The 72,089-nt window shown below is 38.6% G+C and overlaps 1 protein-coding gene, 1 long non-coding RNA gene and 1 other non-coding gene across 4 annotated transcripts; 2 read left to right on the forward strand and 1 right to left on the reverse strand.

Annotated features, from left to right (window-relative positions):
* Window positions 1-6,935: 6,935 nt before the first annotated feature.
* On the reverse strand, window positions 6,936-17,252 carry NABP1 (nucleic acid binding protein 1). The gene is made up of 7 exons (XM_050750472.1): window positions 17,139-17,252; window positions 16,680-16,947; window positions 16,258-16,396; window positions 13,385-13,456; window positions 11,616-11,691; window positions 11,137-11,203; window positions 6,936-9,840 (listed from the first exon to the last, which is right to left on the reverse strand). Exons 2-7 carry the CDS (start codon window positions 16,768-16,770, stop codon window positions 9,671-9,673), a joined length of 615 nt encoding a protein of 204 aa, XP_050606429.1. The 5' UTR covers window positions 16,771-16,947; window positions 17,139-17,252; the 3' UTR covers window positions 6,936-9,670.
* A 242-nt stretch (window positions 17,253-17,494) lies between these two features.
* LOC126932023 (uncharacterized) lies at window positions 17,495-58,663 on the forward strand. Of its 2 annotated transcripts, XR_007718085.1 has the most exons (5): window positions 17,495-17,760; window positions 18,377-18,470; window positions 31,693-31,895; window positions 32,125-32,278; window positions 57,163-58,663. It is a non-coding gene; the product is annotated as an uncharacterized LOC126932023 (long non-coding RNA). The 2 variants fall into 2 exon arrangements; XR_007718084.1 differs by lacking the exon at window positions 18,377-18,470.
* On the forward strand, window positions 39,353-39,459 carry LOC126933340 (U6 spliceosomal RNA). Its single transcript, XR_007718563.1, has one exon. It is a non-coding gene; the product is annotated as a U6 spliceosomal RNA (small nuclear RNA).
* Window positions 58,664-72,089: the final 13,426 nt, after the last annotated feature.

A 72,089-nucleotide genomic window follows, 5' to 3' on the forward strand; every position in this document is an offset into this window, starting at 1 on the left:
AGCCTGGTATCTCTCTTGCTCCCTCTCATCAAGTAATATGCTGGCTCCTCTTCTCTTCCACCATGACCAAAAGCTTCCCGGGCCTCATCAAAAGCTGAGCAGATGCTAACAACCATGATTGTACAGTAATATGCTGGCTCCTCTTCTCTTCCACCATGACCAAAAGCTTCCTGGGCCTCATCAGAAGCTGAGCAGATGCTAACAGCCATGCTTGTACAGCTTGAAGAACCATGAAAAAAAATACCTCTTTTCTTTATAAATTTTCAGCCTCAGATATTTCTTTGTAGCAATACAAAAGGACTAATACAGCAGGATTGCTAGGTCACAAGGCAAATTCAAATGTAAAATTGCCAAATTCCCCTCTATAGAGATTATATAGTTTTGCATTTCCTCCATGAGTGAATGTTCCTATTCCAATAGTGTTACCAAGAGAATATGTTTTTTTGTTTTGTGTTTTGTTTTTTTGAGACGGAGTTTCACTCTAGTCACCCAGGCTGGAGTGCAGTGGTGCAATCTCAGCTCACTGCAACCTCCACCTCCCAGGTTCAAGCAATTCTCCTGCCTCAGCCTCCTGAGAAGCTAGGATCACAGGTGTGCACCACCACGCCCAGCAAATTTTTGTATTTTTAGTAGAGACAGGGTTTCACCATGTTGGCCAGGCTGGTCTCGAACTCCTGACCTCAGGTGATCCACCCGCCTTGGCCTCCCAAAGTGCTAGGATTACAGGCATGAGCCACCCCACCCAGCGAAGAGTGTGTGTTTTCAGACTTTCATATTCTTTCCAATCTAAAAGTTACGAATGGTATCTCAGTGGTATTTTAATTTACATCTTTCATTATGAGTGAAGTTGCTTCTTTTTATATACTTAAGGGCCATTTGAACTTTTTTTCAGTGAACTGTCCATATTTTTTGCCCATTTTTCCATAGTGTATTTTGTCTCCTCTATTTATACAAGTTCTTTTTATGTTAGGAATATTAGCCCTTTGTGATATTACACATATTTTTCCCAGTTGTCATTTTATTTTTTAACATGTAATTGTAGTCAAATTGATCAATCTTTCATTTAATGCCTCTGAACTTTGAGCCATTTTTAGAAAATTTTCTCCATTCTTAATAGAACTCACCCATGGTTTTTTACTGTTTGTGTGGGGGTTAGGGAGAGTATCCAGTTTTCCCAATATCCAAGACTCCATATTTTCCCTGTTGATCTGATACTACTTCTGTCGATTTAAATTTGACTAATTGGGTCTGTCATATGTTGACATTTAAAGTATGACTAATCTCAGGTAAAAATGTAAATTAGTAAAATTCCATATTTTGTTTTCCATTTCGCCTCTGCATACACTTCCTTTCAAAACTAACTCCAATTCTATCTCCTCTATGAAGCACCATCCAGGGTCAGCAGCAGCCACAACGTTTCACTACTGTTCAGTCATAACAGTATAGGCTTTGGTGTGTTGAACTCAGTCACCGTGATCTCATGCAAACTACTCAATCCTTCTCATGGGGATAACAAAACCTCCCTCTCAGGGTCATTCGTAGGTAACTCACTAGCATAGTACTTGGCATATAGTGTTCAACAAAGTATAGCAGCCCATTAAAGAAGTGGAAGGAGAGGATCGTTAAACAATTGATGAGAAGGAAAAGCAAAGACCTGATATGCATGTGACTCAGAAATGTGGAGTTCAATGCAGACACCTCTGTTGGCAGTGATAATGTGTCATGTGTTTGTGTACATACGTGCACGTGCACATGGACTGGGAAAGAACTATATATTTTTAGTCTGTTTCACTCAGGAATGCTTCCCTGTAGACTCAGGTTGGGGGATTGTAGCAGGGGGCGGGGTGTCTTTGCTTGACAAGTAACTTACACTGTCTGGCTATGCCGATTCTGAATGCCAACCTAGGAGTATAAAATCCTGAGAGGGCACGTCAGCCCAGCTCATACCTTAAGAAAATCAGAGCTTGAGAATCAATATCTGCTGAAGAACTGAGCACCCAAACTGCAAACACTGAAGTTCCAGGATACCCCCTTCTATGCTTGGCACTCTATCTCTGAGGACTTCATATCGCACCCTGCCACAGGCTCCTTCTTTTGTTTAGAGCTGTTCAGGGCAGAGGAGTGGTGTGCTAACTCCTTTCAGCCAGTCCTTGGATGGCAAGTCCTCCTTCATTTCAGTAGTTTCTGCCCAAATGTCAAGGATGACAGGTGTAAATCTTGATGGAAAAAAAAGAGCTGGAGCTAAGTTGAAACAGGGAAAGAATAAAATACCAAAATCTTGGAACTATATTTGAGATGCATGATGGGGTTAGGTTTGGCTGTACTCTGGCATGGTTGAGAGTTATAAGACTTGGAGAAATCTAGAGATGACTTTGGCACATATGAAATTTTCCTTTCAAATAAGAATGTTTTCTAAAGTATCGAAAGAGTGATGGCTGCTCGTGCCATGGAAAAAGAGATTGACTGGGGAAGGCACATTGGAGAGGCTTCTAGAATGACAGCAATGTTCTGTATCTTGATAGAGGTTGTGATATAAGCCTAGTTAGGTATTTGTTAAAACTCACTAATGCACAACTTAGATTTCCATATTTCTTTGTAAATTTTACCAAAAAAAAAAAAACACCCTGAAAAATACTGAATTCTAATGAATAGGCATGTTGCAATGTTTAGGGAAAATTGTACGGTGTCTGTAATTGACTAAAAATGTATTAAAAATGCATTAATGGCTGGCCGGGCATGGTGACTCATGCCTGTAATCCTAGCACTTTGGGAGGCCGAGGCCGGAGAATCACTTGAGCCCAGGAGTTCAAGGCCAGCCTGGGGCAACATGATGAAACCCCTTCTTTACCAAAAATACAAAAATTGACCAGGCATGGTGGCTCCTCCCTGTAGTCCCAGCTACTCAGGAGCCTGAGGTGGGAGAATCGTCTCAACCTGGGAGGCAGAGGTTGCAGTGAGCCGAGATTGCACCATTGCAATCCAGTCTGGGTGAGAGAGAAACTCTGTCTCAAAACACATAATTAAAAATGTATTAATAGGATGCACAGATATCTGATAGTGGCAAAATCTAGGTGGTGAGTATATAGATATGTACGCTAAAATTCTTTCAGCATAGCTATACGTTTAAAATTTTTAATAAAATGTTGGGAAGTCATCCAATGCTATAGTTATCAGAAGCCAATAAATCACTATGCACCTCTGGGTGCACAGCAATCCCGAGGACTGTCACCAGGAACAGAGAATTCCTTCCAATGTGTCCTCTGCCTGGCCCTAAGCAAGCCACTGACCTCCTTTCTGACACAAACCTGGACCCACAAGTTCTCTGTACTTTTATCATCTTGTCCCTGCTGGGCAGAGGTGAATGGAAAAACACCAGTGTACTCAGCTAGTGGGCAGGTCTTTGCAATGAAGACCCAACTCTACATGCTGTGATGGTAAATCGTCAGCATAAGTGCTTTTCTGTGCCCAGACAAGACAGGAAAAACTGGTTTGTTTTAAAAAGAACATATTGTAATAATTCATATAAATTGCTTAATATTTCAGATTTTAAATTACAGATTGTTTTCTAATAATGGCATGGAGAAATGAACAGTATTTTATCTTATTTCCAATGCTGATGGAGAAACGGCTTAACATTTGTTGAGCCTTAGATATGGAGCAGAGGTTTTGCATGCATTAGCTCACACAGTCCTCCTAACACTTCAAGTACATAGCTCCAATATCATTTTATAACGAGGTTCGTGGTCCTGGAGCCAGTAAATAGATCCAGGACTCAAACCAAGATCTCCTCAGCCCAAAACCATGTTCTTTTTCATGGAAGCACATTCTGGCATTTAAAATAGTTTATGTTCTGCAAAGCTCACATAACTACAACAGCAGCAGTCATTTGACCAGGATTTTACCAAATACCATTGGGTAAAGGAATGAAATTTCTAAGGGAAGTGTCATGTTCCACTTCAATTGTTTTTACCAAACCACCGCTCACCAAAAGGCATTTTTAACAGTTTACACTTCTCACCAACAATATAGACAGATGTAATGAGAATACAAAACTTGGCAACCTTTCCCATATTTTCTATAGCTTTAGGGGCAGTTCAGGGTTTAATCTACTTAACTGAAATTTAATGTCAGTGTTGATTGTTCATAAACAAAACAAATGGCCCAGGTGCCCCTTAATGATTTTCCATATCATGCTTACACCACCGTCACGCAAAAATTGCTATTCAATGGAACAGAACCATTTCCCCCACGTGTTAAACTAAGCCAGATTTCTTAACAGACAGAAACTATGCATTAATGACCCAGTAGATGGCACTAGCTGTGCTGACTACCTTTTTATTCAAGTAGTCCAGCAACTTAGGTCAGAAGTTTGTTTCCTACCAGGGCTATAAACATTTGATACTGAAGATTAGAAAAACATGGCAATCAAATCATGATTTCCATGTTACTTGCAGAAAATATTCATTGTAGTTGCCTCTCTGTACAGAACAGGAGATCTTTACGTGGAAGATGAAGGGTGGTTTCTGTATTTTCAAAAGTATTTATCAAGTCTCCAACTCAACTACTTTTCAATTTGGCCAGCCTTCTTTCATATAGTAAAGTAGGGAATTGAGGGACAGGAGGAAGGCAGAGGATACCGATAACATGAATTTGCTGAGATGAGCAACAATAAACTCTAAATTTTCAAAACCTTAGGGCAAAAAAAGCATTTTACTTTTATCTAGATAGGCTCAAGTCATGTAACCTCCCTATTAATATCTGATCCTCACATTGATATATAATTTAGATAATTTTATTTGAACCTTATTCAAAATTTGCAATGCCCACAATCAGAGGCCATACTAAACCTCTTATTCTGCTCAGGGCTATATGCTTTACCCAACAATTCTGCCCTCTGGAGGCATATTCTTTTAAGTACAATTTTTTGTTTTATAATCCAAAACCTAAGCATATATTAGCCTCACAAAGGTAAAAGAAACTGAGAAAATATATATATGTGTGTATATATATAATTTCAATACAAAGGGAGATCTCAAGGGCAGGAAGCAGGCAACCGCAGGGTTTCAAGTGCAGATCTCCCAAATGTACTGATGTTATTCTAGTAATGCAGACCTGTACTTTTTAACAACCTGTACTTTTAACAAGTTCCTGGGAAGCCTCATGTAGATAGTTTCTAAATCATTAAGAATTTTACTCAATATCTATTTAATATACAAACCAAGAAACTAGACTACCCTATGCTGAGAAACATAAATTTTGATGGAGTAGAAGACATAAAACTTACTTGAATTTCTGATTGGAAGTAACGTTTTTAAAAATATCAATAGCCCTTCAACAGAGGTTGAGACATATTGTGGGGGGGTAATCAGTAGTTGTGTCAATAAACTCTCAAGAGACCTGTGCTCTTTCATAGGTCAACAGTGATCATCCAAGCCCACATGTTCTCAAATCCTGGGGAGCCACAATAAAATTGTGGGTCGTCGACCAAGACCCTCCAAAAGACTTAAAAGAAACGTCTACTAGTCAAACTTCTTAAAATGTTCGTTGTCTTCACATCATGCTGGTTATCTCACAGTAGTAAAAAGCCCTTAGTAACATCTTTGGGTCTAATGTTAACATGGAAAAACGTTTGTCATAAACCAGACTTGATTTCCTCTTTTCCTATCTGTGATCTATACTTTGAGAAACATCAATAGATCATTTTAGTTCAGAAAGGTGGAGTAATTTGGTTACAGTATTTGAATTCCAAACTCAGGCAGTCCCCAGTAAAGCAAACTGTGAGATATTTGGATATAATTTAAATATACCTGAAAAGTAAAATGTTTTTCTAGCTTTTCCCTCAGGGCGTAACACCACACCATTCATAACAGTGCTATTTTCCAAAGGTCGCAATTAGATTTCCTCAGAAGCATACCTGAACTGTTAATCATTACAACTCCTTTGTGAAATATGGGACTGGTTAATTACCCAGTGTAATCACTGGCTGAAACCTCAGCACACTGGTTATCACCCCAGTGGAGGCAGGTTTTCACCTCTACCCCTACCTGTACCCCTCTCTTAATGCCCATACTAGAGAACTGTGATCTTCTTTCTCCACTAGAAATGTTCAGACTTTCATCAGGTAAGGGATAAAACAGACAAGAGACAGATCTTTAAAAAAAAAAAAAAAAAAAAGTAGTAATAGGGCAAGTAAACTCAGGTTAGAGGAATTTGGGGGCATTCCATGTTGTTACTATTTCATATCATGTTCAGTTTGCTGTTTCTAGAACCCTTTGAAATTCATTAGAAGAACTTAGAAGAACTTAAGAGTCATTCTCAGCCTAAAATGGCTTGGAGCAAACAGCCAGTATGTTAATGATACCAGAAAATGTCATTTCAGTAACTAAACTGAAATGTTAAGCGCTATATGTCCGCAGACTGATGTAAAACTTGTACCTTCTGAGAAAACTTTTTAAGGCCATTTACCTACTTTCCTATGCTTTAGAATTCTCCTATCATAAATTGTAACTTCAATCTTTTACTAACCTCACATCTATTTGTTTTTAGCATCATTCCCTTGGCATTACTCAACCCAGCAAATTAAACATTCATTTAAAATGTTAAATGATAAAAATACAAATGACAAACACTACTATACATATTCAGGTTATCCTCAAGTTAAACTGTCATCAAAGTTAAAATTACAAAGGCTATAGGGACAAAGTATAAAGCATTGGTACACTAGGAAAAACTGAGTGTTTAAATGCCTATGGGAAAGCACACTATAGCCTTCCCCACTAAATATCATTATCTGGCTTTATGGATTTTATCTTTCAGTTTCTGTATTAGAGCAACTTCTCCTAGAACCTGCCCAAACAAGAAGGGGCAAGCTGATCTGATGAGACTTTGATCCACTCCAGAACCGTTTTGTAGAAACGATATGGGGGACCCAATTCTGGTGAGGGATATTTTTATACTGAGTGGTTTTTGTTTTCAGTAGGTGTTGTTTAAACTTATTTCAAAGTTGATAGCTGAGAGCACCAGGAAGGAGGAAGGTAGAAAACTTTCTTCCTCTTAACTTCTTGATGAGTGTGTTCCAGTAGGCTGGTAAGGCAAATATTCATTATGGATTGTAACTCACTTTGCTTTGCTTTTGGAGGCTTCCCTTAAGAAAAAAGAAATCTGTTAATAAATGATAAAAACACAGAACAAGGTTACATTATTGAAGCAAGTGTCAATCACAGAAGTAAAAGCTTAGGTCTTTCTCCATTTAATCTCAACTTGTTAAACAGGGGTTCACAACCGCTAGATCAGTATCAACTCTGGCCTGCTAGGAACAGGAACACCCAGCAGGAGCTGAGTGGCAGGCGAGGGAGCCTAACGGGGCTCTGCCTCCTGTCAGATTAGTGGTGGCATTAGATTCTCATAGGAGCACAAACCCTATTGTGAACTGCGTGTGCAATGGATTCAGGTTGCACGCTCCTTATGCGAATCTAACTAATGACTGATAACCCGAAGTGAAACAGTTTCATCCCAAAACCATCCCCCCCCATCCCATGGAAAAACTGTCTTCCAGGAAACTGGTCTCTGGTGCCAAAAAGGTTAGGGACCACTGTATTACAGGGTAACAATACTTTCATACTGAATTCTGCATTTTTTTCCTACTGTTGGGGTATAAGACGACATTATTATGTGTCACAAGTCATTATAATTACTTACATGGAAATCTTAAACAAATCTAGAAAGGATACTGATACTTACTTGTTTTCATAGTTGTGGAACCTAAGGCTTAGAGACATTTCAAGTGTTAATAAAACTCACCCAACATCACAGGTGACGAGACAATGAAGCCAGGATTGGAAGCCCAGCATTCCATACCTGACAGTATTAAATTTTCTAAAACTCCAAAATCTTTTCTTTTAAAATCACCTTTAATGCCACATCCTCCTACAAATAATTTAAAGTGTTGCTCCTATCTTACTTATATAAAACAATCATGTACTAATTTGTTTTTTAAAAATTCTAAACATCCACAATTTTAAGAAACATATTCTCTATCCCAATCCTTAGACAACTTCTTCTGAGGTATTCTGTAATGTGAAAATCTTATGAAAACATTAATCACAAACAAAGCCAAATTATAATCATGAATATGCATATGAATAAAGGAACAAAATTTCTATAATTTTTGTAACCTCAGTTACAAAAGTACTATAGAAGACAAATAAACTTGTGGAGATTATTCGGGATTTTGTCTAACCCTTAACACTTTCCACACAGTGCCTAACACATACTGTGTACTGAAATATTTGTTAAACACACTGAAGTAGGATAAACTGGCACAACCTTTTGTATTCAAATGCTATGGAGTTTTCAGAAAACAAAATCTACTTATTTTGTGATTTGAAGTGGAAAAAAAACAAAGCAACAAATGCAGAGCTAAGTAGCCATAAGGTTGATACCATCACTACAACAGTAGTAGTTAAGATGTACTGGCTCTCCACTGTAAGTCATTGAAAGAGCAAAAATTAGGTACATTTGTTAACATTAACACACGCTTTATTCAAGAGATAATATTCAAAGAGTTAAACCTAAGAGTTTATCCACCCTACAGTAAAAAGGGGAAGTGGGTACCACTTACGACATGTACATAAATTCCACCTTTACATTTCTGAATAAAGCTGTAATTGCTTCTTTGATAGAGCCATTTCTTAAAACTTTTGCTAATAAGGCTACATGAACTGTGTTCAGAAACTTTGACAACATGCACACTCACCCCTCTCAAAGTTAGTACCCAGGATTTTCACTCCAGGCTGAGTACCTGTTAAGTAACGAGGACTTAAGACTGCATGTTACTATATAATTCAATTTGACTCACCTCCAGTATGTTTATAATTTTTTTTAAATAATCAGATCAATGTTTATTATAACGTTATAACTCTCTCAAATTATACTTCAGTATTTAACATGGTAGTTGCAAAAAATAAATATTCAAGGCCCCACTTTTAAATTTTCCTCCAATGTAATCCACAAAGTTGATAATACATGTTAGGAGCACTACTCTAAAATAAATGTAGCTTTCTTTTAAAATTACTTGTTGAAATATAGATTACATTCTATTCCAAATTCTGATAAGGAATCTGTTTTTCTGGTAATACAACAAAAATTTGAGATGAGTCAGTCCTTGGAAAATCTCAATGGTAGTCACTCAACAAAGTCAATCATTCTGAGAGCCACAAACACTCAAAAATTACTGCTAGCATTGACAAGTTCTTGTGTTTTTTGATAGTTATTGCTTTAGTTGGCAATATCTGAATACAAGACAAAAGAACATCTCCCATTAAGCCTTATGTTAAATATTACAAAACTTATACAGAAGATAGACTCATAGAGGCTATAAAGCTGATGTAACTCACCCATGAAATGGGTGCAGGTTTTTTAGAGGCTATCCAATAATCTTTTTGCTCTAAAAATAAATGCCCCTACTTTTCAGTGTTCCCATTCTTCAACAGGAGACTTGAGCAGCTTAACAGTTTTGCTATAAAAACAAACCATTCTTCTTAATAAACCAAGAATATAAAAGGAAACCCAATAAAGGACATACTTTTCACAGTTAACAATAAATAAAAGTGCAGTAAGTGTTCAAGTAGGGCATGTAGTATAAAAACTACACGTGAGTATTTAGCATAGGTCATCTTTTAAAGGCTCTCCGAGGGTCCCTGCCATTACTGATTGTGGTCATCACTGTTTGATTACTAGCGGTTCCTTGGAGTTGTGGATTTATAGGTCCCCGGCCATTGCTTCTGCCAGCATGTGAAAACTGGTGTCCCCTTGATTCAGGGCCAGTGTAAACACCATTTCCTAAAAAAGAATACAAAAACTCATCACTATTTTCAGAGGTAGTCTATAGAAGCAGAACTATCTTAAGTGCCAACACGTTATTAATGCTTAAAAATATTAGGTAAAGCACACACTTTCATTTTCATACTGAAAAAAAAACACTCAAGGTGGGCTCTAAGTTTTTCCAAACGTATTGCTATAAATATGTTAACTTGATGCTGTATTAATAGAGAGAAAAAAGCCAACTTGGGCATCAAAATTAGAATTTATTAATAGAGTAAAAAACATGCATTGCCTACACTATAAAAGTAAAAGAAAGGGCAAAATAGTGAATATTGGAATTTGGCTCAAATATGATTAATATCTCAAAACAGACAATGTTATTCTAACTTTTTAAAGGCAAAGATGGAGTTTCCCACAATATGATCAGCTATGCCAAGACATGTAGCCTTCAAGTTAAAACATGAGCTGGACAGGCTCAGTGGCTCACACCTGTAATCCCAGCACTTTGGGAGGCTGAGGCAGGTGGATCATTTGAGGTCGGGAGTTCAAGCCTAGCCTGGCCCATATGGTGAAATCCCATCTTTATTAAAAATACAAAAATTAGCTGGGTGGTAGTGGCGCACGTCTGCAATCCCAGCTACTTGGGAGGCTGAGGCAGGAGAATCATTTCAGTCTGGGAGGTGGAGGTTGCGGTGAGCCAAGATCACACCACTACACTGCAGTCTGGACAACAGAGTGAGACCCTGCCTCAAAAACAAAACAAAACCAAAACTTAAGCCATCCTAATGAACTCCAATCACAAAAGACTGACCTTTCCTCATATATTTAAGACTTCAGAAGACCTTTAACAGGGCTATAAGGATCATAAACATGATGTCTGGGGGTCACGTTAAATGACATTTGAGGGTCATTAGCCTTTAAACGGCTCAGCTCATCTTTTAAAGCAGCAGCTCCTTGCACATGAAAAATTAAGGTAAACTATGACTCTAAAGATAAAATGCTTTCAGTGCACCAAAATAACCAGTAATTCTGTGTCTACTATAAGTAATCACTAGATTACAGAAATTTTATAGGAATCAATTTTTTAAAAAGCATGGTATCTCTTCACAGATATCACCAAAACCTAGAATTCTCAATAAATTGGCTTAAGTTTATCGACTTTCTAGAGAATCAGCTGATTGGGGATTCCCTGTTTACTGGCAGTTCATCTTTATCACTAATTTATGCCTAAAGACATTGCTTTTCATCTAAATCTTTATAACTCTCTTAATTCTTACACCTGATCACAAATGAAACACACAAACAAAATCTTACCCACTGGTCCAAATGTACCTGTACCCATATTATTATTCGTGGAATTATTCTTCTGTTCACTCTGTGCCTAAAAAAAAGTTTTTAATTTAACCAAATGAGAATAAAAACACAATTATATTATTACAACATTACTATATCCTTTCTTTTTCAAAGTTTCGGGTATTTTTCTTTTTAATTAAAATTTTAAAAGATTTTGCCTAGGTCATTCAAGGTTAAAATGTTAAGAAATGTTTCCCAAACCTTTCAGAGCTCTGTTATATCCTATTTCCTGATAATTAGTCACCATACCACGAAGTGCAAAATGGCACATATATCTAGTAGATGACACCTCAGATATACATCCTCACAAAACATAACAATAAAAATTACGTATTCTTTTAAAAATTCTCATTATACTGAGTATCAACAGGGCTAACCTAGTCATAGAATTGTAACACAGTCAAAATTAGCCTAATCATAAAAGTATACTACACAATTACCCCTTTGTTCTGCTGTCCTCGATAATCTGGGTTGGGTTCACTGAAATTTGGCACTTCTGAATAAACCATACAAAATCTGAAAGAAAATAAAGAACAAATTAAATGACTTCTGAAATAAAGTCATCAACCCTTCTTTATATAACATCTCTAACTTTTAGGAATGAGCTTATGTGTCAAATTAATAGCAACAAACTATCTCTTCATTTACAACAAAAACTTCCCAAATGATTATGTCCCATAAAACATCAAATATTTGACTGTCTACAAGATATATAACATTCTATTTTGTATTTAAATTCTTCTTTAGTGCTGGAAAAAATAAATCACATCAAAAATCAAGGACACAAAAACAACTCTGTCCTGTTTCTCCACAAAAGCTGATCAAAGGAAAAATAACATGAGAGTGAACCATGTTTAGGGTTCCAGGGTGGTTTCTCCAGCAGTGGTAATGGATTTGCACCGATCCATTCACCCACTCCCATTCAGTCCCTCTTTTGATCGATCACTGTGGATCTGCAAAGATAATCATTTAGGATTAAGAATGGTTTCTGGCAATAAATAAAAACAGGCTACATAGCCACCAGTTTACCTAAGTGCTTCCTGTAAGTTGACCATATAATGTGTACTAACATTACACAGAAGCATTTTATTAGCTCCTCACCATACCGAAGACAAATCAGAACCAGTTTTGGTAAATCCTAGACCGACCCTGACAAAGAGCAGTCATTAAGAAATGAGTGACCTCTAATGGTTTTTCACATAACTGACCCCCATTATTATCAACACCTCTGTCAGGACAGAATCCTGAACCTTTCAGTAATAGACACTAAGACCTTTCATAACATATAACTCTATGAATACTACCCTAAGTGAATTCTAACTTTCCTTCTAACAAAGGCAAAGTGTTAAACATTTCTGATCTTTAAAAGCTAGCATGATCATTTCTTTTCCTTCATTATTAACCACAGGTTCTCCAAATAAGTATCTTATTCCCTCAGTGGAGAACAGTTTTCCTTTTTTTATTTGGTGCCATTTGTGGCTTCTCTCTTTAAATATCTTCCAATTTGACAGGCATTAAGTAGATGGCTGAGCATTAACCAAACAGAATGGACTGATGATTTGGCTCACTGCCTATACCATACTTTATGAATACAACCCAATGTCTAGGCTAACATGGAGGCTGAATTACCTTACACCCCTAGAGAGGATGGCTCCTCCAGGTCAGGGTGGAGATCATTACCAGGGTAGTAGTGTATGGAATCTCGCATTGCGGCTGCCTGCACCGCACCTAGACTGTGGATAAATAGAGGACTTCAGTTTTCATTGCTGCAAGTCCTTTTAACATGAGTACATATTCACTCACAACCATAGAAAAAGAAATTTTAAACGTATGGCCTGAAACTTGGTGAATCACTAGCTTCATATTTGGTGAATCACTATAAGAGAGAATTTACTTCAAATGGCACTTGTGACACCTAAAAAATGAACATTTCTAAAACCTACAGAAATGCTCCCACTAAGGCTGGTCTCAACTGCAGCTTCTTCTACCGCTCTTTGCCAGGAAAAACTGACACTTTCAACCACACAAAACAGTACTGACAAGTGTTACATTTGTACACACGAAGTTATTTTTTCAATTAAGCTACCAAAGACACTCAGTTTACTAGTCAAAAAAGCCAAAGAAAAGGTTTACAGTTCATACCTACCAATTATTCCGTAGATATTATTTATAATGTATGCAATTATACAAAATGTATTTTAATACTTACTCCCCAATTTTTTGAAGTTCACCACCCCTTCCAGTATAAAGTGTCAGACATCCTTTCCACATGGATGCATACCTAGAGAGAAAAGAAACATTATTTCTTTAGAAATATATTTATTTTCTTCTATTTAAATCAAGTAAATCGTCACACTATATATTTTTTGTATTAAGGTAGAAGTGAGGATCAAGCCCTCTCTATCCACCATAGTAAATCAAATACAATAAATCTAACTTTGATAACTTGCTATTTACAAAAGAATACAAAAATTCTGTTGAATTTTGACATAATTATATAAATCATAACAAACCCTGGAAAATAAGTCTTTTTGCAAAGCAAGCATTATTATACCTGATGATCACATCTTTAGTCAATCAACAAAAGAAAAGCTTTTAATTGCAGACATTTAAACAGAAACTATTTTTCAGCCACAGGATATGTAAAATCACCCTAATGTTTCCTTTACAGTCTAGTCAAATAATGATATGTTTTTCCTTCTGCCTCCATAAAAGACACAGGATTTCTAAGCTACCGAAGATCTGGTAGAATTTTAAAGTGCTAAAAAAAAAAAAACTAAGGTCCCAAATCTTTCACCTATCTGCCTTTCCAAACATGCAATTTTTAATACCACACTGGGTTTGTAGTAAACGAGCTGGCAATTGTTTACTCCGAACAATTTTGAAAGTAGACAGCATCGTTAAATAAAATAATCCTAGATAGATAAACGGTAAATTAATATTATAAAATCAATCCAAGGTTTGGTTCTCAATGGTTCTTTGTACAACTACTATGGTTACTTCTTGACTTTAACTTATTATACAGTTCTCTTAATTTTAATAAGGGTTATTTATTAAAGACACCATTCACCACTCTTAAGTTATACAAAGTGTGGCTTAGGAGATAGTGCATTAACATTTCACCTTACTAAAATAAAAATTAATGCATATTTTGAGAAAAAATTTGGTTACAATTAAAATATTTAACATTCACTTTAAGAAATGAGAACACTGAGGTGTTTTCAGGATATTCTGATAAACATGTTGATATTTGAACCAACCATTATTTAGATTTTAGGTATGTTTTTCTTCAAAAGCCATTTTTCTTAGATTCAACCAGAATTTAAGGGCCTTAGAATGGGCCAAACTCCAAGCTGAGTGTGTTATTTTGGTAAATAAAGTATAATTATTCCCATTTCACAGAAGAGGAAGCTGAAGTATGAGGTGTAGTAACTTCTCAAGGTCATACTGTAGTAAAGAGTTTCTTTAGTTTTTAATTTTCGTTTAAATTGTACTCCCAGGTAACTGTTCCCCTTAAAATTCTATAGATACCTAACTAATAAGTTTAATTTTCCAATAATTTTTTTGATGGAAACACCTATGACTGTCACTACAGAACATGAAATACTTGAAATAAGATGCTGTTTTTAGCATAAAAAATACTTTCAATCATTGGGTGAAAAATATTTGGGGAGCCAAAAACTCCAATTATACTAATCAATCCTCACCATACATCCCTAAGTAGGAATTCTCTTTTGTTTTTTAAAGATGTGGAAGTTTAAAAAACATAGTTACTGTCATGAGTCAGTGTTATGAGAAGAAAATGTCTAAGTCCTGACTCTCACTTCCTGCTTTGATGACACTTTACCTCACTTCCTGAAGATGTTGTAAGCCTGTAAGGTAACATCAAGGAGCTCTAAACTCCTACTCAGTGCTTTCCAATACTTCTAAGATTCTACTTATTAGGCCAACATCAATCTCCACCACTTTCCCTGCAGTTATGATAAATTATTACAATTTTATTGATCTCAAAAGCTTCCAAATTCTGTTTCCAAGATCCTTTTCTGACCTTTTATCTTCCTAAGATAAAAATCTGGTAAATCTCTACAAGCAATCTACTTTTTTTAAAAAAAGTTGTACTATTTTTTAAAGCCACCAATCTGCCAATTGACTCTTTTGGATGAAGGTATTGCGGATGTCTTTCTGTCAAACATTTTCTGTGTATCCCTTTGTTTTTGAACAACATCCACCTTACAACAGAAGACACAAGAAATCATTTTGGAGAATGAGCCTTCCAGATACTGTAAAGTTTCCCTCTTTTTCCAAGTACAAATTTGACATCACAGAAAACGCTAAGTCCTTTACCTATAATTTTATGTCCACATTGTCTAAATAACATAAGTAAAATATTGGCCAGGATTTCAAGTCATTAAAAATGGAGGAGGGGTGGGAAACAACTGAGTGGCAACTATACTAAAGAAAACAACTTATAAAAAAGAAAAAATATGGACTATATCAGTCTCCTAAAAAGACTCATTGACTCTGAATAGAATCAAAAATCTATGCCGGGCGTGGTGGCTCACGCCTGTAATCCCAGCACTTTGGAAGGTGGGGGCGGGCGGATCACCTGAGGTCAGGAGTCGGAGACCAGCCTGGGCAACACGCTGAAACCCCATCTCTACTAAAAATACAAAACTTAGCTGGGCGTGGTGGCACACGCCTGTAGTCCCAGCTACTTAGGAGGCTGAGGCACGAGAATCTGTTACTTGAACCCGGGAGACAGAGGCTGCAGCGAGGAGAGAGAGCGCCACTGCACTCCAGCCTGGCGAAAGAGCGAGACTCCGTCTCAAGAAAAAAAAAAATTTTTAAATCTGCTTAACCTGTAAACCGGGGTGTAGGCGCGGATTTCCCAGCTGAAACCGACTGCCTTTCACCGCAAAGGTGTGTTACATCCTAGCGCTGCCCACCATCCAAAGTTAACACCAAAGCTCCTCAGAGTGGCCCACAGAAAAGGCCGGGGACTTCAGGTCTTGCCAAGATCCCGGGAGCCGGCCAATCCCGATTCTGCAGACTGTTACTTCCCCGACTTTTTTGCACACCTACCCTCTGGTCAACCGAATAATATCCCCTGGCTGTATAAGACCTCCGATCTCATCCCACACGGAAATAGTGATGCTGCCCGTTTTATCTGCTACTTTGCACGATCTCACTTCATGGCCGTCTTTGGTTTTGGTCACGCGTCCTGTGAGGATTTAAAAATCAAAGGGAGGGGGTGTTAGATAATGAGGACATCCAGAAAGGCTAACTCCTCCTCCGGTATTTTAATACATCTGGAAGGTGGAAAGTGACCAAGCCCAGGGCTCCCGCCTCAGGTAGGATCCGATCTCCGGCGGAGGCCACTGGAGCCACGTGGGTGGGGGAAGGGAAGGAGGGGGAGGGGAGCCCCGGGCGCGCAGCGGCGGCGCCCCTGTCTCCCGCCCCGGGACGCACAGCGGGCGGTGGAGTGGGCTGCAAACCCCACTTACCTATCTCCAGGACAATAAAGACGACATTTAAGTTTTTCAGTCCGGGCTTAATATCTCTTATAAAAATAAGTGGGTCGTTGACCCTATTCATATTGGGGCAGGTGCGGCTACGGCTGCGGAGACGCGAGTGGGCAGGGCGGGGTCAAAGCTTCCCACCCTCCCGGGACAGGGGCGAGGGCAGAGGGGCGACCTTGGGCAGGGGTGGCGACAGAAGGGGCAGAAAGCGGTTAGTCAGGGACCGGGGAAACCAGCCCGGACAGCACTGAGCCTAAAAAAAGAAAAAGGGAAGAAAAAAAGGGCTCACAAGTTCTAAAGAAAAAAGGCGAACCACTCCGCAAACCAACCCCGCTCCCAACCGGGCGACAGGACGGCAAGCGTGCTAACTGCCCCGTTCTTTGGATAAAAGGAAAAAAAAAACGCAGTGAGGGGACACTTCTGCCCTGAGTCCCGCTCACTCACACGGGCGCGCGCCCAGCCTGTCCCGGGCTCCGGGAAGGAACGGGTTGTGACAGCGAAACGGGAGCGGAGACAGAACACCGCACGCCCAGAGTCCCAAACAGCGACTGATGAACACGCCCGCGCGCCGGCAGGACCCTCGGCCCGCCCCGCCCCTTTGTGACGTCACGCTGCGTCGGCACGCCTGCTGCCACGCCCGCCTGGTGCGGGGGAGGGGAAGCGAAGAGGCGGGACCCAGCCGCCGCTGCCCGCAGAGCTTCCCTCGCTCCTCTCCGGGGGCTGTCAGCGCGGGCTCCGCCCCCTCGTCCTTCCAATTGCTCTCGGCCCCGCCTCCCCCGCCCGCCCGCTCTCTGCCCACTTCAGCTGTTGCGGCGGAGTGGCAGTTCTGTGCCGCCTCGCTTTCGTGCTGAGGTCTTCTGCCACTCACTGTCCGACTTTGGGGTTTTCTTGCCTTTTTTCTCTCAGAGTTGAGCCCCTACCCGCGCCCTTTAGTCCCTCGGTCACGAGGAACGGTGGAGTTTAGAACCTGTGAGTACGTTAGATAGTTCGCAGTCGAGTAAGAACAGAGTTCGGGCAAGGGCGGCTGGTCCGGGACCAAGGGAAAACACGCTGGCATGGTGATAAGGTCAGTGGCTACCAGGCTGGAAGTTTAGCACCAGAAGGGAATTTGGAGATCAATTCAACCGCCTCATTTCAGGCATACTTAAATTGAAACCCAGAAAGGTGAGGTAATTTGCAGAAGGTCACCCAGCAACCCCTGAGCAGGCAGGACTGCAACACAAATGTCGAACGTGGCCTTCCACTGTGTAATACTAAGCAAATAGACACGTAAATTCCTTTGTAGACTTCTCATCTTTCCTTACCCCTTGCTTCTCATAGTACACACCTTCCCCATTTTGCCTTTCTTCTTTTACTTTGCACTTGTTTTTGTACATCTAAAAGGAATTAATTATTCAACAGCAGTGGGAACCCTTGAAACATAATCTGGGGGAAAAAATCAATAAAGTTTTCTTTATGTCGCGTAGTTCTAAAGAGCATGTGCTTTAGAGACAAACCTGGGCTCCAGTTATTTACTTGTGAGACCTTTAGGTCAATTGGCTTTTATTACAGCTTTTTAACCATAATAAAATGGGGATCCCTGCCTCGCAGAAGGTTGATTAAATGGATCATAAATTGTCCAACTAGTGCCTAGCAAATAGTACATACTCGGTATTTTCCCCTTTTTAATCCCCGTTTTACAGGCGATGGAACTTACCAGAGACCAGATAGCTAGAGAATGGCTGAACTGGGTTTTGAATCTAGTAAATCTTGACCCCAGAGCTCTCCAGCCTAAAGGTAATGTATAGACTTAGCTTGCAGTGGTGTAATTATAAGAGTCAAAAACAGACTGAAGAAATAAAATAGCAGGATAAAGTAGTGGGGCATTAAAGAATCATCTAGTTAACTCTTGGTGGTGGTAGCAGAAATGTTGGGAAAAGTGTCAGAAGCCTTAATTTTTTCCCTATTTTTATGAGTATTTTTAGATCAACCACCACTTCCCAAATATTTGCACACAAGCAGCATAGATATTATAGCCCTAGAAAGAGTTGCAAAAATTGTCACAACGTTAGCAAGAGAGTCTAGGCATTTTTAAGGAAACAGAAGCTTCCATTTCATGAACTAATAAAGCCCAAGGTGCCAAAGACACTGATGTCATACTGGAAAGTGGTGTAAAATAAAATTATAAGCATGATTTCAACATCAAATAAAACAAATGATGAAACATGCCAGTTAATGGCAGAACCAGTGTCCAACCTCAATCCCAATCCAGATCAGAAGCTCTGATTCTACCATGGTTATCTGGCAGGACTTGACACTTCAATTGGATTGTACTCAAAGCTGTATTTTCTTACACAGGCAAAATATTCTCACAGAAGCAATATTTAAGGCAGAGCTCTCTTCTTTTTTTTTTTTTTTTTTTTTTTAAGGTTTGACAAGATCTTCAAGAGATTAAGAATAGACAGGAAACCAATTAAGAATGTTAAGAGTTATGGCCAAGAGTTTGGATAAAGAAAGTTTGCCACTCAACTCTCAATCATTTGCCCCCAGAAAAGGGATTAGGTTGGGCTATTCAGACTAACTGTATGGACATTTTATAAAAAGGAATCAGAAGCAGAAAATCAAGCCCCACAAAAGCAGAAGTTGGTGCTCCAAGCTGTGGCTCCGCCCTTCCCTTCCTCCACAGGAGAGAACTCAGCTGAACACCTACTTCCTTCCCTACCAACTCAGCAGTTCTCAGAAAGGAAATGGCAACCATATGCTTTCTCATTAACCAAAACGAAAGGCAGCCTTGAGAAACAAGATGTTCTGGACAATACAGAAACCCTTCGGCCCAGGCTAGTTGGTTTCAGCTACCGCTAAATCACTCCCAAAGGTGTGGTTAATAAAAAGAAAAAGGAGAGGTCAAGAAGAACAATTATTGCTATGCAGGTATCTTATATTACCATTCAGTGAAATAGATCTGCCACTCAGTCTACTCATTTAGGTCATAATGATTGTATTACTCATTCTTTAATACATTCACAAGATTACTTCACGGTCTTCTTTTCTCTAAGGCTGTTGTTCTTCAAGCCTCCATTTTTCACAGCCTAAACATAAGCTTACTCTGAGATAATGGACTCTTCCACTTTATGCCCATAACCTCAACACCACGTTTTAGTGTAAAGATGCTTGCTGAGATCCACTATAATACAGAAAGGCATCCATTAGGATCCTGCACATGGAAGGTTCTGTTATCTGGGTCCCCATTGATAAAGGTTTTGTTGTAAATTTTACCCAGCGCTCAGTACCCACGCTCACTCACAGGTTTTGGTTTCTGGAATTACCAAAATTATTTTCACTTTGTTTGCACTATCCATCTATTTAAAACTATTACAACATCAATGAAACAGTTGTTTGTATCAAGTACTGTTTGATTCTAAATATCTTGTATAGTGAAACTTAACAATTTTTAAAATTGACAAGAACCACAGTGTGCTCACTCACCATACAGATATAATCCACTTTGTAACATAATTGGCAACTCAAAAAAAAAAAAAAAAAAAAAAAAACAATGGTCTTTTCTTAATTTTCCTAAAACAATTTAACCAAAAGACTCAGAAGTAATGTTTAGTAATGATTGCAGCAATAACCACATAAATCATTCATATAGTGATAAATGCTAATACACTGAGCATTTGCTATGGGCCAGGCGTTTTACACTTATAAGGACTTTACACTTTTTTGGGTTTTGTTTTTGTTTTAGAGACAAGGTCTCACTCTTTCACCCACCCAGACTGGAGGCAGTGGCTGCACCATAGCTCACTGTAATCTGGAACTCCTCTGCTAAAGCGATTCTCCAGGTTCAGCCTCCCAAGTAGCTGGAACTACAGGTGTGCACTACCACGCCTTAGCTAATTGTTTTATTTTGTGTAGAGATGGAATCACACTGTGTTGCCCAGGCTGGTCTCAAACTCCTGGGCTCATGCAGTCCTCCCATCTCAGTCTCCCAAAGTGCTGGGATTACAGGCATGAGCCACCAGGCTTGATCTGATGTACACTTTTTGATGTGTTACTTATGTGAAGTAATTGATCTCATTTTATAATAAGTTATGGAGCTTGCATTTCAAAATAACTGCCTGTTACATGTAATAACTTTTTCTACAAAACAGGTTATTTGCCCTAAAAAGTACATAACTTTGTTTATCTAAATGGGTAACTGGATTTTTCAAAGGCTTTCTAATTCACAGTGATAAGTGCAGTGAACATGTTATCTGATCCCCCAAATCTGATTGTGTGGGGATTGTGAAATCTACTTGTGAGGAATAAATCTGTAGTTTCCCTTGGGAAGAAATGCATCCCTAAATGGGTTAATTCAACCCAGCTACATTATCTTTATTATTATTATTATTATTATTTGAGACAGGGTCTTGTTGTCACCCAGGCTGGAATGCAGAGGTGCAATCACAATTCACTACAGCCTCGATTTCCCAGGCTCAAGCAGTCTTCCTGCCTCAGCCTCCCATATAGCTGAGACTGCAGGCACATGCCACCACACCCGGCTGATTGTTTTTATTTTTTATTTTTTAGTAGAGACCAGGTCTCGCCATGTTGCCCAGGGTAGTCTCAAACTCCTGGGCTCAAGCAATCCTCCTGCCTTGGACTCCCAAAGTTCTGGTATTACAGGCATGAGCCACTGTGCCCAGCATCTTTTTAATGACATTTAATGATAGAGTGAACAACTTTGGCTTCTGTGTTCTAAAAGGCTTTTCAAATGTATCATACCTCAAATAGCTACCTGGATTTTTTGTTTATTCAGGTTAAGAAACAATATTATTAGAAAATAAACAAACTGAAGACTGACGGGACAACATACAGTGCCAAGATGCTTCAAAAAGAGCTGCTTGCTACTGTTTTCTGATGTTTCCCCTTGTCCTATTAATAAAATGAATAAATAAATAACAGTTTTGAAAAACCCAGCTGGCCCAGTTGCAGAGCCCTGTTCCTTAACAGGCCCTACAGGGAGTTTGTGACAGTATGTATAGGAGATTAATATCATGCCTGACATGTTGGAGTAGAAGGCTTGGTATCTCTTTTTAGAATTCTGACTTACTATTGTGGTTTCTTTATAATAAAGATGGATACCTTTTCTTATTTTGGAGCATTATCAAGCTTATATACATGCATACAAACATATGCCAGTAAATCACCAGGAAGAAACAGTAAATGCTTTCAAACAAACCCCTAATTAAGAGTATTACCCATAGGAGCATAGCATATCCCAGTTCTAAGGATGCTTACAAGTAATGTACGCTAACCCTTTCACATTGTGTACAAAAAAATACAAGCCCAGAGATGTTAACAAGATTACCACCTAGAGCCCCTAATGAACTAATGTAACTTCACAAAAGGCTGCTAATAATCACAAAAAGAGAGACAACCAGTCCAAAACAATTAATATCTCCCAAGGTGGGACTCGGTCATCAACATATTTTAAAACTCCTTAAGTAATGACAATGTGCAACCAAGTCTGAAAACCGTAGGAGGCTAAGAGATTTTTTTTTTAATAATTTTCTTTGTTTTCCAAATACCTATTAATATGCTAGAGCAACGTTTCCTTTATATTAGTTAGGGAAATCCTGCATTGATAAATTTCTAGGAGTGAAATTATTAAGTATATATTTAAGACTTCTGATATGTGTTATCAAATTACATTTTAGGAATTTCAAAAGAGATTTGTATTCCATTTGCCCTTTGTATGTATGCATTAAACATAATTCTTTAATTTATTCAACAAAATTTTATTGAACTGCTACTACATGCCAGCACTGGGACTATGTCAGTAAAAAATAATACAAAAATCCCAGACTTCATGGAGTTTACATTGTAAAGAGATAGACAATAAAATAAGTAAAATTATATAGTATATACTAGTGAAAAAGCAGGGGAAGAGATGGGGATTTAGCAGGTAGGAGTGTAGAAAGTGGTGAGGGAAGGTGATATTTGAGTAAAAAACAAAGAAGGGGAGGGAGGGAGTCAGGTGGGTATCTAGGATAAGGCACTCCAGACATAGGGAGAGCCATTGAAAAGACCCAAGTATCTCTGGCTTTTTCCAGGAATAGCAAGAAAGCTACTGTAGCTGAAGCAGTGAGTAAGAAGAAAGTTTAGGCCGGGCGCGGTGGCTCAAGCCTGTAATCCCAGCACTTTGGGAGGCCGAGACGGGCGGATCATGAGGTCAGGAGATGGAGACCATCCTAGCTAACACGGTGAAACCCCGTCTCTACTAAAAATACAAGAAAATTAGCCGGGCGAGGTGGCGGGCGCCTGTAGTCCCAGCTACTCGGGAGGCTGAGGCAGGAGAATGGCGTGAACCCGGGGGAGCGGAGCTTGCAGTGAGCCGAGATCGCGCCACTGCACTCCAGCCTGGGGCACAGAGCAAGACTCCGCGTCAAAAAAAAAAAAAAAAAAAAAAAAAAAAAAAGAAGAAAGTTTAGAAGATGCAGGGACCAGGGGAGAGGGCAGGGATATCATATATGAAGATTTTGTGCTGATTTTGGCTTCTTAATTTGAGACAGGAATCTATTAGAGTGTTTTAAGCAAAGACTTGATATGCTAACCTCACTTAACAGGGTCACTCTGACTGTTGGGTGGAGAGCAAAAGGAGCAACAGTGGAAGCAGGAAAATCAGGAGGTATCATATTAATCCACTTGTGGTGAGTGGTGGCTTGCAATAGGGTGGTAGCAGTGACAATGGTATAATGTGATTAGCACCTGAAGCTATGTGGAAGATAGAGCCAACAGGTCCACTGTCTGGCTGCAGTGGAGCATGAGAGAATGAGATGAGTCAAATATGACCTCTAGATTTTGATTCCGAGCAACTAGTAGGATGGAATTGTCATTAACAGAAATGGGAAGGAATACAAGTGGAGCAGTTAGGGGGATGTGGAAAGATCAGGAGGATCATTTTAGACATAAGAAGTGAGATGGGAAGAACACAACAAGGTGAGTGGTGTGTTGGATGCCAGGTGAATCAAATGTTTCTGGGAAGAGGGGGAGATAGTTGTGTCAAATGCTGCTGATCAGGTGAGATGAAACAGGATTGATCACAGGGTTTAGCAAAAATGAATATCATTGGTGACTGTGACAATGAAGTTGGTGAAGGATGAAAGACTAAGTTGAGTTCAAGAGAGAACAGAGTTCATAAATTAGAAATATGAAAGTAAGCACATATAGCTCCTCCTAGGAGGTTTTTTGCAAAGGACAGCAGAGAAATTGGCTAATCACTTAAGGGGAAAGTGGGACAAAAGAGGTTTTTTTTTTTTTAATGTGAAAGAAAAATAGTAACATGACTGTAGGCTGAATGGCATTATTCAATAGAGAGAGGGAAAAGTCAAATTGCTGAAAACAAATCCTTGTCCTTGAGTAGGTGAGAGATGATGGGAGCTAGGGCTGCTGTGGAAAGGTGAATAGGCGCATAGAGGGATTTTCTGGAACAGGAGGCTGAGTTGCTATGATGGTAGGAGTGTGTGGAAGGTCTTTTCTGATAGCTACTATTCCCAATGAGATAAGCAAGATCATCAGTTTAGAGTGAGAATGGGGAGGAGGTGCTGGAAGTTTGAAGTGTAAGAAGAAGTTAGAAAGAGTCATTGGGGATGTGGGGGACTGAATGAAATGGGGAAATTTATTACAATTTTAGAAGCCAACTAAAGACTCATGTGAAGGAAATGAACCACTAATTTAAAGTTGACCAATGCACATGGTTTTGTATTTTTTTCAGATACATTCATCTGTGAGAGTTTAGGCACAGACCAGGCTGAGAGTTGGATTTTACCAGTATCAGAGTTTTGACAAATGATAGTAATCCTGGTTTTTGCAACATTTGTTGTACACATCTTTCCCATTTGTGATTTGCCTTTTCCTTTTATCTGTATTTTTAGTGCAGAAACTTTATATTTTTATATCTTCAAATTTATTGTCTTTTCCTATCATGTCTTTGCTTGAGGAAATCCTTCATCATGATGAGATGATATAAACTTTTTTCTATACCTTCTTCAATTTTTATGATTAAATATTTACCTCTTATGTATGCTGTGATATAAAGCTCTAATAAAATATTCATCAAAAAGTTACTTTATTTTTCCAATCTTATTTATTAAAGAAACAATTTCTTAGATTTATTTTTTAAAATATTGTGTATTTTTTCTATTTTATAAACTCAAGTTCCAGTTTATCACTTTTATCTGATTTATCTGACTGTTCTCAGTATTTAACATGCTCTGACTGTTGTATGTTTATGATTCTTCAGCATCTGATAAAGGCGAATACCAACCTCCAGACCCCTTTTTTGTAAACATTCTTTAATCATTCTTGCTTACCTTATTTTCCTAGACTATTTTGTCATGATTTAAAAACAGACTTTTCTCGGGATTTGTTTGGAATTGAAAGAAACCTAACCACTAATTTGGGACATGCCAATTTCTTTATAATATTCAAGTTCCCCATTCAAGAACCAGGCTATGATCCTCAATTCTTGTCTTTTAAATTGTACTGGATTGATTACTCATTCACATTTTTAATACATTTTAAATCCCCTTGAAATCAGAGTTTTACTTTGATTTTCATTTTGCTAGAGTGGTGATTCCTCAAGTAAGTTCCCCAGAAAGAAAAGAGGAAGAAGGTACCTTCTGATACTTTACATATGCAAAAATGTCTAATTTGTTTCTCACATATTTGGGGCAGATATAGAATTTCCACTTGTAGTTTTTTTTTTTTTTTAATATTTATCATTAAATCCAATGGATAGAATGTTCCTTGAAACACTGATTTTAGAAGGGAAAAAAATGAAAGAGGCTGGGCATGGTGACTTACACCTGTAATCTCAGCACTTTGGGAGGCCAAGGCAGATGGATCACAAGGTCAGGAGTTCGAGACCAGCCTGGCCAATATGGTGAAACCCCGTCTCTACTAAAAATACAAAAATTAGCTGGGTGTGATGGCGCACGCCTGTAGTCCCAGCTACTCAGAACACTGAGGCAGAAGAATCGTGTGAACCCAGGATGTAGAGGTTGCAGTGAGCCAAGATTGTGCCACTGCACTCCAGCCTGGGTGACAGAGCAAGACTCCATCTCAAAAAAAAAAGAAAGAAAGAAACCTAAGTGTTATAAAAGGAAGATTAAGTTAGTGTACTATTACTAGGGAAGTATATGTAATTTTATAAATGAGGTCAATATACTGATAAGGAAACAAGTACATGCAAAAAAAGAAGCTACATAATAATATGTATACTAACTTATTACAAAATAAAAACATATATCAATAGGTTTTTATTATAGATATATATCTATAGTAAATATAGATATTTACTATCTATAATAAATATAGATACATGTTACTATATATGTATAGAATCATTTTCATACTATATATATAGATATATAGATGTATTTTCATACTATATATATCAATATATCTATTTTCATACTATATATCTGGAAGAACATACACCAAGTAATAAATCACTATGGGTATTAAGATGTGGGAGAAAAAGAACTTTCACTTTTAATTTTATATACTCTGAAATTATTTGAAGTTTTAAAATGATGTGTTATTCATAGGTGTACAGTTTTTTATAGCCAATGTACACATTTATTTCACCTTTTTTATGCTTTTATTTCACTTGAGATGGTTGACCACATCCCTTTTGTACAACATCGGGTCAGGCACTTCTCCTGTGTATTTCCGTAACACATTGTACATATCCCAATTACAGGAATTTTCACTTAAATTTATAATTTCCTCTTTATTTGTGTATTTCCAAGGAGACCAAAAAGTCAGGTACTTTTCCTGTTTCTAATCTTATGTTTTACCTTACAAAGTACATGTTCAATAACTATTGTTTGAAAGTGTCTGTGTGATTTGAAAGGGAATGTGTATTATCTAGCATCTGGAAAATAAAAGAGGCAATGCTCAGAAGGCAGAAAAAGGAAGTGAGCTAGGCAAGGTGGAAAGTCCTGAGGGTGAGCTATGCCCATTGGTTGAGCAGCCAAACCACCAAGGGAGCGTTTCTTTAACTGCAGCCTAAGTAAGGCATAAAGAACAAGTGGAGAACAGTGAAAGAAACTGTGCAAGAGCAGTAAGAAGATAACTGGCCTTCTCCATTTAGGGGAATTCCACACCTAAGTGGAAATGTAAATGTCCTTCTCTGGTGACCTCGTAGCTCAGCTATCCCAAGTGGGTGGGATAGATAGGAGTAACGTGGAACCTTTGAAGGGGAAGTTGATAGGCAAATACCACTGCGAAAGCAAGAGAGAGCTGAGTTCTTGGTCATTAAGGTAAAGCCTTAGCTATTCTACAAAGGAAACACCAAGAAGTGTACATCTATATGCAGAGGCTTAAATAAGATGGAAGTTCATTTCTTCCTTGTGTTGTAGTCCCAAGAAGAGCAATGCAGATTTGCAGGATTTGAGTTTGCAGGAACTCAAATTCCTTCCATTTTCCACCCACCATTCCCTTAGGTGATATCATCAGTGGGTTGTGGTCACACTCACTGATTCCCATCTGTGGAAAAGAAAAAGAGAGGAACGCCAAAGTAAGCAGCTTACTTTTAAAGGTAGAAATGACCCAGAAATTGCACGTACCTTCAGCTTACATGTTACTTCAACTCACATCCTATTAGCCAAAACTTAATCATGTGGTCACATTTAGCCGTGAAAGAGGCTAAAGATGTAGGCTCTAGGTGAGTAATCATGTACCTAGTGTAGCCTTTATTTCTATGGGAAAAGGGAAGTATGGATTTTAGAGGAAAACTGTAAGTCTTTGCCATATGAAGAAACCAAATGTTGTGTTGTTAACCTAACTGGTAAAACTTGAAAGGCTAATGGCCACCAAATGCTGGTCTAAGACTATTATACATGTACAGTACAAAAACCAAGGACAGTGGAGGAAAGCATGCAATTTAAAGGTTTGTCCTTTAGTATGAGATAATATTCTTCCTGTTTTTATGTTGTATTTAATGAGATGGTGATGATGGTAGATAGCATTTCAAATGTCCTTTCTTAAAAAAAAAAAAAAAAAAAAACCCAGAGTATTGGCAACACTACTACATCAGTATATCCATTCCCTAATATGTGTGTGTGTGTGTGTGTGTGGTTGAGATTTTACTGATTCTTGAAATCTTTATCTGGGAACTAATGCTCCATGTGACAACCAAGTACAGAGGGTCAGCAGAGAAGGCAGTATTATCCCTACTCCTCCTTTAACATCGAAGATGGCTTCTCACCTCAAGAATAGGTTTTGTAAACTCTCCTCACTGGACCCACCATCATCTCCTTCTGTATATCCAGTTAGGTCCTCCCACCTCTGGACTCCCATAGTATTGTTTACATGGTTGCACCATAGCTGCAAGGTCTCTAAAGGTCTAGACTCTGGAACTAGCATAATGTCACTTTTGTCACATTCTGATGGTCAAAGCCAGTCATCAGCTCAAACCAGATTCAAGAAGATGGACAGGTAACCTCTGCCTTTTGATGGGAGGAGTAGCAGCATCATATTGCAAAGAAGCATGTAGACACAGAGAAGTGTGATTCATTTGGGTTGTGGGGGAAGGAGTCATTACTGTAATGCTTTTCCACAGCTGACATTTCCCACATGATAACATTCTATCTTCCAGCCTTCCTGTCATGCCCACAACTTCCTTTAAAACAAAGTGCAGTTCATATGGTACCTTGCTTCGTACTATATAATTCTGCCTCCTGGCTTCAAGAAGTCAGACTAGAGATAAGTACTTCTATTAGTTAGGATTAGGACTTACTTCAAGTGAGAGAAAACGCCAACTGGCTGGGCGTAAATAAAACAGAAGTTTATTTCTGGCTCTTGTTAAAGTACAGAGGTAGATTCTAGAGGTTTGGTATTGGCCTCCACATTATCAAGCCTATTCTATCTTGTAGCTCCATTGACTGTACTTTCCATTTCCAAGGTTGCCTCATTATTCAAAACGGCTGCCAAGGCTCCAAGCATCATACATCCCATTTCACTCAATAGAAAGGAAAAAGGCAAGGGAAAATAGAGCCCACTCTAATTCGGGATGTTTCCTAAAAGTTGCACACCCAGCTTCCTCTTATATCCCATTGGCTTGCATTTACTCATATAGACACACCTGTCATCAAGGGGGATCGGGAAGGTGACTTTCTGGTGACTGTGTCCCCAGCCAAAAATCAGTGGTTCTATTACTATGGAAAAAAGAGTAGATAAGAATGAAGATATGAAGGAAGTGAGGGAACAAACCATGTAGATATCTGTGGGAAAAAAGCACAGGCAGAGGGAAAAGCAAACACAAAGTTTCAAAGCAGGAGCATTCTTGGAAAGTTTGAGGAACATCAAGGAATCCAGCATAATTAGAATGAGAGGAGGGGTATCAGATGAGAATGAAGAGATAGCCAGGGGTCAAGCATAGTAAAGACCAGGTAATGTGCTGTGAATAAGATATTCTAAGAATCCCAAAGCAAAGCGGTGTAGGGGTCCTCAAGACCACCTACCAGGTTCAATGATTTGCTAGGAGGACTCACAGGACTCAACATATAGTCCTACTTATAGCCATGACAGTGACAGGATACAGAGCAAATTCAGCAAAGGGAAAGGCATATAAGGCAAAGTCTGAGGAAACCAGTTGCAAGCAAGCCTCCAAGAGTCCTCTCCTAGTGGAGTCACACAAGAGGCACTTTATTCCTCTACAACAAGTTGTGGCAACAGGTGTGAAATACTGCCTACCAGGGAAGCTCAAGGTTTTGATTGTGGGGTTGTCACAGAGGCACCCTTTTCCTGGCATATACCAAAGCCCGGACTGCCAGAAGGAAAGCAGGTGGTTAGCATAATAAACTATGCTGTTTATACTAACAATTTAGACAGAGTGGGCCACTTTTATCATTTAGGGAATGGCCAGAACTCTGCTGGAACCTAAGTTTCCAGATACCCATCAGTAGCCAACCTTGCAAGGAGATTTCTAGGAATAGCAGTCTTGGGCCTATTGCTAATTCTTTCCTGAACAAAAGTACACAGGGAGGGATGCACAGAGCAAAGTAGTGTAGGAACCAGGAAACCAAGCAGAGACTAAGCAGGCTCATAAGTTAGTAGAAGCAATGAGTAAATAGAAACCATGAACCAGATAAACTGAGACTTAGAGAGTACAATAGTAACAGAAGGAGGAAGAAGCAAAGAGAGAAGTCCGTGGGACAACAACCTCTATTACTGCTCTTAGGATATCAGAGTTGCTATTAATATGTGATTCTGGAGACCAATGAACAATGCTCCAGCTTCACATAAGGCCTGATTATTCCATTAAAATTTTTCCTATACTTGCTTCCTAATGTATTCGTATCCTTATAATAAATTGAAATCACCAAAAGTTAGAGGCATATTTGTGCTCCTTGAAACCTAAAAACACTTCACTAATACATCTAGGGTTTTGGCCATTGAAAACTAGACATTATAGAGAAAAACTAGAATGGTAGCCAAAGGATCACTGGCCAACTGGATAAAGGACGAAGATTTATACTGTGGCATAAAACCTCCACCCACTCCCCACCATAAAGCCCCTGCTCCAGCTACATCAAACTACTCACAAGTACATTCAAAGTACATTACTATACTTCTTTGATTTTGATCATGTAGTTTACCCTGTTTAGAATTCTTGGTCTTGTCATCCTCAAAAAACCCCGAAGAGCTTCTTTCCCCAGCTCAAGAGTCATTTGCATTCTCTATGAAGCCTCTCTGACCATTTCTTCCCCATACACTCTTGTCTAGCCCCTTCAGAATGAATCTTTATTTCTGTACTACTCTCTCAGCTCTTGGTACATATTTCTGTAGTAGCACATATAAAACATATTGTAATTGATAATTTATGTGTCTGTCTCTGAATAAATTATGGTTCCTAGCACTTAGCATAGTGCTTCACAAGTGGTAATTCTTTACTATGTATCAAGGAAATGAACGGATGAACGAACCAAGAAACAAATGCAATGAATCACGTATTGAAGAGTTATGACACCAGGAATAAAAGACAAGGCTCCATGACCAAGACACCCAATTTTCAATTCTCATGCTTGAAACAATAATATCTCTCATCTGTTGGGGTACTTTTTATTTCTCCAAATTATATTGCTTTTGTACTACCCTAGTTCTTTGAAGATACTATTACTTTACTCATGTTAAAGAGCTGTGTTAGCATTGATTATAACAATTTCTCTAGTGAGCAAGCAAATTATTTTCTTAAAAATTATGGCAGAACTTAAATATCCCCCAACTAAAAAAGTCTGATGCTAAATATACTTAACTCTAGAGTGTCTAAGTGTATTTATACAAGTAAGTAAACACACACAATTATTCTCCTGCTGTGAAAGTACTTTCTACCTCTAGTGGCTTATATGTGTATGCATATTCTTAAGTTAAACTTTTCAAAGGGGAAAAATTTCAAGTAATATTGATTTCACAACCCACTACTATGACACTAAAAGTGAATTCCCCAAGCAATTCTATAATAAAACCAATTCTAAAAGCTTAGACATGGTCATATCAAACATTAAATAAAATCTAAATTTGTTACTATTTCCATGTTATTTCTTTTGAGTAGTGACCCTTTAAAATCTGATAGTATGTAGGTTTCCTTTATCTCCCTGAGAGTTATCAGAATCAAGGCCTTTGGTTAAATGCTTTCATCACATGTTGTGGTTGTGGTGGCTATTGTTTTCAACACGCAAGAGGTTGCAAGAACTGAACTACACAAAATGGATTCCCCAAAACTGAAAAGAAATTTTTAAAAATAGCACTGTCTGAAATTAAAGCTCATTCGAATTAATTTTGAATTTCCTAGGTCAGCCATCTGAGAGAGGGCTTGCAAATGTGTATTGACGAGATTGGGGTGTTGCCCAATTCTCACATGTGTGTAGAGAGGAGAATGTTGTTGCAGAGTTAGAGAAGAAAACCAATATTTTTTGAACATTTTCTTTGTGCCAGGCTCTTAACATATGCTCTCATTTAATCATCACAGCACCCTTCTATCATAGAGGTCATCATCCACATTCCACAGATGAGAAAAGGAAGTTTGGAGAACGAGGCTCCAGGCTGCACACCTATTGCTGAGGAGAGCTGAAATTCCAACCATGTTTCTCCAGCTCCAGAGTCTGTGCCTCTACCACTTGATATAAAAGACCATGTGATCACATCACAAGCTACAAATAACTCTAACTAAATGTAAGCTATCCTGGAATTCATCCCTAAAATGGAGTGATCTGCTTGGAGATTAAAATTAAAACAAACAAACAAAAAAAAGAATTAAACAGGGATCAGCAAATTATAGCCCCAAACTTGCTTGCCAAATAACCTAAGGCTGCTTCCAGTCTACAAGGGCAGAGTTGAGTAGTTGTGACAGAAACCAAATGATCCACAGAATTCAAAATATTTTCTTTTTGACCCTTTGCAGAAAAAGCATGCTGATCTGAACTCTGGAAGAGAACCTTTGTCAATCAATATCTAGCGTTGTCCCAGGAAGAGAGATTCAATGTGTAGCAGACACTGGAAAGCCTACCTTATATAAGTGCAAGGGGATCTGCGCTGACTCTGCCCCATTTATTCAAGTGAGTAAATTCCCCTTGCCATGACCTATTATCCGTCAAGAAATCTCATCACAAATACCATTTTCTAAGTACCATAATAACTGAGAACAACTATGAAGAAAAACAGATAACAGATAATAGTTGCTGTGAAAATATGGCCAAATTGTAAATTAACAGTTTAATATGCTGGATTTAAAATCACCACACAATGAATTTATAATTGGTATGAAACTCTTAAGTAGATCTGATCATATCTAAAAAAACTGATAAAAATTAGTTTCTGAACTTTGCCAGAATCAAAGATTAGGATTCTTATTGACCCAAAAAGACAGATAAATGAAGAATATCCAAGTTAAGAAAGTTAAACAGCCTCTCAATCTACATCAGTTTATCAGTATGTTTCATGCATTAAATTTGTTCAAAGAATAAATAAACTTAATTGATGAAAAAGGTTTATATGCTTTTCAGCAATTGTATTCACACTGTGTTTCTTATTTGTTTTTATACCATGATAGAATAATAGGATGGAAAACATGAGACTCTGCACTATTTTGAATAATTCACAAAAAATTTTGGAATAGAATATAGATAGTTTAAGTTAATTAGATTGGCCCTATGAACCAATAATCTAATTTTCAAAGTAACATGGAAGAAGTAATTTTGGGTTACTAGCAAAAAAATTAAAGAAAAAGCTGGAAATAGTTTATAAAGAGGGAAAAAATTTTTAAACTGAATAATCTTTAAAAAGTAAATAATTTCTTCTTAATTTGAAAATATAGAGAAATTGGTGACAGTGTACACTTCTGGTTTTAGTCTCTTTTTATATAAATGTGTATTTAGGACAGCTTTAAATTTACAGAAAAAAATGCAAAGAAAATACAGAGTTCTTAATATACTCCTCATTCAGTTGCTCCCCCATTAGTATCCTACATTAGTATGAAACATTTATTATAACGAATGAACCAATATATTATTAACTAAAGGATTCCCTCAGTTTTTATTTAATGTCCTTTCTAGATTGGTTTAGTTTACCCATCCCTGAACCAAGTAGACATTGGCAAGGAAAATGGAATTGCTGTGATTGATTTAATTAATCCAGGCCGACCACTGGCAGCCCAACTATATGCCAGCTAACCTTAAGGGTGAAGTTGAATGGATGTTGACAGGTCAATCACTATATTCACTACAATGATTTTCTGATGAGGGATCTGCTAATATATACTATGGGGAAAAGAATCCTAATTCATCAATCAGCTTTTCCTTATTATTCTCCAATAGGACACTCACTAATATAACTAATCATGAATAGCCAGAGATGTTCATGACACAATAATTGTTTGACATTTCTAGAGGGTATTTCTAGAAACTTTAAAAATTTCCAACATTCAGAAAAACAGAAAAATTTTATATGATTTCTTGGTTTTCTTTCCATTCTATTGATAGACATGTTGCTTCCTAGGCACTAATTTAAACCCTATAGATCACTGTCTTTTCTTTAAAAAAAAAAAAAATCTATTTTTTAGAGAATAAAATGCATTCACAAGATTAAAAATCAGAAGACTCAAGTATATATAGTGAGATTTTCCTCTACTACCTGTGTTCCCTAGTGATTTCCATTCCTCCCTACCACCAAAGTTACCATTTTCTTGTGCATTATTCCAGAGATAATTTGTGCAAATGTGTATTTATGTATATATTCTTTCCTCCACTTCTTTTTACAATGCTCTCTTCACCTTGCTTTTTGTCTTTATATCTTATTGCTCTTTCCATAGTGATATTGAGAGAGCTTGCTCATTCTGTTTTATGTCTTCATATTATTGCATTGATGAATTTACTGTAATTTATTCAATTAATCTCTCATTAATGCACATTTGAGTTATTTCCAATTTTTTGATATTACAAACTCTAAAAAGTGCTGCAATGTATAAGCTGAGATATATGTCATTTTACCCCATTCCCAGGAGGATATCTGCAGAACAAACTATTGCCTTTCCATCTTTCACCAAAATTTTATTTTTACTCCAAGAACAAGTTTTGCACTGGGTGAGAATACTCACAAAATAACTTTCACTAATCTTCGTTTGTTTAATATAAAACACTCATTCAAGTCACAGACCAAAACCAACTTCATATTATATATTTCACACACTAATTTACACTAAAACTCTATTGTCTCACTAACAACAATCACTTTCTTAGAGCTTTACTTGGAGTACCAGAACTAGCAATTGGAGGACACGTAACAAAATAATACCATTGACTGAATGTGAAACAAGTTGATAACAATATCAGGAAGATGAGACATGCCAGGAGATTGCCTGGCCTTGCTCGGTCGCATGGTAACTTAGTCACTGGCCTTGGGATCCTTTCAATTCAACTTGACATCTCAGCAAAGTTTCTAGGTTTGTGACCCTCTCCAGGGAAACTTCTATACATCCAAAGTTCTGTAAAATTTTCTGTCAGAGTTCTTAAAATTATAATACTCAGGGTATTTCAGATGGGTCAGGAAAGCTAAATGCATTCTTTTCTAGTTACCAGTCCAGGGCAGAAGCCAGTGTGCTCTGAACAAGATCTGAATATGGATTATACCATCACCTGGGACTTATCAATGAATGCTCCGTTCAGTCAGTACCCTCAGGAGCTCAGTAGTGGGACCCATAATGATAACATTATAATTAAAATACTCACATTTATCGAGCATTCACTATGTGCTCTGCTACCAGCTTTAAAAGCATTTTTTTCATGATTCTTTTTCACGATTCTAGACTTGATTCATTTGCAGATTTAATCTAGAAATCTTTTTCATGACTTTAAATTTCAGTCATTTGCAGATGTAGTACAAGGGTCTACAGAAAGCTCATCCCTTCCTCTTCCACTCTGTAACCCAAAGTTAACCTTGATGTCAGACTCTCTCATTTGTCCTAAGAGTGACTAAAATGAAAATATCCCTTCAAGAGGGAACACAGTAAACAGAACCAGTCTTTTACACATCATTTTGACAAATTTTATCATATTCTTTCCAGGATAAAATCTTCCTGAGGAGAGGACAGAAAGAGCTCTGTTGATATGTTAGAAGGTGGGGACAGAGTACTGCTAAAAAGGGAGCACTTAAAGGCAGGTTGATACACAGTAAAAGTTTAGTTGGCTTCAGAGCAGTATCTGAAATATAATCACCATTATTACCCATCTTCCAGTTATACATCTCTGTTATGAACGTGTGGGAAAACAAAGGCCAGAATGGTTTTGTTTGATTCTCCAAAGTATTGATAATAATAAACTTTAATGGTTCATTAAGTAGTGGCATGCTCAAGGATCAGAAACTTCTAATCAAAGCATTAGATAGCCTTCAGAAATTGCTTTTAGGTATTTATGAAGGGTGTTAGAGATTACCCCTTTTAAAATATAACCAACTCAAAGACCAGTTTCATAGACATTTGCTTTTCAAAATTATTTTTTGGAGATTTTGATCCCGGGTCTTTAAGCATTAGATGTGAGTTATTACTTATCAAGACCTAAAACCACTCAGACTGAAGAAGATCTCTACCCAGTTGCTGCAAGTGGTTGGCAAGTGGCATGGAATGCCTGAAGAAGTGGGTCACACAGTTAATTACACACAATTTAGCCAAGAGGTAGGCAAAAGGCAATCTCACTCTGTCTCTTATCTGTGTCCAGTTTGAAACTTTATCATTGGCAGCAATTTGGTTTTTGTACCTTCTTAGCTTCCAAGGGGCATTAGGCTGGACTGTATCATTTATGGCCTCTCCTAGATAACTGAGTATACCTTGCTGAGTGAATGTCCAGGGCTGAGGGAGAAAAAAAAAGACTGTGTGGTGTCCCACTATAGTCCCTGAATATAGGCTCTAACCAGAAGCACACAACTGGGCTGTGATTACTATGGCCTCACCCTTATTTCCAGAGAATTACCCAGCAACATTACTGGAAATGAGCTGTCTTGTCCAGTCAGCTTCCTTTCTCTCAGCAGAAAGGTTAGAGCCCCATGAATTTCACAATGTTGCAGCTTCTTGGGAAATGCATTATGAATTTCCAAATCTCTTGTTCAGCCTTGATAAAATTCCCAAATGATTGCAAAAGTGAAAATAAAACCCAAGGCCATTTTGAACCTTGGTATTTACAAATAAGACAGGGAATAAAAATTACATGCAAGTAAACTGGACATCATAATTATATCGACTTTTTGGCACTTAGTAGAATCCATAGTTTCTGTGTGGAAGGAATAAATATTGATAGTAATACAAGTTTAATCTTGTCCTCTATTGCAGTAATTTATGGGATGTTAGGACTGATATGAATTTAAATAACATCTACTCCATACCTTCATATCACAAATTTGAGACCAGAGAGACTGTCAACACACTTATGGGAACTTAGCTTACATGGTAGAAAGAACACTCAGCTTACAATGAGAAAACTTGAACTTGAGTCCAAACCCCGACACTTTCTGGTTGTGACTTTCAGACAAGCCAGCAGGCCTCAATTTCTATATTGGCAAATTGGAGTAATTTATGCACCAGGAAGGCTTACTGTGAATGTTGCTTTGTTGAGGGAGGAATAGTGAAGTACCACCAAAAACTCGGAAATACATTGACTCTTAAAACTAGTAAAATTCACATAATAGATGAGAAAGCCACCTTCAGAAATTAATAATAAAATTGTCAATTTATGATGGAAGAGTTGTTTTTAAAACAAGCCTTTTTCCTGATAAAATATTACTAAATTTTCATCTTTTAAAAATCTAGACAATAAAAAACAAAGTGAGGATTGGCTTACTTATAACGTAGTGAGTAGATCTCCAAATGTATTCTGGAGGAATTGACCATCTACATACAGATAGGAACATATCATATCTGCTTTTGACACTCAGCAAGATATTGGTATAATCTTTCAACATATTTGAGAGCACACAGAATTCTAAGGAAAGTGAATTGGGTGAAACATTTGGGAAGCTGATTTGATCTGAAATGTGATGTTAATTTGATAACCTGAGGAACGACAGTGAATAAAATAAGGCAGATTGGCAAGAAGTAAAACAAAAAGGAAGCCCCAAAAGGCCCAAATGTAGACCAGGAATGGTCCAAGGCTTTACAGGCTTTATTTATTTTTTATTTATTTTTATTTATTTTTATTTTTTGAGGCGGAGTCTCGCTCTGTCCCCAGGCTGGAGTGCAGTGGTACGATCTCGGCTCACTGCAACCTCCACTTCCCAGGTTTATGTGATTCTCCTGCCTCAGCCTCCTGAGTAGCTGGGATTACAGGTACCCGCCACCACGCCCAGCTAATTTTTTGTATTTTTAGTAGAGATGGGGTTTCACTATGTTGGCCAGGCTGTTCCACCAGCTCCAGCCTCCCAAAGTGCTGGGATTACAGGCGTGAGCCAGCACACCCAGCCAGGGGGATCTATTTTTGTCTTACTTTTTGGAAGTATTGTCTTAGTTATCTTGTTGCTTTTCATTTAGTTTTCTATGTAGTTATTACTAATTCAAACTCTACCTCAATTGTAGAAATCTCCTTTTAATATATTCAAATGCATTAGAACTCTAACAACTTCATCTTCTCAAGGAAATCTGACTTGCTTCCATCTGGTAAGATGCTCTTCAGCATTAAAAATCAAATATTTCTACAAGATTTGCTTGGAAAACAACCATCCCTAGCTCCCATCTTCCATTTTTCATGCCCTAGAGGCAACTACTTGCTCCCCGACCCTGCCCAGCTGATGGAGGCTGCCTTCCTCATACTCCTGGGGACTCTCCTGGTCATTCCTAGTCTTGGATCTTGTTTCCTGATTCCTATGTCTTACTCTTTCTCAGCTTGTTTCCTAGTAAAGAACATAACTAAGTAGCTTCTTGAAAAAGAATGCAAAGAAAGTAAATGTTTTGAGGCTTTGTGCTATGATTTGACTGTGTCCCTCAAATTCACGTGTTGGGAACCTAATCTTCAAATTTATATGCTGATGGCATTTGGAGGTGGGGCCTTTGGGCGGTAATTAGGGTTAGATCAGGTCATCAGGATGGAGCCCCCATGATGGGAGTGGTGGCTTTATAAAAAGAGGAAGAGAGACCTGAGCTGACATTCTTTTGCCCTATCGCTGTGTGATGTTCTTGTCATGCTGTGATGCAGCAAGAAGGCCCTCACCAGATACCAGTGCTGTGCTTTTGTATTTCCTAGCCTCCAGAATCATGAGCTAAATAAACCTTTATTTTTTATAAATTACTCAGTCTATAGTATTTACTCATAAGAATAGAAAATGGACTAAGACACCTTATAAATTTGAAAATATCTTCAGTCTACACAATACTCTTTCAAGGCATAGAAGTCTCTTTTCCTGTGAATTTTGAAAGCACTGCTCTTTTAGATTTAGGTGTTGCTATTGAGAAGACAGATGACACTCTGGCTCTTCATTTTTAATATTAAACCTGTTTTATTCTAGAAGTTTGTAGTCTCATCTTTTTGTCCCTCTTGTGCTGAATGTTTAAAGTCTTCAATACAAATTTACAGAGTGACTACTATGTGCCAGGCACTATTCTAGGTATTGAGGATATATCAATGACAGTTTTATAATGATACTCTCAGGTGAACATGAATTTCTCTCCATCATTCTGGTAGTTGGTGGGCCCTTCAACCTGAAAACCGAGATTGTAAGATTTCAATGTTACACATTTTTGATAATTTCCTACCCTCTGTTCTCTTCTTTTAGTAATACTATTATTACATGTTGGATCACCAGGACTGATCCTCTAATTTTCATATATCCTTTCTCCTCAATTATCCTTATTAGTCTTTCTGTTCTACTTCCTAGGAGATTTCTTTATCTTTTATCTCTTACATTAAATTTCTTATTTTTAATGTCATCTTTTTAACATCTAGGTTTCTTTTGAGCTTACTGAATATTCCTTTTATAGATAATCCTGCTATTTTATATATTTTCTTATTTTATTGTTCTGTTAGCAGAGCTTGTTTCCTTCAAGTTGTTTTCTTCTGTTTGTTTGGTTTGGTTTGGTCTCTATCTTTCATTAATAGGCTTTCCTCAAATATCTAGTGATTCCTAGCTCTCTAGTTTTATTTTAAGAATGAAGCATTGTGCTCACTTCGGCAGCACATATACTAAAATTGGAACGATACAGAGAAGATTAGCATGGCCCCTGCGCAAGGATGACACGCAAATTCGTGAAGCGTTCCATATTTAAAAAAAAAAAAAAAAGAATGAAGCATTGAAAAGAGGATGTTTTGTATGCATGAGGAGACTCTCCATTGGGTTTGCTACAGGATGATGTGACATAGGCCAACATACTGGGCCAATGTCAATATCTTTTCTTTCAGGCTGATAAGATTGCCCAGACAATATTTCCAGCCTTCTGCTAAGAAAACATAAGCCTGGCTAACAGTGTTCTGGGAGCTAAGTGAAGGAAGAAGATTGAGGAAGTCTCAGTACACAATTTATATACTTAATCCCCAGCCTGCAATATTGTACCCTACATCCTTTCCTGGTAACCCCAATCCAGAGTCCTTGTATTTGTTCTTGGCACCAAAATGAGAGGCAGTCTCCCACCTGATAAGAATAGGAATGGGTCTTTATAGCAGCATGATTTATAATGCTTTGGATATATACCCAGTAATGGGATGGCTGGGTCAAATGGTATTTCTACTTCTAGATCCTTGAGGAGTCGCCACACTGTCTTCCACAATGGTTGAACTAGTTTATAGTCCCACCAACAGTGTAAAAGTGTTCCTATTTCTCCACATCCTCTCCAGCACCTATTGTTTGCTGACTTTTTAATGATCGCCATTCTAACTTGTGTGAGATGGTATCTCATTGTGGTTTTGATTTGCATTTCTCTGATGGCTAGTGATAATGAGCATTTTTTCATGTGTTTGTTGGCTGCATAAATGTCTTCTTTTGGGAAGTGTCTGTTCATATCCTTCACCCACTTTTTGATGGGGTTGTTTGTTTTTTTCTTGTAAATTTGTTTGAGTTCTTTGTAGGTTCTGGATATTAGCCATTTGTCAGATGAGCAGATTGCAAAAATTTTCTCCCATTCTGTAGGTTGCCTGTTCACTCTGATGGTAGTTTCTTTTGCTGTGCAGAAGCTCTTTAGTTTAATTAGATCCCATTTGTCAATTTTGGCTTTTATTGCCATTGCTTTTGGTGTTTTAGACATGAAGTCCTTGCCCATGCCTATGTCCTGAATGGTATTGCCTAGGTTTTCTTCTAGGGTTTTTATGGTTTTAGGTCTAACATTTAAGTTTCTAATCCATCTTGTATTAATTTTTGTATAAGGCGTAAGGACACATGCACACATATGTTTATAGTGGCACTATTCACAATAGCAAAGACTTGGAACCAACCCAATTGTCCATCAGTGACAGACTGGATTAAGAAAATGTGGCACATACACGCCATGGAATACTATGCAGCCATAAAAAAGGATGAGTTCATGTCCTTTGTAGGGACATGGATGCAGCTGGAAACCATCATTCTCAGCAAACTATTGCAAGAACAGAAAATCAAATACTGCATGTTCTCACTCATAGGTGGGAATTAAACAATGAGAACACTTGGACACAGGAAGGGGAACATCACACACCTGGGCCTGTCGTGGGGTGGAGGGAGGGGGAGGGATAGCATTAGGAGATATACCTAATGTAAATGACAAGTTAATGGGTGCAGCACACCAACATGGCACGTGTATACATATGTAACAAACCTGCACATTGTGCACATGTACCCTAGAACTTAAAGTATAATAAAAAATAAATTAATTAATTTTAAAAAAAAGAATAGGAATAGGGAATTCGGTATCCATTAGCTACTTACAAAGAGGTCTCACCAAATCCCATGTTTAAGCACCACCCTCATTCATAGTTCCTAAGATATCTGTGCTTCTTTTTTTAAAAAAAAAAAAAAAAAAAAAAAAAAAAAAAGGCCTCTCTATGTTGCCCAGGCTGAAGTGCAGTGGCTCTACATAGGTGTGATCAAAAAGCACTGCAGTCTTGAACTCCTAGACTCAAGTGATCCTTCCACCTCAGCTGCCTGAGAAGTTGGGACTACAAGCATGCAACACCACACCCAGCTATGTGCTCCAATTCTGGGGGGCTCTGTAATGTAAATTGGGTTGGTTATCATCAAGATAAAGATTCAGCTTTCTTGGTTGTCTTAATTCAGTTGCTACTTGTCTATCTGCTTCCCAGTTTCTAAAGTTTTATTGCTGTTGTCTCCTATCTCATTCCCTTTGTCCTTGTGCATTTATGTTTTGTTAACAATTATTTCATTGTTCTCTCAACTGGGTTCAGAAGGAAAGAGATTCTAATGTATGTGTTCAGTCTAACATCTTCAACTGGACTGTCCCAGATCCTGTGCTATTATTACTCTCTATGTTATAAGGAAGTTGGCAATGTTTGTCCTAACTGTTCTAGAAAGACAGGTAGTAAAACTAACAAACACAAATGCAGTCACTAAAGAAATATATTGACCACAGTTTGGATGAAACATCCATCAAGACCTCCATCATTTTTTTGTTTTGTTTTCATTCTATGCTTAACAGAAATCTTCTAATTATATGAAACTCAAAACGTCCAAAGTAAAATTGTTAATCTTGCATTCAAACTCTGGATGCTACCGTGTTCTCTTATTACCATGTAGTAAGATGGTCACTATCCTTCTAATTACTCATGTCAGAAATGTAGGAGTCATTCTAACATCTTCTTCTTCAGCCTCTTTATCTACCCATCACTAAGTTCTGTCATGAATATTTATGACATGTTTACTTCTTTTCATCTCTACTATGAAGGTCCTAGTTCAAGTTACTAGCACGTCTCTCCTAGACTTTTACAATTGCCTCTTAACTGATCTCTTTCAGCAACTCACTGGCCCATTCCCCAAACTGCAGTCATAGACACCTTTGCAAAATACAAGCCAGATCATATTCTACACAACCTGCCTAAAATCTCAGAGTTTCCTATGGATAAGAGTGACAGTCATTAGCAAGGCCTGTAAAAGCCTGCAGGGATTGGCCTTGTTCCTTCTCTGGTTTTATCTAGTGGTACTCCTCCCTTGGTGTCAGCTCCCTAGTCAGGCTGCCTTTCTTTCTGATCCTCTTTTTGTCTGAAGCTCTTTCCCCCTAAAAACCCCTTCAGGCAGAACAGCTCTCTTCTACAGCTGCTCCCCATGCCTAACTGCCCTGTCCATTGGCCCTGGTTATTGCTTACTCAATCCTTAGGTTTCTGTTCAGTGTCACTTCTTCAGGGAAGCCTAGTGAGGTCATTCTTCTTTTGAATTTATACATATAGAAACATGCTTCATTTCTTTATAGCATTGTCTCACTTATTAATTAGGCCCTCTTTTTATGTCTATTTGATTAATATCTGCCTCTCCCACCACACTATAAGTAATATGAAAGCAAGGAATACGTGTATTATTTCTCACTACTGTATTCTCAGGACTTGAGTAATTGCTGATTTTCCCTTTTAGAGTTGGTTTAAGAAAAAAAATATCTTGGATGGAGTCTTCTTTAAATTCAGAAAAATTTGAATATACTATCATGCAGCCTTTCTTTTAATGATTCAAGGTCATTGTTATTTTTTAAATACTGTAATACAGCCAATTTCTTAGTCTTTTGAGTGTATAGGGATATCCACTACTATGTTAAATAACCTCAGACCAATTGTCCAGGAATAAAATGAGATAACTCTAAAGTTATCAAAGGAGAATTTTAGTTCTTTAATGCTCAGCAGAAGACAACTGACTGGTTCAATTACTACCTTCAAATATAGGAAATATTTAATAACAAAATATATATATATATATAGTAAAATATATATCTATAATATATAGCAAAATATTTTGGCATACAAAGTAAGATTGGAGAATAAAGAACATTCAAAAAAACCAATAATTATTATTGTTATTGTTACCATTATGGAGTACTTATCACCTTTCAGTAGTAAGCAAGAGCTTTAAATGCATTACCCCATTTAATCCTCATTGCAACCCCCTGAGGTAGCTAACTGGTAGTATAATATTTCCATTTTACCAATGAGGAAATTCAGGCAGGTTAAGAAAGTGGTTAAGAAGCCATAGGCCCAAGCGATTGAGTTGGCATTCTTCCCCCAGGCAGTCTGGCTCCAGAACCTGCTGGCTTAATCCCTTTCATGAAAATGCAGATAAACAATTCTTTTCAAGAATTGCTTCACCAAAAGTAGATAGTTTCACCAAAAATATATATATATATATACTTTTAAATTTGAGAGAACCTTCATCTGGACACAAGAAAAAACAATTTAGAAGAATTGAACATTGGAGTAAACTACTTTTAAAAATAAGTTATATGTCTGTTTTAATTAACTATGAAAAATAGAATGGACCAGGCATAGAGGCCAGAAGAGTCAGTCAATCATATCTTTAAAGATGAGGCAGGGACCCAGTGATCTTTTGACATCACCTCCAGGTCTCCAACCCTGAGACTGAGTTATCCTTTGTTTCTAACCTTTTCCCTGGGTGAAAGTTTGCCTAATGTAGTCAACTTTGTTTTATCCCAGGGTAGTTTATCCAGGACAAATCTGGCTTTATTGAGTTTGGTAGTCACTTTGCTTAATGACTTGCTGCGTTAACAACTTGGCATTCTTTTCACCCGCGATCAGCACCTACCCAGCTTAATTACTTGCTTTGTTGACATTATGCTGTCTTCAGGGAAACACTTTAAAATCCAAAAGTTAATGTCTTAGTCCTTGTGTGCTGCTATAACAGAATACCCGAGACTGGGTAATTTATAATAAGCAGAAATTAAATGACTCACAGTTCTGGAAGATGGGAAATCTGAGTTCAAGGGGCCAGCATCTGGCCAGGACCTTTTATTATATCATCCCATGGTGAAGGGCAAAGGGAGAATAAGAAAGAGACAGAAGGAGGCCAAACTTGTCCTTTTATAAGAAACCCATTCCTCTGATAATAAACCCACTCCTGTGATAATGGCATTAATGCACTCATGAGGACAGAGCCCTCATGGCCTTATCACCTCTCATTAGGCCTCACCACCCAACACAGTTGTATTGGGGATCAAGTTTTCAACTCGTGAACTTTAGGGGCACATTCAAATCATAGCACTTAACCACCTCCAGTTGTTGTTGTTGTTTTGTTTTGTTTTGTTTTGTTTTTGAGACAGAGTTTTGCTTTTGTTGCCCAGGCTGGAGTGCAATGGCATGATCTCAGCTCACTGCAACCTCCGCCTCCCAGGTTCAAGCAATTCTCCTGCCTCAGCCTCCTGAGTAGCTGGGATTACAGGCATGTGCCACCATGCCCAGCTAATTTTGTATTTTCAGTAGAGATGGGGTTTCTCCATGTTGGTCAGGCTGGTCTTGAACTCCTGACCTCAGGTGATCCACCCACCTTGGACTCCCAAAGTGCTAGGATTACAGACATGAGCCACCGCGTCTGGCCAACCACCTCTACTCTTAATACCATTCCATCCCTTCCTGACCCAAGTATAAGATCATAAATGATACTAAGGAGAAAGATATAGGAAAAAAAATTAAAGAAGTTAGCATGATTGTCATGAGCATTTTGATGAATTAAAAAAATATGAAAAAGATGAAAGAAGACACTATGGCTCAATAAATCAGAAAGGCAAGAGCCTATAAGAATAGTGTTAGTAAGACTAAACTATTGTTTAGAATTACCATGAGGCTTACTTAAAATACAATAAAGATGCTTTAAAGAAATGGATTATATTTTTAAACACAACAATAATCCAACTTTGGCCAAGCACGGTAGCTCACACCTGTAATCCCAGCACTTTGGGAAGCCGAGGCAGGTGGATCACTTGAGCGCAGGAGTTCAAAACCAGCCCAGGCAACACGGTGAAACCCCATCTCTACAAAAAGTCCAAAAATTAGTTGGGCATGGTGGCTTGTGCCTGTAGTCCTGGCTACTTGGGAAGCCGAAGCAGGAGGGTCACTTGAGCCTGGGAAGCAGAAGTTGCAGTGAGCAGGGATCATGCCACTGCACTCCAGCCTGGGCAGCAGAAGGAGACCCTGTCTCAAAAAAAGAAAAAAGAATCCAACTTTATGGGCTAATGGGGTGTGTGTGTGTGTGTGTGTGTGTGTGTGTGTGTGTGTGTTGGTAATAGTGTGTGTAGAGGAAAGTATGCTAGAATTGGGGTCCCTCCATCTCTTCCCTGGACTTTCCAAGGAGCTACTGCTGACTCCCGCCCTGCTCCAGGGAGGCCTTTACACTCTAATCTCTATGCAGGGGCCATTGTCCTCACCATGTAGTGGGCTGCAGGCCTTAGATGACTCATACTTGCTTTTGGAGAATACTTGTTCAAAGGCCTTAAAACCTTAAAATCTGCGTACTCAACCTCACCAAATGCCATTATGTCTCCCTGTCTTATCGTAAAAAAACTTCCCCTGTTCCTCCCTCTGCTGGATCATTAGAAGAAGATGGGGAATAGAGGAGGAATTGTATATCTATTTAGACTCTAGACAAGTTATCTGCAGGAATGCCTTTGGTTTAGATAACTATAAAAAACTCCTCCAGTAAGGAGTTTAATCTGTTTTGTGGAATTTGAGACCAAAATGTCAGAAACACTTCCATACATCAGACTATCCATGGGCTTCTATAATGTTTTCATAAAAGAGAGCACTTGATATATACAACCAGTTAGCAATTTTGATAGGACAATGCCAGTGGCCCAAAATGACCAGTGATTCTACCATATGTTAAGATGCATGTGAATATGATTGACATTATCATTCTCAAAATACACTAAACCCCCAGTTTTATAAGGCTTAATCGCCTTTGGAATTCTTAGTTCAATGTCTGTTTTATCCCCAAGTTCACTGCAGGCTTTATCCATTCAACAAGATGAATAGTGTCCTGAGAACAACAGCATGCAATACCCTGCTCCTCCCACTTTACACCTGTAATCCTTCCTCAGACTATAATCTTGTTTGAGGTCAAGGGGGTTTTGACTCTCTTTTCACTATTGTGTTTCCAGTATTTCACAGAATCCTTGTCACAAAGTAAATGCTCAATAAATAGGTAGATAAATAAAATAATACATTAATGACTTAGGAAGGAGTGTTGTCTTATCTTTCTCAGGATCCTAAGAACATCATTTAAGCCTTTTGCTCCCAAATCTGTCTGTACTTCAGGATCACCTAGGGAGCTTTTTAAAAAACAGAACTTAGAGCCAGGCATAGTGGCTCACATCTGTAGTCCCAGCTACTTGGGAGGCTGAGGCAGGAGGATAGCTTGAGCAAAGGGAGTTTGAGGCTGTAGTGCACCATGGTTTCACCTGTAAATATCCAATGCACTCCAGCCCAGGCAACATAATCAGACCCGATCTCTAAAAATAGTTCAAAAACTAAAACAAAACCCAGGTTTAGTCCTCACCTTCAAACACTGCAAGTAGTAGTTTACAAAGCTCTTTCAAGTAGTGCGATGTGTTGTTAAATTTGAGAGGCAACAATTTAATCTATCTGGCCTCAGTTTTCTCATCTGGAAAACAGTTGATCTACCCTCTCACAGAATGTCATTAAAATCAAATGCAATAAAATGTAAAGTACTCTGGCAAAGAAGAGACCGTGTATGACTGTGCAAGGTAGGACAAGAATGGACAGCGACCAAATAAATAGCCTACCAGAGAGAAAAAACACACAATTTCACAACCCAAGTGCTTCTCTGTGGCACATACATAACTCAACAAATTCTAAGATTTGAATAGGATCTGAATGTTTTCTGAACAAATCAACTCCTCACCTCTTTGTCTATGAATCTCCCATGTGTATCTTCTGTTTAACTTGGAAACAAAGCACCTATTTTTTTAAAAAAAAAGTATGGGGAAGTTATTGGAAAGACTGGCTTGTTTTGGGAAAGACCATTCATTCATTCCTCATTTTATTTCTTTGTTGCTCAACATTCATAACTAGTCATTTCAACCTCATGCTTAATCTCCAAACTTGCATCAACATAAGTGCTGGAGACATGATCGTGCTCTGACTGGATTCCCTGGATCCCCTTTATTGTTTCTGTCTGCTTATCTCCGAATCTCCCAGCTTCCGCACACTCAACTCTTAACCTAATTCACCAGACCGCTTCTTCAGAGATCTACCCTCGGGCTACAGGACACCATTAGACAGGATGCACTGAGGGCCAGAAGTGGGGTGGGGTGGAGTTGATGTCCCACCCCTCACCCCAGGGCAGCAAGTAGTGAACCCCAGAATTATAGAGGAGTAGGAACACCCAGATTATTTGCCTTGATGCAGAATAAACCATACAGTGTCAATTACACTCCAGAACTCCTGTGGATTTAGACTGAGAATGAAACTTCACCTGCAATTGGACCCTTGCTTGGCTTCTTCCTCCTCCTATTCTACTTCCCCAACTCCCTTATTGGTTTCTCACTTAAGAACTTCCTTAACAGTTATTTGCTCACAAATCTTCATCTCAAGATCTTCCCCATAACTTCTTCATCCTGCTCAACCCCAGATATTATATATTTTTTAAAACTTCATTTACAGTTGTTTGATTACCGAGATGGAGTGTGTACCTATGTGTCCATAATAGTTAAGTCAGTTGATTTCTTCTTTAGTGATCACACATCCTTGGCTCATCTTGTTAATTCAGATTAGGTATTTTTGTGTGTAATTTACGTACAGGAAAGTAAACCTATTTTAATTATATAGCTCAACACATTTTTACACATGTACACACCCATGTAACCAACACCCAGATCAAGATATAGAATATTTCCAGCACACTAAGGCTCCCCAGTCTTCTTCCAGTTAGCAGTAACCACCCCCAAGTAATTACTATTCTAATTTCTATTGGTATAGATAAATTTAGCCTGTTTTATAGGCTTATAAATGAAAACATCTTGTACATACTCTTTTGTGTCAAGCTTCTCTCATTCAACATTATGTTTGGGAAATTCATCCAGGTTGCAGTATAGTTCATTCTTTTTCATTTCTGTGTGGTTTTCCATTGTATAAGTACACCACAATTTATTTACCCATTTTACTGTTGATGGAAATGTGGGTTTTTTGCAATATAGAGCTTTTATAAAGAAGGCAGCTATGAACATTTTTTACAAGTCTTTAGGCAGATGTAAGTAGTCATTTCTGGATGTGTACTTAGAACTGATGTTGCTGGGTCATAGATTATAGATTGTTTGGTTTGATTGGTGGTACAGCAAACATAGTAACTGTCATATTTGTATAAATTTCTGTCCAATTGACTGCTTGTCTTTTTAATAATAGAAATCTTCTTTTTCCCCAAGTTTCATTGCAGTATAATTTTCACATATAAAATTCACCCTTTATAAATGTAAAGTTTACAGAAATACCACATGACCCAGCAATCCCATTACTGGGTATATACCCACAGGAGTATAAATCATTCTACTATAAAGACACATGCACACGTATGTTTATTGCAGCACTATTCACAATAGCAAAGACTTCAACCAACCCAAATGCCCATCAATGATAGACTGGATAAAGAAAATGTGGCACATATACACCATGGAATACTATGCAGCCACAAAAAAGGATGAGTTCATGTCCTTTGCAGGGACATGGATGAAGCTGGAAACCATCATTCCCAGCAAACTAACCCAGGCACAAAAAGCCAAACACTGCATGTTCTGACTCATAAGTGGGAGTTGGACAATGAGAACACATGGACACAGGGAGGGGAACATCACACACCAGGGCCTGTCAAGTGTTGGGGGAGAAGGGGAGGGATAGCATTGGGAGAACTACCTAAGGTAAATGACTGGTTGATGGCACATGTATACCTATGTAACAAACCTGCACATTCTGCACATGTATCCCAGAACTGAAAGTATAATGAAAAAAAAAATTGACTAGGATTATAGTCATTTAACCGCCACCAAATCAAGGTAAAGAACATTGCCATTACCCTGGCTGGGAGTGGTCACACCTGTAATCCCAGCGACTCACACCTGTAATCCCAGCCCTTTGGGAGGCTGAGGCAGGAGGACCATTTAAGGTCAGGAGTTCAAGACCAGCCTGGCCAACATGGTGAAACCTCATCTCTACTAAAAATACAAAAAAATTAGCCCGGCATGGTAGCACATGCCTATAGTCCCAGCTACTCAGGAAGCTGAGGAGAATCACTTGAACCCAGGAGGCGAAGGTTGCAGTGAGCCAAGATCATGCCACTGCACTCTAGCCTTGGCAACAGAGCGAGACTCCATCTCAAAAAAAAATTAAACAAAACAAAACAAAACTTTACCTGTTTATTCTTTAAGATTAACTCTAGAATTATTCCAGAAAGTGTCATAAAAATGACCATTGCCTTCTCTGAAAACACAGATATGTAATAAATCACAAGTCCTAGCTCTTGAGTTGGACAGGTCAACCTAGGAATCTCAGTCGCTTACTTGCTGGATAACGTTAGACAAGCCGCTATCCTCTCTGATAATCAGTTTCCTCTCCTGTAACATGATTATAATAATGGCGCCTGCGTCATGGGGTTGTTATAAGAAATGGTGAACATAACTAATATAAACGAGGGCTTGCCATTTCCCCAGCACTGTACTAAACACTTTATAGTGACGTATTTAAATCTCACCACAATCCTGTGAAGTATGTATTTTCCCTGTCCTGGTTTTATAGATGCAGAAATTGGAGCACAGGGAAGTTAAGTAAATTGCCTAAGGCCTGAGTCGGGCTCACGAGCAGTGTGCCAGCTACTACAGGGCTTCTCTGCTTCACAGATAAGGAGGTGACACAGGGGAGCATGGAGCACAGAGCCCAGCATGAAGAATACAGAAAGGCTAACTTTTATTGTCATCGTTCATCTTCTTTATATTCTCAATAAAGCTGTATAATTGTCTTCATTTAGGTCATGCACATTTCTTGTTAAGGCTGGTCATAAATATTTCATGCCCTTTTGTACTATTGTGCATGGGGTGTCTCTTTTTCCTATTATGTTTTTTCATTGGTTTTTTGGGGGATGCAGCAAAAGCTATTGACTTGTTTACATTGAGTAGCTAAAAGAAAACGTTAGCGGCACATTAGTACCATTTAAAATTCCGCGCCAAACAGCAGTTTTAATTATGTATGTTCTTTTAACATCAAATGAAGTTAGTAGATAGATAATGAGAAAAAAATGGAGGTTAGAAATAACGTTTTAGATTTTTTCACCCTTGGTCAAAGAGGAATAAAGAGAGAAAAGAGTAGAAAAAATGAATACACTCATCTGAGAATAGTACCCAAAAAGCCATAGCATATTACACCTCCCCGCAGAAAAAATTTTTGCTCAATTTTCTTTTTTATGTGATATCTTAAAATAATATTTACAGTTTAAATCAACTAAATAAAAATTTTAAGGTCTTCTCACCACTGGAAGAATTGTGAGATAAGCAAATATTTCTTCCCGTTTAGATGTTCATGTTTTATTATTCTTGTTAATCTAACCGAGAGAAAATAACTATTTCTTGTGAAAACATGATCTCCCTTAAATAGCCAAATTTTGTACTTATCAAGGGAAAAAAATGACAATATATTCAAAGGTTTTGACCTTTGTATAGTAGATATATTTGAAAGTGAATATGTCAACACTCTTAAGAACATTTTAGTGCCAGCCAAGATATGACTGTGTCAAAGTAACATAATGACTGATCTGCTATCAGTCGTGACCTAATGGAAAAAGATGCTTCATTCAAAGTTTAAAAGTAGAATAACTTGAGGAGCGTTAATCAAAGTACTGTTTATAAAAGGTTCGGAAGTATAGAACTACAATGGACGGTGCAGCACAGTGGGACCAGTGTCAATGAAACTGTTGCTGTACCAGACCAAAAGGCAGGGGTGGAGGAGCAGTGGAAGGCCTTCAGACAAAGCCATGTTATGAAGATCCCAAAGGACAATCAGATCCAAATCCAACATGTGAAGCCTAATGTGCACTCAAAGGAGGCCCACTTACAGCACAAGAAAGGATGGTCTTTCCTTAGAGTCACTCCATCCATGGCTCTTGACATTTACTTTTATTAAACAGAAGAAAACTAGTTAATGTATTAATTAAGACTTTGGGTTTGCAAATGACAAACACCTAAGTAAAACTTGTTTAAAGAAAGAAAGAAAATGTATATGATCACTACTCGGAAATTCAGGAGTACAGCTGGCTTCATATGTTGCTGGATTCAGAAGCTCAAACAATTTTAAGTGGAGAATACTTATTCCCCGTTTTCTTTCTCAGGGTGAGCAAGCATGAACAGAACCCTCACACCTTCTGTCAGTGTGCTCATTTATTTCTACCTTCGGGAAAGTAGAAATCTAAGATCTAGCAGAAACTCACCTCACCAAACTGTGAGCCATGACTTGGGAGAGAGTTATCCAACTGGGGATTTGGGAAAGAAATGGGCATCTGGGCATGGTTCAGCTCTTCCAGTGCCCTTCATTCTCTCTGATTAGTTTGTCTGTCTTGTCATCTGCCTTCCTTGTGCTAAGCAGTCCACAGTGGAGGACAAGGTCCAAAGATTCCAGCCATGCCAGTGGCCTGTTGCATTAAGGAGAACTAAGTAGAAGCATGAACTAAGATAAACTAAGGAGCAGAGTGTTAGAGAATTCTTTTGGGCTGCAATCCAAAGCCATGAGCTCAATCAGCTTCTTAATCATAAAACTATTTCTTTTCCAATTACCTAGCCTGCATTTATCTCTAAATTTGTTCTGAATTTAGGTAAAATAAGGTATTGTATTTGGACCCCTAAAAATCCCATCAATAGTGTAATCAGAATACTTTTTTACTCTTTCCACCTGTCAAATGTTTTCCTCTCTAAGCTTCATTCCCAAGCAGATTCTCCTCATTTGGGGGTAAAGATGGCAAAAGGAAGTTGTTTACACTGATCTTGAAGCTCACAATTTCTATAAAAAGAGAGTGATGCATAGTAACTCTAGCGAATATCATGGGGAAAATTTTGTATTGGTTCAGCTTGGGTGACATGTCTATCCTTGGACAAGCGTGAAGTACACTGATTGGTCATGTATGGATGACTTGGGTACTCTAGTTTCTGGAGAATGAGTCAGCCTCACCTGAGACATAGGGGGTTAGAGTGAGGAAAGGGACCACACTTAATGTGCAGATTGAGCACACAGTAATTGGCTTAGTCTCAGTAGATTGCTAAGGGAGTTGAAATGCTTTAATTTTGTTTTCTTCATATCAGTGATTATCAACACACTGGAATCATGTGAGAACACACTACCCCAGACCAATTAAATCAGGAAAGCTCTTGGGGATCAGCAGTTTTACAGTCCTAAGGTGTTGCTGATGTACATGCAAGGTTGGCAAACATTATCTTAAGTAGCACCATATTAATTAGTCTGGGGCCAATTAAGGATAACATTGATCATCTTCCATCACTAGCTTTAACCTGTTATTCAAAGAAGGAAGTCTGATGGTAGAGGGAGACTCTGAGAAGATGGAAGTAACAGTAACATAGCTTTTGAATCTTTCTGTATTTTACATAAAAACATACAGAACAATGAAATAGTAAACCCAAATTCCCATGAACAACATATGCAACCAAACTGGCTATAAGATAGCCCCCCAAACCACTAAATAAAAGCAGGTAGGGGCAAACCACAGACAGTGTCCATCAGGTGAATGAAGAGGGAAGTAACTAGGTGTCTGAAAGATGTGAGACAAAGTGACCCACAAAAGAGCAGACCTGAGAACAGCAACTCCCTTGCAGGATGGGGCCCACCCAGAGGAGTAACTGCAGGAAGTGGAATCAAATTGAGCAGAGAGGGCCAATAAAAAAACAAGGAAAGAGGTCACACAAAAGTGGGGGAGGGAACAGAGCAATGAATTCACAAAATAGTCAACTTCAAAATATAGAATATAAAACACTAAACTTTTAAAACTGATTACCTCTGGCAATAAAATTTCTGAAATATTTCATTTTAAATTTATACACTTCTTGTGATTTAATACTTTTTTCCCAGCAAGCTTGTATTGCTGTAACACTGGGCATGTGTTTGTAACATCTAACATATGCATGTTATATATGTAACATACATATATTACAAAAGACATATATACACACACACACACAAAATAGTAAGACATAGTATTCAAAAACATGGTTATGAGCTACCTTATATATGCAGAAGGCAGTGCAGGTTGGACCCATTTGGAGGTCATCAAAATCAAACCCTGTATATCTTGTGAACCCAAACCAGCTATTGAAGAAGAAAAAAGAAACTTTCAAGAAAGATTGTATGAAAAACAGAAACTGCTGGTGTCTTAACCCTCACAGAATTGTCCAGACATTGTGAAGGCAATAAATAGTAATTATGTGAGTGAATGAATGAATGAATGAATGAATATAGAATGTCAAAAAAGTTTAAGTCTGTTTTCAAAAAAATCAACCTGAAAAATCAAGTAAGCATCAGAAGAATTTAAAAAAAACATTAATTTTTTTTTTTTTAGAATTTAGAATGGGAGAACACTATAGTGTTGAAGTAACTCATTATAATAGAGTTGCCTGAATAAGTAACTCTAAAATTGGGTCATGATCTTTTCACTTCTGTTGACAAACATGTGAGACACTCGATGAACATACATAATTTCTCACCATCCTCTATGCATGATTCCAGTTTTCTCTCTTCCTGAAAACAACATATCAGAATGCAGATGAGAGAATCTTCAGTCTCTTCTATTTAAAAAAAAATGAAAGAAAATCTGGAAAAAATTCAGTACAACTATTATCAGTAAATATGTAGTTGTGCCATAGGAATGAACTTATGTTTGCCTGGTGACCCAGCATGTCCTCATTCTGTGTCCTCAGACAAATTACTCTGCATCTCTAAGCCTCATTTTTTTCCATAGAGTTAATAATTGTACCCACGCTATTGTGGCAATAAAATGAAATAATGAATGTGGAGTGTTTAGGAGAATGCCGACAAAATGTTGTCTAACAACAACAATAGTAATTTACCAGTAAGATAATCCTAGCATGTATGGCATTATCCTAGCATGAAGAAAACAAAAATGCCATTGAAAACCACTAAATTCAATAGCCTTAAGTTTCATTCTTAGTAAAATTATTTAATTCTCTTTATGTTTCCCTCATGTAGTACTCAGGTTAATAGATCACTTAATCATTTTTTAAAATTCTGAGTACCTACCATGTGTAAGATACATATGCATTTGTTGGTAATTAGAAACTGTATTGGGCTTTTCCTTTTATTTAGCTGTTATTTGCATATTAAAGTTTCAGGGTACTTCTCAAATGAAGGGTGATTTTAAAACCAAAGTAACACTCTGTTGGGTGGCGCCTGTCCAGATAGCTCATCTTCCGCATATGAGCCTTGGAAGATTCTGGCCAGACCTCTGATGGGCTGGGCAGAAGGAGCTATCCTAACCCTTGGGGCAGAGCTGTGTGGGACCACAGATTCACCAGCTGATTGCGGAAAGCCCTTGTTTTTTGAGTTGTCCATGCCCCGTGGACTTGGTAAGCAAGTCACCCTGCGCTTTAGTCCATGGTGTCACCAGAGTACAGCAGCAGCTACCTGGTTCCTGGTGCATGGTTGCAAATAACTTGGCTTCAGTGATTTCTCATGGAGGTGACTAAATCAATTGGTAGGCTTAGTGTTTGTGTAGACAAAGACTTAGAACCTGTTTTGCGTGGTGCAATTTTAGTTTCTGTGATCTTTCCAGTCATTTTCATCTACAAGCTGTTGGCCCTGAGAATTATTTACATTTTAATTAGGAGTGCTCAACCCCCTCTATGAGTAGAGTCAAGCAGCTTATTTACTTCCTACTGGCAGGCTTCTGAGGAAACAGCTTAGGCAGGCTTGCTGAGCCGTTGAGCCAAAATAAAGTCACTTGCAGAAGAGCAACACCATGTCCTCACTTCTTAGCTTTGCTTCTCTGCTGGGGCTTCTCATGGGGACCAAAACTGAAATGAGCTGTTCTGTGCAGCAATCAAACTACTGCCTGGTTTTTTTTTTTCTTCCCTTTTCTCTGGATGAAGCAAACTTTTTAATAGGTTTCATTTGCATATATAATTAGCACTCATTTTTTTTAGCATAGCCAGGGAGTGAGTTTGTTCTCTGTGTGCCTTTTCAGATAAGCTTATCCTTTTAATCATGTAAGCTTTTCCTTGTTTACAAAGAAATATTTTTAAATACTATTCAGCTTCACCCCCTTCTGAAACAGAGTACTTTAAACAGAAAACAAACTTCCTTTGATGACAGACACATGACTGTCATTATGGGTTAGTCACTGAACTATGCTCTCATACCCACAAGAGCTACAGAGATGGGAGAACTTGTTTGCCCCAGCATTAAATAACTCCACAATGCTGCCTCTTGAGTTCTTGTTTCTGCCTTTGTTTCTCTCCCTTCTCTGTCCAGCTGCCTGTCTCTAACTTTCTCTATTTCTAACTTGCTATTTCTAATCTGCCAGGAGCTAGGAAATCAGATAAGCCTGCTTCCTCGAACTGAGAAATCAGATAAGCCTGTTTCCTAGAACTAAATGTCTGACATAATGTTCTGTGAGAGAAGTGCATGAACTTCCATGCATACTTGGCTATTGTTTAGGATGCTTTTGGTTGCAAATAATTGAAAACACTGATTCATCATGGCTTAAATAACAAAGGAATTTATTGCCTCCCAGAACAAGAAGACTCCAAGTAGGATACAGTCCAGGAAGGGTACCACAGGCTACATTTTACTCCTGGGGGATTCGACCAGCTCTGTCTTCTCCCACTGTTGGCTTTGTCTTCCAGCTGGTGGCAATAGGGCTGCTGTGGTTCCAGGGCCACATCTAGATGCACCCATGTTCCCAAAAAGGAGAGAGAACATCAACTTCTGTGTCTCTTTTAGGAGAAGGAAACCTTTTCCAGAGGCTTGCCAGCTGACTTCTCCCAAAGGGACCAGAATTGCCCTTTCCTAAGTCCATCACTGACTAAGGAATAGAATTCTTAAAGTTGACCTTGGCTAACTAGTATCCATCCTGGAACAAATTGAAACTCTCTTGGGAAAAAGAAGAGGAAAAGTGGACATTGGGAAGAAACCAACGTATGTGCAAGAAATGAGAATTATTTGTCTACTTATGATTTTATAACTGTGTCTACAATGAGTTAAGACTTGGAACAGATCAACTTTTAGAAAAGTGAAGTATTATTTTAAAATCAAATGAAATGGTAACCAGAGACATTTAGTGAAAAACTAGCTTTGACATGAACCTATAAATGGAGACAAAGTTTGGTGTTGCTTTCATGTGAATATTACAGCACTTGAATGATTCAACCTAGAGTTCATAGTTCATTACAAGGAAATGTGCAAAGAAAGGGGCTGTTGAGAGGAAAGTGACACAGGTAACCGGGATTTCTTATGAAAGCCAGATACCCTTCAAATGTCTAAAGGCAAATATATTAAGTGACAGGAATGTCCCAAGAACAAATATTTTCTTCTTGGAGCATATTAGAAAGATCTTAAGAGCTAGACCACTCTCTAGGGATAAGCAGCCATGGATATATTAGGCAAATTTGTTTGAACTTTGCTTCTTTCTTACAGCTCTGGAAAAACTTCTCGCTATATAGGGACCTCAAATTACCATCTCTTCAATTAACATAGGAATATAGATTAAATATTCTTCTGGATCCACTAATAAGCCCTCTCATTTTACAGAGTTTAACTTTGCAGGAAGATATCACTACTCCTTTGATGTGGTCCCTGACTCACCTCCCCAGCTCCAAGCTTGATTTCACATTCCATCTCTATGCTCCCCTAGCACTCAGTGCCTACTTCCAACAACAAACTTACCACACTGGATTGCAATCTTTGATTATTGTTTGTCTTGTCCCCTAAATTCCAAGGATCTTGACAAAGGAACTAGGTTCTATTTATTTTTGTATCCACAGGGTCCTGGTACTTAAGGAATACCTTTCAGAAGGATGGATGAATATGAAGAAACTAAGGAGCAAAGGAATCAAAGATTTCTTCCAGTCCACTCGGGAAGTTAGCTGCATAGTTAGAAATAGAACTCTAAACTCCTGGCCTGTTTTCCAAACCACAGATATGCTTGGTTTATGCAGGTAAGGTTTTAGTTTGGGGTGTTGTTGTTAAACAAATGCTCTAAAACTATGCTAGGGGCAGGCAAAGTTTGCAGGTATTAGAGACCAAATGACCCTGAAACCATAGCATCAGTATGTGCAATGTTTTAGGAATGTCAATGTGGCTCAAAAAGAGTTTCTGTGAAAAATATGGACTCTCAACTCTCCTCTCCAAGGCATCTTTAGTTTCTAACCAGTTAGGAGACTGAGCCCCAAGCCTGTCTCTTACCCATTCCATCCCAATATACACGAAAGGCTACATGCTATGAATATGGTGATAACATCTGCCAGAAACCTCCATCATTCATTTTATCCTTGTGACTTCTCTGGTAACTCAGCATCTTAAAGGATGAAATTTTATTTTTATTGCAAAGTTTCAGAGTCACTTCAGGCTTCTGTGAGATCATAGCATGCTTTTCTCATGGACTAGGACCAGGCAGACAGTCTCACTGAGTCACAGTCAGAGCAGGGACTCCCTCCATCCCCAGGCCAGCCTTATTATGTACAAATGTGCTACCTTGTCACCTAAAGTATAAATAAAGAAAGGTTTATTCTTGTTCCAGTTTCAATTTGACCAAGCTTCCACCAGAGCCATACACCTGTTACTGCATTTGTTTAGTTTGCTGTATAACTTTCTGCAGAATATAACCCTTGCTCATTCCTCATATTGTACAATGCACATATTCCAGAAAGTAGACTGGCCCCAGGATTGATGAAAGCCTTCTTTTTGCTTCACATCTCAGGACTTTTGTGAATTATCAGCACATTAAGTCCTGACTGGAAATGTCAAAATGTTTCAAATTTCATAAACTACAGCAGATAATTTGGCTGAAAACAATTTGGCTAAATGAAAAAGATAATTTGACCGAATAAAAAGTACTTATAGTTTACTTTAAACTTTATTGTAAAAACTTTTATTTTAAAAGTAACTTTGTCAACAGAACAGTTGATACAAATAATACTTATTGAAAATGGGTGAATACAATCACTGGTTTTTCAGTGTTGGTAATTTTAGTGTGTATGTATCACAAGGTAGTGAGGCAGTTCTCTGTGCGTCATCAGCATTTTTGTCTGATTGTCACAATTGGTTCCTTTTTTGCCAATTATTTATGTTATTTGCTTCTTACAATACTGAGAAGTTGGAAAAGAGAATTGTTCAACAACAATATATATTTGAAACAACCTAAATAACCAATAAAATTGGACTTGCTAAAACAACCTAAAGAGCAAGTAATGGGAAATCTATTAAAACTGGGAATTATATATTTTGTTCCATGCTTTATTTTATTATTTCAGTGCTTTGTTAATTTTCCCCTGGTATAAAAGCAATGTTACTCAACTAAAAAAATAGAAAATACAGATATGCAAAAAAAAAAAAAAAAAGGACATTATAAATCACCTACCTGGTTGAAACTTTGAGTGATTTCCTGTCAGGTAGTTTTTAACGTGCCTACACACATACACATACATACACATTTATAAACACACACACACACACACACACACACACACACACCCCTGACCCCCTGCAAAATAGGATCATGCCATAACAATGCTTCATAACTTTCAATATAAACCACATATAAGCAAGCTTTAAACTGTTGGACTTTTTGATAATTTCGACTAATATTCCATTGGCCAGAAGCAAATTAAGGGTTATTATAATTATAAATAGAAAAATCTGATATGTGGACAAAATGCTTAAAGCCACATAAAAGGTTGTGACTCAATCCCATGATTAATACTAATTACTAATATATTTTAAATCCAGTTTCCATAAATTAAGACTTTTAACCATATTGTCCTATTGGCTACTTTTCTTTGGAACATATTGTTTGCTTCCTATTTGCTTGTGATCAAATCAGTTTTGAGCAAATTATTGGGACATGAAGGGTCAGTTCAGTGTTAAGCTAGGTCATCCTTCCAATATCACCCTACCTGAGATAACCTTATTGGTCATTTCCATCCCATTTGTTTTGATGCACACAACATCTGAGTGTTCAAAATAGTGTTCACTATGAGACTTGTTTCAAAAAGAATTTTAGGTGATTTTCACAAGCATATTCAACAGAACAATATTAAAAATTTAAAAAAAAACTGGGTGAAGGGTACACAGGAACTCTCTGTTGTATGTTTGCACTTTTGGATAAGTCAAAAATTAATTCAAAATAAAAAGCTTTTTAAAAAAAATAGCCTGAAGGCTGGATGCAGTGGCTCACACCTGTAATCCCAGCACTTTGGGAGGCCAAGGCGGGCAGATCACCTGAGGTCAGGAGTTCAAGACCAGCCTGGCCAACATGATGAAACTCTGTCTCTACTAAAAATACAAAAATTAGCTGGGCATGGTGGCGGGCACCTATAGTCCCAGCTACTTGGAAGACTGAGGCAGGAGAATCGCTTGAACATAGGAGGCAGAGGTTGCAGTGAGCCGAGATCGTGCCACTGCACTCTAGCCCAGGCAACAGAGCAAGACTCCATCTCAGAAAAAAGAAAAAAAGAATAGCCTGAAATATACACAGATTAGAGAGACACCATTTTCCAAAACTAAGAGAAATCAAACCATACACACACACAGTTAGATAATGATAAGATGAGGCCAATATGAGAATTATTCCACAGCAGGGCACACTCTAGGGTTTCACACAATTACTACCATAATAGAGTTGGGCCGATGTAAAAAAGAAACATGAAATGGTGTTCAATAGATCAGTAGGGTGAGTATAGTTAACATTAATCAATTGCACATTTCAAAAAAGCTAGAAGAGAATAATTTGAATGTTCCCAGCATAAAGAAAAAATAAATATTTAAGGTGATGGATATCCCAATTACCCTGATTTGATTATATGAATGTATCAAATTATCACATAAACCTGAAAACATGTATATCAAATATGTATCAATTTAAAATATAAAAAGAAACATGGTTGTGATAAAAATCACATTATCACGTGTAAAAATGTACTGTTTTTAAAAAAAAAACAAAAGGTTTTCCACACTTAGGTCAAAGAGAAACTTTTCTGTGGGTTTTCCCAAAGTGAAAAGTAGGTGATATAGGGGTTGCCATTCTCAGCAACACCCTAACTCTAAATACAATCGTGTCCTGGAGAAGCAAAAATAGGATCCTGGATTTAACAGAAAGGGCAGAGCACTTAGATTTTAATAGTCATGAGCTATTAGAAATATATTTTAAACAATTTTCTTTTTAAAAGAAAAAAAAGTCTAACTGTGGGAGGAGTGGTGTAAAGAATGTTTCAGGAAACATCAGCCTACCTGCCTTGTCAGGAGAGCTTTTAAAAAATTAAATACTAGATAAGACAAGCAGAGGCAATATGCAGGTCCGTATTTCCCAGCTATCAGCCAAGACTGAAAAGCAAGACTCAAGGCATTAAGAAGAAATGGAGAAGCATAGTGTTCCCTTAAAATACCTGATGTACCTCATGCTGGGAAACACTGCCTGCACTGTTTATGTGTTGGGTTTTTTATTTAGACCTGTTAAAAAAAATGGAAGGAAGGTCCAGTCTACCCCAAGCAAAATCACACAGGAACTGAAGTTGTGGCACCTATTTGCCTCCCCTTGTAACTTTCTCCCCTCCCCAACTTAAAAGGATGTTGCCTCCAGGCTAAAAAGAAAGGGATGGATGCAATCCAAAGAAGAATGAGGGCCAGGGGAAGTGTGAAGATCAGCCATGGAGGTAAACCCCCAAGGGAACAAAATCCACTGGGGCCCAGGTGGGCTTGCGTGAGCTCCAACTGGGGGAAAAAAGGAAAGATCCCATGGGTCTCTTTTCCTGGGCCCAGTTCTATTCTCAGACTCTTCCTCTGGTGAGGGAGGATGGAGAGGGGCTTCTTACCACTTTAGACTCACAACACTGTCCTGTTCTTTCCTCCAAGAGATCTAATCCTCACTTGGTATTATTTACACTTAGCCTCTAATGTGATGGAGCTTTTAAACCAGGATTGGCTGTCAGCAAGTCTGCTAGGTTATTCTAGAGTTTGTGGGGTTTGGAAAGGAGTGGGTATTGTGTAAGAATCCAAGCTTCCTACTGACAGCCCTAGGACTTGGAGCCCAGCCAACCTGAGCAAAGGTCTCCTAGCCCAGCTACTTTTCTCTGCTCTCACTCCATTTTTTTCTCTTCCCCTCCACTCCAAGATGTTGGGCATGCAGAATCCATTCTTACTGCAATTTCTTCTCCAGTCTTTGCCCTGGGTGCTTAGGTCTCTTCACCTGCCCCTTCCCTGCCCCCATCCCAAGAATGACAAGAAAGCCTTCCTATCCTGGACTGGGCATTGCTCAGCCTCCAGAAACTTGGTTCTGGCTCTTTTGAGAGTGGTTGGGATACTGCTGCATAGAAGGAAACAAGAAAGTGAAGTGAACCAAACAGCCTCAGCCATGGGCATTGGTAAATAAGAAGGAGGCTGGAAATCCTACAAGCTGCAGATCATAGATCCTGATGCTCACTTGCCTTATAATACAGATTCAGATAAGGAAGTTAAGGTCCTGAGAGATTTGTTCAGGATCACTCATTTATTTATTGCCAAAGTCAAGACTAGAATCCACTTCACACAAATATCACCCAATTGATGTTGCTTCTTTCACTGTGCTAGATGCAAGCAGAAAACTGTGGTCTTTCCAGAAATACTCATGCCAACAGGAGTATGGGAAAGATATCAGAAAAGCTTTCCAGGGTCTGTGTGGTGGCTCGTATCTATAATCCCAGCACTTTGGGAGGCCGAGGTGGGTGGATCTCTTGAATCCAGGAGTTTGAGACCAGCCTGACCAACATGGTGAAACTCCATCTCTACAAAAAACGCAAAAAATTAGCCAGATGTGGTGGCACAGGCCTGTAGTACCAGCTACTTAGGAAGCTAACCCTGGAGAAGTCTAGGCTGCCGTGAGATCCCTGCACTCCAGTCTGAATGCCACAGCTAGACCCTGCCTTAAACAAAACAAAACAAAACAAAGATTTCCACTGAAACTGTTTATAGATAGTATGAAACTAACAAAATATCATTTACTAGATTGTATGTTTTCATAGCAGCAATTTTAAAAAGAGGTCAAATTTCACCACTATTTCTTCCTTTCTTCCTGGAATTAGGCATTGTTTTGATAATCTTGGTCAACTGAAAATATTCTCTCTATAACTATCAAGTTAGTGTGAAAGTTTTTTAGGAAAAAATGCTTTTCTATTTTAAACTGAATCCCAACACATAAGTATAGACATCAGTTTCTGGAAGAAGAGCTATTTTTAAATAGTGCATAAAATGGCATTTAAAATAAGCCATTTCATCAGAGTTGCCTCCCTTGCCTAACAAACTATTCTGAAACTAATCAAATGATTCGATTATTCAGTCCAAGTAAACAAATGTTAGTACCTAAGTGTTAGTTTCTGCATGGGACACAAAGAGATGCTGCTCCCACAGAGATCCCCATCTGCGGAAAGGGTTAGACAAGGGCAGAGCAGCTGTCACAGGAGATGGGGGATGAGGGGGGTGAGTGAGCAAAAGGATTGCAAAAACCTATGGAGATGCAAAGCAGGGAGGGAAACAACAAATATTTGTTGAAAAAAATTATCCTAGAATAAATCAGACATTTAGTAAAGGTAGTTGTGGAGGCAGAGGCTTGGAGGATGAGAGGGATTGAATAAAAAAATGCCTACCTTTTTGCCTCCAGAGCACAAGCATTTAGCAAGTCCAAATATTGAAGATACTGTAATGATTTTTAAAAGAATATGCAAAATATTTTAATTTCACTCCTTCTAAAAACACTTATCTCTTTCCACCATGGTGAACTTGTCCAAATCCCTGGGTCCTAGCCATTTTTGTCAGCCTTTTAATATTAAACCAGAAGGATAGAAATCCCACCAGCCCGGAGACCTTTTGCTTTTGTGTCACAGTCACCCTGTCCCCAATAGCTCATATGGTATCTTCATTTGTGCTTGTACTGAGGATGGAGTTTCTTATGGCTTAACCCACTCATTCAACAAATATTTAGTGGGCATCTGCTATGTTCTAGGCATTGCCAGGCACCAGTATTAGAAGGGTGAATATAAATCTTCAGGGAAATGCAAATCAGAGCCACAATCAGGTATCATCTCACAAGGTGGACATTATATTTTGAAAAAATCAAGACAAGTGTGAGCAGGCATGTGGAGAAATTAGAATCCTTGTACACTGCTGGGGGGAATGTGTAATGGTGTGGCTGCTATGGAAAACAGGATGGAGGTTTCTCAAAAAATTAAAAATAGAACTACCATTTAATCCAGCAATCTCACTTCTGGGTATATACCCAAAAGAATTAAAATAAAGATCTCAAAGAAGTATCTGTACTCCCACATTCATTATTTATGGCCAAGATAAGGAAACAACCTACATGTCCCCTGATGGATGAATGGAAACAGAAAATGTGGTATATACATACAATGGAATATTATTCAGCCTTTATGAAAAGGAAAGCCTGCCATATGTGACAACATGGATGTACCTAGAGGACATTATACTAAGTGAAATAAACCAGTCACAGAAGCCCAAATACTGCATGATTCCACTTACAGTAGATATCTAAAATAGACTCAGAAATGGAAAGTAGAATGGTAGTTGCCAAGGGCTGGGGGAAGGGAGAAATGGGAAGTTATTGTTCAACAAAGTTTCAGTTATTCAAGATTAATAAGTTCTAGAGAACTACTGTACAACATAGTGCCTTATAATTAACAACACAGTTTTGTGCACTTAAACATTTATCGGGAGGGTGTATCTCACAGTAAGTGTTCTTACCACAATAAAAAAAAAATCAAACTAAACAAAATAGAAGGGTGAATACACCTTTAAATAAATCAGGTATAAACAAGGGAGTCAAAGATGTGAAAACACAAAGGTAGCTGGAGCCACAGGGCAGAACTAAACCACCAGGGCGAAACATTCTGTAGAGGTATTGCGGGAAATAAATTAAGCCACCCAAATTAGGGTCTCAAGCCCATTATTTCCTAAGTACTCCAAATTAGAACAGTATGTACATCCCAACTTTTGCCAGTTTGCCAATTTGATAAGCAAAAAAAAAAGAAAAAAAATAGTTTATTGTTTTCCCCTGGGACTGGAACAGTATCACAGGCTTCTGACCAGTTTCTATCCCCCCAACTCCTAGTTGATCCCCTATGAAAAGTGTCATCTTCTAGTTCTAGTTCTGGAGCAAGCTCCAGGGTGTATTTCAAAGGCAGCATCAGAAGACCAAGGTGAAAATCAGAAGGTTCCCTATGGGCTTCCTATTCTTTTTTGGTCTGATGTAAGGGCATATCCTTTGGTAAGGTAGAGATCTGTGGTCAAAGAAATGATCCTATCCTTTAAGGTAAGACTAGCTCCAGTTTAACAAATAGTGCCTTTGTCTCCTGGGATCAAGACAGTACAGTACCCTACATACAACACAATCCCCCAGCATGCATAGGACAACAGGAGCACACACTGGTCATTCGCCCGCAGAGCCACCTACATGAAAGGAAGGCTGGTAGGCACAGGGCATAACTCAGTGAATGAGCCATGTCCTCCCCTGCAGATAAGGTGACTAGTGTGCCTGCAGCTAAAGAAAATTCTGGCAATGTATTGGCTTTGCTGGGCCAAACCTCTTCCTGTTCCAACAACGTATTTATCCAGTTTCCTCACCTACTTGTAAAAAGAAAAAATGCAGCTGGGTGACATGTAGCCCCTTTGGGATTTGTAATCAGACAAGGAAGAGCAAGAGCTAAATAGAAATAATAAAGGTCTTCATTTATTGTGTTGTTTGTAAAAAGCTTTGTTAAGGCATAATTTACATACCATAAAACTCATCTATTTGAAAACACAATTTAAGGAATTTTAATAAATTGGCAGTTGTGTGAAATTTGCCAACGCTCCATCACCCCCAAAAGATCTTTTGTGTCCACTTATAGCCAATTCCAGCCCCAAAACAACCATGATTCTGCTTTCTGTTTTTTATAGATTTGCCTTTTCTGGAAATTTCACATAAATGGAATTGTACAATAAACAGGTTTTTGCGTTTGGCTTCTCTCAGTTAGTATCATGTTATTGAGCTCCTTCAACACCGTAGCATGTATCAGTACTTCTTTACTTTTCATTGCTGCAGAATATTTCATTGTATGGATAGATCACATTTTGTTTTCTCATTCACCAGTGGATAGACGTTTGGATGGTTTCCAGTTTGGGCTATTATGAATAAAACTGCTATGAACATTCCCATGCATGTCTTCATATGAACATATGTTTTCATTTCTCTTGGGTAGCTAGCTAGACAGGAGTAGAATTAGCAGGTTATATGGCAAGTTTATGTTTAACTTTTTAGAAACTGCCAAACTATTTTCCAAAGTGGCTCCATCATTTCCCATTCACACCAGCAATATATGTGGGGTCCAGTTTCTCCACATCTTCCCTAACACTGATCTTTTTCACTACAATCTTTTTAGTTGGTTTACATATTTTGAAGACTCAGATTTTTCCCACCCTCCAGGCCCAGAAACCAGCATGGCTAAGCATAAGATTTGGGTCCTAGGTGGCTAAAGCTCTTGAGGTGGTGGTACTTTGGGAAGAGTGTGGTTGTGGAGATGGACAACCACATCCCTGTTACTATAACAAGGAAGGGGTAGAGCAAGGCCAGATACCTTCTGTTGTCCAATCTCTATTGTTCAAGACAAGAAAGCCAGTTCTTCTAAGGACAAAGAGTTTCCTTCAGATTAGAAATTGTCTCAACTTGTTCACGCAAGGATTTATGAACATTTATGAGCACCTTTAGAGAGATGAAAAAAGGGATTTCTCATATACTATAAGAAATCAGCTAATTCAACTTCAATATATTTTTTATATCTGTTGCAAGCAAAACATTATGCTGGGAGGGAGATAGAGCAAAACAAAGTATCTAATTAATCAAGTTTAAAATCTGCTCACTCCAGCAGATGGAAGTAGGGAAAAGAGGTAGGATGGGAAGGGGGTGGTACCATTGCCTCTGATAAAAATTGTTGAGTCACAGCACCTTAGCATGTGTCTAAGTCATCAGTGTATGGAGGTGTAAAGTGGGACGAAGTTCAGCAAATGCTTTAAAAATTAATTTGGGGGTTTTAATAATTATAACCTCAAAGTAGGCATCTGTGCAGTAACAATTCTGAGAGTTTTAGCTGCCTTCCAATTAGTGACCCTAACTTCTGAGTAGATCCATTTATGACTCATTGCTTATGACTTTAAAGCTATTCCAGGGTTTGTCAGCATCTTGTGAAATTAGAAGAGGAGGCAAACCTGGAAAATGACACAGTTTTGTGAAGATTAATTACAGGCTTGCCTTCTGTGGGTAGAGAAGGGATTCAATTGGCTTCTCCATTTCTTACAAAATAGCTTTTCTCATTATCCCTGAGCTGTGAACCAATGGTATGCTAGAAGCTTATGAAGTATGTTTAGGGAGAAAAAGCCAATTGGGTATATTTTTCCCAATTCTACATTCAGCGTCATCTATAACCAGCAAACACTAGGAATCAGAACCAGTTGTTGAACATTTGCCAGCACATCACTGCAGAGAATTGTACAAATTCTCCTGCAAGGCATTCTGGATAATCTTCCTCTGAGCCTAAAGAAGAATTCTGAGGCTGACCTTGGAAGGCAGCTACAACAAGTGCTACAAAAGTCTCAAATGGATTAACAAATACAAAAAAAAAATAGGTATAGCTAGGCTTTTTCTTGTAGAGGAATGATAGCAATAGAGTGCCCCTGGATTCAACACAGAAGCTAACATTAACAGTGGGGGGTAGCCATTGGGAATTAAAAGCACAATCTTGTAAGATGGATCAAACAGCTTCATAAATAACTATGATATGAGACAGAAGGTGGGCAGAGGCACAATATACAAATGAGAGGAGGTTATTCAGAGGAGGCAAAGGCTGAGCCCACCACACGGCCAGGTGTAGGGCCTGTTGCAGGTGAGAAATGCCCGGGCTGCACCCATTTCTAAGCCTCCTGTTGTACTAACACAGGAGGAAATGCCACAACAGGATTACAAACATTGTCATATGTCTTTACTAAATAGATTACTACTTTGAATACACCTATACACAAAATATAATGCTATACAATTGCAATCTTCATAACATTTTAGAAGTTATTGAAATATTAATTCACTGTGCACTACAGGGGGTATGGTTTCAATGGAAAGATGTCTGATAAACATCTTTTTTGAAAACTGTTAGTGAATCTCAGTGACTCCTTGTTGAACCTCTGTGGGAGGTCAGTCTAAACCTTATGGCCATCTTGACAGGAAAGCCCCCACCCTCAGAACCAGGATTATAGCAAAGTTTATGACCTCCAAGCAGGACTTTGTCATACATACAGAAAGAAGCATTTATCCAGCAGAACTTGGAAATTTTCATTTTTACATAGGTAAATTACCCCAATAACAAGTGTATCGCCCTCAAATACACAATTTTATCTATACAGCATTTAATGAGAAAACGTCCACAGCCTTCTATTATAGGTTTTTAAAAATAACGTCACCTACTGTTGACAAATTCAGAAGTATTGTTACTCTCGGCTGTCATTATGTGACATGGTAACTGACAATACAGTTTTGCCCTTTTAAGGTTTCGTCTGCTGCCCGCTTAGTGCTGAAGTCACTTCCTGCTGCTGTTGGCACATCTGCCCCCGCAGCTGAGCTTTTTCTGGTTGGTGATTACCCTGTACACTGGTTTGCTGCTATTTGGAGAATCAGATAAGCCGCTTGTTTACATTTGTTATGATTTGTTATGAGAATCTGTAATGTAAGAGAGGGAGCTGCAACCTCTGACCCTGATGGAACTGTATAACCCACCTTCTGCACAGACTTCATAGGCTAGAGCTGTGCTTGGGAGCTTGGTTGGTGCTGGAAATATGGCATCTAGATGAGGAGTTTTTAATATACTGTTATGGGCTGAATTGTGCCCCCCTCAAACTTCACATGTTGAAGCCCCATCCCCAGTATATCAGAATATGATTGTATTTGGAGATAGGGTCTTTAAAGAGGTATTTAAGTTAAAATGAGTCATTAGTGTGGGTCCTAATCTGATAGGACTGGTGTACTTATAAAAAGAGATTAGGACACAGACTGGCACAGAGGGAAGACCCTGTGAAGACACAGAAAGAAGATGGCAGTCTACAAGCCGAGGAGAAAGGCCACCGAAGAAACCAACCCTGCTAACACTTTGATCTTGGACTTCTAGCCCCCAGGATTGTGAGAAAATAATTTTTTGTTGCTTAACACACTCAGTCTGTGGTACTTTGTTATGGCAGCCCGAGCTGACTAATACACTAACCAGGCAGCTTTCACCTGTGGTGTAGTGTCCTGAGATTATGCCTGGAGTGGAGAACAGTAAGAGCTATCCCATAGGCTCTCCTCACAAAGCCCATGTCTCAGGACAACTCTTTTATTTAACCTGTTTGTATTATTGCAAACTTTAAGGTTTTCTAGGTACGGAGCCACCAACTCACTGACGAGAAAGGAAGAGATGACTGGACCCTGCAAGGAGACAGAGAAATGAGCTTTGATGTACACAAGAATAATGAGGAATTTAAGAAAAAAAAAAATTATCTTACGGGAAGATGGCTTCTGAGCTATTAGTTAAAAGTTAAGAAAAACACCAGGAATTGTTGTTAATTCTTTCCTAGATCTATCAGTTCAATTAGTTGCTGAGACCAAAAAAAGTCATACATTGTGAATTTTTATACACAAAACATTTTTTATAAAGCATAAAAGTAAATCATCAGGGTATCCTTGAACAAAAACACAGTGAAAGATGAATGACTATGTAAAAACCCGATTTGAATAATTTTGGGAAAACATCAGATAAAAAGAAAAGGCCTAGAGAGAGAATGAAAATTTGAAGAGAAAGAAGGAACATGAGGACAGAATATGGAATATGAGGACAGAAGAGACCAGGAAAAAGAGTAAGAAGGAACAGAACTGCAGTTTTGGAGATTATGAGATGAAGTCTGGGTAGACAGCTGCTGTTTCCCTCAAACCTCAGAGTGCCAGACCTGATGAAAACTTGTGAAGTTTAAAAGTCTTGCTTTAAGATACATGAACAACAATCAACCCTTGCCTGATAGGTAATAGACAATATTCTATTCTTCTCCCAATTGTTGGCTGGACCAAAAAAAATGTATATAGATTTGAAGTAGATTTGTGTCAACATACTGATGAATGGATAATATTAAAGGAAACTTAATGTTTGAGAAATTCCTAAGGAGCAGAGGCAGAATCCAGGGTGAACAAACTCACTCACCCACCGTTGATCCCAGAGCCCCTGCCTGAGATAGAACTCACATGTGTCCTCATGGGGCACAAACCAAAGACACCCGGGAAGCCTGGGTGGGGTGGGAGACACACACGACAGAGAAGCACTAGCTTTTTACATATCCTCAAGGGGATTTCATTTCTTATCTCCTTACTAACCTTAAAATTTTCCCATCTTCTTAGAAGTGGTAACCATTTCTGAGAAGACACAAATAACAAAAAGTATGTTTTTCCACTGTTCCTAAATGTTAAAGTAGAAAAAACTTAAACCAACTTGGAGTCCTTTGAAGTCAATTATTGCCTACTGGAAAGCAGCGTCCTTGTTTCCACATAATGCCTGGCAATCTACTGACTTCAGGACTGTTATCCCTGGGCTCAGAGATGTCCCTTGCAGATTGACTCCAAAGAAAGCCAGCAGGTCCAGACTTGGCGTGGCTGAACCCCAGGCTCGTGAGCTGATAAGATTAACACATTAGCTTCAGACGTGAGCACCTGCAAGCAAGGGGATGGGGCCTGGCAGAGCTGCTAACAAGTCAGATTCCAAAGAACCTGACAGACTGGAAAAGCAAACACAGATGAGCATGGCCAGGTGTCCATAAATTGACCATTTAACCTCACCTGAGTTTACTTCTCTGGTGACCACACTAGCAAGAACTTTAGCCATGTAACTTACCAACCTGTGAGCTCTAATTAAAGTTTGCTAAGAGCTTTATAATCGCCCAGACAACTGCTCTGGGAATGCAGAAGTGCTCATACATACGCAGTGCTGCTCTTAATCTTTTGTTGTTATTAGGATTCTTCCTGTTTTATAATAATGATTCAGCACATAATTGGCTGCAAAGATTCTGTTTTTGTCGTGGGGTAGGAAGTCCTTATTTGCGATACTCACTCTTTTCCTTCTGACAGTGGTGCCATGTAAGCACCATAATGCATGTACACAGCAGGGAGGATGGATGGCACTAAACATCCATGCCCTCTCCTCAAGCCTCTTCTGGACAGAGGAATCGGGTGTGAGGTGAATAGTCAGGAGTGGGGTGGAGATGCTGTCTCTGGGCTGTCACTGAGGTGTTCTCCATGAGCACACATTGGTTGGCATGTGACTCAAACCCAGCCTTTGATTCATAAGACATTTTAGCTCTCATTCTATGACTTGAGATGTGAGTGCTAGAACAAAACGGTTGACTAGAGGTGGAAGCCAGGCATTTAACTTTAGGATTCATTTACTTCAGAGTCTTAAGTATATACTCCTCTACCCCCAACACCCACACCACACCCATACCACACCCACACAGTCCCAAACACCACATCTTTTTTTTTTTTTTTAGATGGAGTTTTGCTCTTGTTGCCCAGGTTGGAGTGCAATGGCATGATCTTGGCTCACTGCAACCTCTGCCTCCTGGATTCAAGCGATTCTCCTGCCTCAGCCTCCCAAGTAGCTGGTGTTACAGGTATGTGCCACCACGCCCAGGTAATTTTGTATTTTTAGTAGAGACGGAGTTTCACCATGTTGGTCAGGCTGGTCTCAAACTCCTGACCTCAAGTGATTCACCCGCCTCAGCCTCCCAAAGTGCTAGGATTACAGATGTGAGCCACCGCATCCAGCCAACACCCCATCATTGTTTGGCCATCAGATAATTCATTCTACAAACCAGCTGAGTAGGGGCAGGGGGCCAAAACTGCAAGGAGGCTAACTTTGACCTATTCCATTCTCAAACGTAAGCCAAATAAACACAAAATGTTTGAATCTGGAGGAAACTTACAGGTCTATGAAGTCCAAATTTCTATACAATATGAAATCTCTTGATTACCTCACCAATGTATGGTCACATACCCTTTGTCCAAATCTGTAAAGACAGTAGGTAGATTTTTTACCCTGAACCTAATGAAATGTTCCATTTGGTGCTTCTCACTGCCAAGGTCTTCTTTCAGACCCTGTACTAAATTTTGTATGTATAGTTTATATTTTTTTCTTAAAAAGGGCCTTCTGGGGGCCCTGTATAAGCTTCTGGCCCCACAAAACCTGAGGTAGGGACAATAATACCTTTCCAAAGAGCAATGCAAAATGCTTTCTTATATTGGAATGAAATCTGCTTCTACAAGTACACCGAAAATATCAGAAACATGTTCTCAGTGATAGAGTGATATTTCTGAGATTGAGTGTATTCATTGAGTGAGTATTTAACAGGGTTATCTGAAAGTCCTACATTTAGATTTAAAAATAGTTGCTCTCTTTCACCCCAGTACCTTCACTCAGGCTGACCTCTCTTCCTAAAAATCTCTCATCTTTATTTTGTCTGATTATCTCCCATTTTGCTTTCAGATCTCAAATCATTAGCTCCTCGAGAATGTCCTCCCTAACTTCCCTGACTAAGACAAATCTTCCTATACCTAGTGTTATCACACCATGCTTCTTCAGGGCACATACCACGTTGTAAATTTTACACA

Source organism: Macaca thibetana, chromosome 12 (assembly GCF_024542745.1).
Source record: "Macaca thibetana thibetana isolate TM-01 chromosome 12, ASM2454274v1, whole genome shotgun sequence".
NCBI classification, from domain to species: domain Eukaryota; kingdom Metazoa; phylum Chordata; class Mammalia; order Primates; family Cercopithecidae; genus Macaca; species Macaca thibetana.

Bases quoted from the DNA above. Each gene is read 5' to 3' on its own strand.
- NABP1 (XM_050750472.1), bottom strand. From the start codon at position 16,770: ATGAATAGGGTCAACGACCCACTTATTTTTATAAGAGATATTAAGCCC. The intron at 16,397-16,679 runs GTAAGTGGGGTT...AAATCCTCACAG, and splicing joins CTTTATTGTCCTGGAGATAG to GACGCGTGACCAAAACCAAA. The intron at 11,692-13,384 runs GTAAGTATTAAA...ATTTTCTTTCAG, and splicing joins GAACTTCAAAAAATTGGGGA to ATTTTGTATGGTTTATTCAG.